This window comes from Brassica napus, chromosome C8 (assembly GCF_020379485.1).
Source record: "Brassica napus cultivar Da-Ae chromosome C8, Da-Ae, whole genome shotgun sequence".
Taxonomy (NCBI): Eukaryota; Viridiplantae; Streptophyta; class Magnoliopsida; order Brassicales; family Brassicaceae; genus Brassica; species Brassica napus.
Window position 1 is genome coordinate 17087325 of NC_063451.1, and position 60948 is coordinate 17148272.

At 42.8% G+C, this 60948-nt stretch overlaps 3 protein-coding genes across 3 annotated transcripts; 1 reads left to right on the top strand and 2 right to left on the bottom strand.

Annotated features, from left to right (window-relative positions):
* Positions 1-34439: 34439 nt before the first annotated feature.
* LOC125591876 lies at positions 34440-35540 on the bottom strand. Its single transcript, XM_048766774.1, has 2 exons — positions 35076-35540; positions 34440-34955 (listed from the first exon to the last, which is right to left on the bottom strand). Exons 1-2 carry the CDS (start codon positions 35538-35540, stop codon positions 34440-34442), a joined length of 981 nt encoding a protein of 326 aa, XP_048622731.1.
* Positions 35541-38635: 3095 nt separating this feature from the next.
* Positions 38636-39288, bottom strand: LOC125591877. The gene is made up of 2 exons (XM_048766775.1): positions 39255-39288; positions 38636-39198 (listed from the first exon to the last, which is right to left on the bottom strand). Exons 1-2 carry the CDS (start codon positions 39286-39288, stop codon positions 38636-38638), a joined length of 597 nt encoding a protein of 198 aa, XP_048622732.1.
* A 15224-nt stretch (positions 39289-54512) lies between these two features.
* LOC125591396 lies at positions 54513-55560 on the top strand. The gene has a single exon (XM_048765570.1). The coding sequence runs from the start codon at positions 54639-54641 to the stop codon at positions 55251-55253; it is 615 nt and encodes a 204-aa protein (XP_048621527.1). The 5' UTR covers positions 54513-54638; the 3' UTR covers positions 55254-55560.
* Positions 55561-60948: the final 5388 nt, after the last annotated feature.

Below are 60948 nucleotides of genomic sequence, written 5' to 3' on the forward strand. Positions count from 1 at the left end.
ATATTTCAAGCACTTCAGAAAACGTTGGACGTTTCTGACTCTGAATCTGGCGAAGTAAACCAACAAGATGAACCTATGCAAGATTCGGAGGATCCATTCGGAGGATCCATTCGGAGGCCCTTGTGCTCAGGATCCCAAAAAAAAAAAGTTAAAAGTATTGTATAAAATTCGTTTTAGCAATTACTCCAAGGCACGAATGCAGATGTGTTCCCGGTTGTAAGTCCTGAACAAAGGCGATAAATCCGCTGGTAAGCTACTGCAGTGCCAAAGAAAAAATTGGTAAAATGAAATGTACATTCTAGTAGACTCTTTATATTATTTTAATACTTTATTATTATATAATATCTTTTATAAAAACTGTACTTATTCGTACCCTAAAATAATAGATAGAGTATATCAAGTTATATAAAATAAAATAAATACGCAAGAAGCTCTAGAAGCAGTGACGTAAGCAATGACGAAAGCAGTGACGTTAGCAATGACGCAAGCAGTGACGTAAGCAATGACGCAATAACGATGTCGGCACCATTAGATGGAAGACATGTGTACTCAACCAATGAATCAACGCCACAACTATCAAGCCTCTTCGCCTATAAATACACAAGCTATCGAAACGAAGGAGGCATCAGAAGTTCTCCGAAGCCCTCTCGCTCTAAAAAAATCTCACTCTAAAAATCTCTGCTCTCACCCCCTTTGTAATACTCTCTAATTATTGTAAGTTTCCGAAAAATTTGTAATCAAAATTTCGATATTAATAAATAAAAATTTTATTCAGTTTACGCTTTCAAAATACAAAGTTCAGCGAATCTAGTCCTTAGATTCTAGCAGCCCGAATCCAAGAAACTTTGACTAACCGTTAATACCCTAAAAAGTTAATACGGTTTGACAGCAGTATCGGGGAAAACTTTGTACTTTTCTGAAAACTTTGCAATATTTATGAGATTTGTTACGTCTATGTTTTTGTCTAGAAGGTGGATTTAGTTTTTCGTAACCATATTGGTTACAGAATTCTCTCATATTTTGCTTAATTTTGAATTTTTCATTTCTTTCTCTTTTTTTATCTTTTTGCTCTTGGCAAATTGTTAATCCTTCTTTTTTGATGAACGCAAATAGTTGACGGTACGTTATAGAATTCCAGTCGAATTGTTTACCGCCTGCGTAATCTTTTAATTTGTTGATTACTCGTTCTGCAAAGAAAGAAGGTAGTCCCATGACGAACCTTTCTTTCCAAAATGGTTCATTACAGTCGTTTCTTAAGAATATATTTGCTAAAAATACGTCTTTATACCATTTGAAGTCTCCTAAAGTTGGACATCTTAAGTTGGTTAATATTAGTTTTTTGCTTTCTAGTTCTTCTGCTGGATTTCCTATAAAATGCATGGTTATAGTATGGATTAATACTTGTACAGCGTTCTCTTTTTCTACTTCTTCATAAAAATCATCCTCTTGTTTTATAATTGTTTCTTTGTGGTTTATTATTGCTTGTCTTTCGTATTCACTTAGTGTATTATCCCACCAGTATCTTAATGCTCCATTAAATCCTGTTATTAATAATCCACAGGCTTGCTTATTTGTGAATTCTCTTCCTTTGTAGGCTGCAGCAGCCATAGTCATTTCTTGTACTAATTTTAAGGTTTCGTATTCTGATAAACCGTCTAAGTCCCAAGTAGTTATACCGTCGCCGGTATAATTACTGGTTTTATATTGATTTTCTTCAAATAATAAATCAGGTGGAGTATGTTTTTTGCAGTAAGGTTTTTTGATCTAAAATTGTTTCTTATTTTATTTATTTCTTGAATATCAGATTCTGAATCTTGATTACTTTCTTCTTCTTCTTCAATGATATTAATTCTTTTTCCTTTGTCTAGGTCCTCTAATCTGTTAGCTATTGATTTTAATACTTCATTATTTTGAAATTTAATATCCGTTTTTGGGATTGTTATGAATGGTTTTGATGTTGAAGAGAAGGGGTTTTGTGGTTCACTAACTTCTATTTTATTATCTATACTGTCTATCTGTTTTGCTATCGTATGTAATATTTGAGAATGATAATTATTTTGTTGATAGATTTCTTTTATTTCTGCTTTGGTTGCTGTCTCATTGTTATTTAGATTAGCTCCTGTATTGAAAAGGGGTTGCTATTATTTTTCTTTGAGAAGTTTCTATTCTTATATCTGTTAACGGTGGATGAACTGATTTTGTTTTACTGCCATCTGTTTTTTCCCATACCTTTAATAGACTAATATTTGTATTGATTTCTTTAAATGGATAATTTATTTTTTTGTTAGTTAAATATAATTCTAGCCATGTAAAGAATGGTACATTAATTTCCTTTTCTTGTATAAATTCGTACTATTTTTCTCTAAATTCTATTGTTTGTTCTATATTATATTCATTGAAATACCAGTTTCGTTTTCTTTATTTGTTATTGAATAAAATTCTTCTTTTAGAAATTTTTTATCTATTTAAAATTCTTTGTTGATGATATTTATTGATTGGAAGTCGGACGGAGTCGGGGAAGTTGGATAAGATTTTCTTTCAGGTTCCGCAATAGGTGTTTCGAATTTTACTAAATTTTCTTGATTGGGTTTTGAACTTTCAGCTTCTGAATCAGCACTAGATTGTCTAGTCTGGAATTCAGAATATGTTGGTCTACATTCAGAAAATGAACTTCTCGAATGGTATGAACTTATCCTGGGTGGAATAGGTTCTTTATATGATCCGAATTGTAATAATATTTTACCATCTCGTTGTTCAATTATTTTTTGAATATTTCTATGTTCAAAATTTCTAAGGGGTCGAGAATCGCTTATTTTCCATTGTTCTGGATTGTAATTTCATTCCAATTTAGTTGCTTAGGTGCATAAGTAGATACGGGTGTATCTTTGCTATGTACAGATAGTATAGTTGTTTCTCCTTTATCATCTTGTAATAAACATCTTGGATTAAATTCAGAGTTTGTTTGCTTGAAATAAATTCGATAGAGTACTAAGTATCCATGTCTTTCATTTTGAAATTTTAATTCTGGTAAATGAATGTTTAATACCAAAGTATTGAGAATTGTTTGATCATGAAGACTTACTTGGAAATTAGGTGCACAATTGAAATATACAGCTCCATTGCATAGATTCGTTTGTACTACTCCGAGAAGTGAATCTTCAAATTTTAGTAACGTTTTATCTCTTAGAAGCATTAATACAGATTGATCTATTCCAGTTCTTGATAAAGGTTTAAGAGCTATTTGGATAAGTCCAAAATGAAGGTAATTAAATCCTTTTTGTTTATATTTATCTAAGGCTAGTGATGATAATAATTTAATTTCCTCAAATTCATGTTGAAGAGATAGAGTTTGTTCAGGTTCTTTTATTGAATAAGCTGATTTAAAATCAAATGTTCCAATTTGATATATTTGTTCAGGGTTAATATGTGGTAAATGATTTTTGGATAATTCATTGTTTAAAGAAGAAATTTTTGTTATAATTTCTCTTGAATTAACTGTTGATTTAGATGTAGATGCTTGTTTAGGTTTAAACAAATTTCTAAAGGATGACGCCATCGAAATTTAATTCATGTACCTACTAAACTTAAAAGACTTACCGGTCTCGGGTTTGACGCAACTAGAACTTACCAACGGTTTCACTGCCTTCTTAGGACTTACTACCGGGAACGTAACTAAACAGCGCCTGACTCGAATAAGGTGAGCTTTAGGTTTAGGGTGTCCAAATACAATTTCGAAAACGGTTTTTAGAAAATCGTATAAAACCTTTTCTTAAAAAAAAATCGATCGTTTTAGCCTGATACCAGAAAAGTACAAAGTTTTCCCCGATACTGCTGTCAAACCGTATTAACTTTTTAGGGTATAAACGGTTAGTCAGAGTTTCTTGGATTCGGGCTGCTAGAATCTAAGGACTAGATTCGCTGAACTTTGTATTTTGAAAGCGAAAACTGAATAAGCTTTTTGTTTATTAATATCGAGATTTTGATTACAAATCTTTTTGAAACTTACAATAAGTAGAGAGTATTACAAAGGGGGTGAGAGCAGAGATTTTTAGAGTGAGAATTTTTTAGAGCGAGAGGGCTTCGGAGAACTTCTGATGCCTCCTTCGTTTCGATAGCTTGTGTATTTATAGGCGAATAGGCTTGATAGTTGTAGCGTTGATTCATTTGTTGAGTACACGTGTCTTCCATCTAATGGTGCCGACATCGTTATTGCGTCATTGCTTACGTCACTGCTTGCGTCATTGCTTATGTCACTGCTTGCATCATTGCTTACGTCACTGCTTTCGTCATTGCTTACGTCACTGCTTCTAGAGCTTCTTGTGTATTTATTTTATTTTATATAACTAGATATACTCTATTTATTATTTTAGGGTACGAATAAGTACACTTTTTATAAAAGATATTATATAATAATAAAGTTTTCCCCGATACTACTGTCAAACCGTATTAACTTTTTAGGGTATTAACGGTTAGTCAGAGTTTCTTGGATTCGGGCTGCTAGAATCTAAGGACTAGATTCGCTGAACTTTGTATTTTGAAAGCGTAAACTGAATAAACTTTTTGTTTATTAATATCGAGATTTTGATTACAAATTTTTTGGAAACTTACAATAAGTAGAGAGTATTACAAAGGGGGTGAGAGCAGAGATTTTTAGAGTGAGAACTTTTTAGAGCGAGAGGGCTTCAGAGAACTTCTGATGCCTCCTTCGTTTCGATAGCTTCTGTATTTATAGGCGAAGAGGCTTGATAGTTGTGGCGTTGATTCATTGGTTGAGTACACGTGTCTTCCATCTAATGGTGCCGACATCGTTAGTACGTCACTGCTTGCGTCATTGCTTGCGTCATTGCTTACGTCACTGCTTGCGTCATTGCTTACGTCACTGCTTGCATCATTGCTTACGTCACTGCTTGCATCATTGCTTACGTCACTGCTTTCGTCATTGCTTACGTCACTGCTTCTAGAGCATCTTGCGTATTTATTTTATTTTATATAACTAGATATACTCTATTTATTATTTTAGGGTACGAATAAGTACAGTTTTTATAAAAGATATTATATAATAATAAAGTATTAAAATAATATAAGGACACGTTTCAAGTAATTCTTTATTCATTTGAATAGGTCTTGCTTTAGTTGGAATATTTTTTTCATTAAAATCTTTTATATAGGGTAGGTCGACTGTATGTTGTTTTCTTTCCCAAAAGGCGTTGGGAAGGTCTGAACACACTTGCTCTGATACCAGAAAAGTACAAAGTTTTCCCCGATACTGCTGTCAAACCGTATTAACTTTTTAGGGTATTAACGGTTAGTCAGAGTTTCTTGGATTCGGGCTGCTAGAATCTAAGGACTAGATTCGCTGAACTTTGTATTTTGAAAGCGTAAACTGAATAAACTTTTTGTTTATTAATATCGAGATTTTGATTACAAATTTTTTGGAAACTTACAATAAGTAGAGAGTATTACAAAGGGGGTGAGAGCAGAGATTTTTAGAGTGAGAATTTTTTAGAGCGAGAGGGCTTCGGAGAACTTCTGATGCCTCCTTCGTTTTGATAGCTTGTGTATTTATAGGCGAAGAGTCTTGATAGTTGTGGCGTTGATTCATTGGTTGAGTACACGTGTCTTCCATCTAATGGTGCCGACATCGTTATTGCGTCATTGCTTACGTCACTGCTTGCGTCATTGCTTACGTCACTGCTTGCGTCATTTCTTACGTCACTGCTTTCGTCATTGCTTACGCCACTGCTTCTAGAGCTTCTTGCGTATTTATTTTATTTTATATAACTAGATATACTCTATTTATTATTTTAGGGTACGAATAAGTACAGTTTTTATAAAAGATATTATATAATAATAAAGTATTAAAATAATATAAAGAGTCTACTAGAATGTACATTTCATTTTACCAATTTTTTCTTTGGCACTGCAGTAGCTTACCAGCGGATTTATCGCCTTTGTTCAGGACTTACAACCGGGAACACATCTGCATTCGCGCCTTGGAGTAATTGCTAAAACGAATTTTATACAATACTTTTAACCTTTTTTTTTTTTGGGATCCTGAGCACAAGGGCCTCCGAATGGATCCTCCGAATCTTGCATAGGTTCATCTTGTTGGTTTACTTCGTCAGATTCAGAGTCAGAAACGTCAAACGTTTTCTGAAGTGCTTGAAATATTTCTTGTAAGACAGCTTTTTTGCCTTTTGATTTGGAAGAAGAGCCTGATCCTGTAGGACTGGCTGGTCGTTGTTGCTGAGGATGTTGGCCGTATTGTCGAATTAATTGTCTCGAATGTTGATGTTGGTCTTCAGTTGGAATTGATCTTGATAGTTGAACGATTGATCTTTCTATATTTATGTTGTCGGTGAAGAATTTTTGCATACTGGTGATTGAGCATATTTCTTGGTCGTATTTGTCCCACCATTTGACGCGGAATTGCTTGACTAAAGACATTGGCATGTCGGGTTGGAGTTGAGTAAGGTGAAAGTGCCAACTGCAAATCCATGGAATTCCCATGTCGATGTGGAAGGCTATTTTGGATAAGATTGGAATGGATGGTTGAGGTGTTTGTTTTTGGTAATATGGTAAGGATGTTTTGAGTATAGGTTCTGGGTAGATTTGGTCAACTGGACCAAAATAATACCACCATTCGTAGAACCAGTTTGGTATGAGTTTGGGACAGTTGAATTGAAATTGGATAAACCATGAATGGGTGAATGGTCTACGGAAGAATGTGTAGAAAAAGGCATTTTGGTAATCTGTGTAGGTGTATCCGGGTATGTAAAAGCCGGGAGTATTGAAGGGTTTTTGAGTATGGAGGTTGGTGAAGCCGAGGTCTCGGTAGGATGCAACACGGATAATTTTGCAGGTTGAGTAGTCTATTTGGTCTGGGTTATTTTGGTTCTCATGATGTACAATTGAAGCAGACATAGAGTCTACTAGAATGTACTCGTAGAAGGTTTGGTTTTTGGTTACATTGTCTGTTGTCCATAGGCTTGTTTCGTAGAAGACGCGGTTGATATAGTTTTGGAGTTCTTTTAGGGTTATTGGTTTTGGAAAATAGGTTGTATGGATGTGTTGGTAATAGGGTTTTGTATAGTAGTCGGATTTTTGAGTAGGAGTTGCTGTCTTCGAAGAGGTTTGCCCGGAATTTGAACTGGCCGCTTTTGCATATGATAAGGGAGGAAACTCCGCAAGGGCTGAGAAGGTGTTGGTAGTTTTGGTAAGGTGTTTGTCCTGAAGGCGTGGTTGATTTTTGATATAGTCGAGGGCTGTCATTGGTCTTTTCTTTCTATCCATCATGTTGAATATTTTGTTGATTACGTTTTCCCTGTAAATATTCACGAGTTAAGAAGTCAGGTAAAGAATTATTTTCTCCTTTGATATACTGAATATCGAAATCAAATACTGATAAAATCGCTTGCCATCTTGCAAAAATTTGTTTTGAAACTAGATTTTTAACATCTTTTTGTAAAATCTCTTTCGCTGATTTACAATCTACGCGAAGTAAAAACCTTTTATTTATTAAATCGTCCTGGAATTTTGAAATACAATTTACAATTGATAAAACTTCATTCTTAACAGTAGAGTAGTTAGTTTGGAGTCCTTTCCATACTCCGGAATGAAACCTAACTATCACTTCTTTGGACTGATTGGGTAGTTTTTGCTTAAGGATACCGCCATAACCTACTTCTGAAGCGTCTGTTTCTACTATCATATCGGCTTCAGGGTGAGGGATAGATAGACAGGGTAAAGTCTTGATATTTAGCTTTACTTGTTTGACTAAATTAGTATGTTTATTTGTTCAAGGTTTAGGATTTTTTTGTAATCTTTGGTATAATGGTTGAATAGTTTTTCTAAGATTTGGAAGGAAGTCTGATACATAATTAAGACATCCTAAGAATCTTTGAAGTTGAGTTTTTTCTCTTAATTCGTCGGGAAATTTATCGGCGAATTCTATTGCTCTTGCAATAGGGACTATAGTTCCTTGATATATATTATGTCCTAGAAATCTTATTCTAGTTTGGAATAAGGATATTTTCTTTGCTGATATTACTAAACCGTGTTTTTTGACTGTATGTAAAAATGTTTCTAAATGTTTAATATGTTGTTCGATTGTGTTTGAATAAACTAGTACATCGTCTATATAGACTATTGTGAATTTAGTATAATTATTGAATATGTCATTCATAATATGTTGGAATTCACTTGGTGCGTTTTTTAATCCAAATGGCATTACGTTCCATTCGTAATGTCCAAATGGTACTGTAAATGCAGTTTTGTATTTATCATTTTTGGATATTTGTATTTGCCAAAATCCGATTTTCATGTCAAATTTTGAGAATATTTTTGCATCATATAATCGATTTAATATATCTCTTTTATTTGGTATTGGGTATCTAATCAATTGTAAAACATCATTTAATGGTTTATAATTGATTACCAATCGTGGTACTCCTCGTTCTTTTTCAGCTTGGTTTTTTACGTAGAATGCTGCACAACTCCAAGGTGATTTTGATTGTCTTATTAATTTCTTTTTGAGTAAGTCATTTATTTCTTGTTTACACGTTTCAAGTAATTCTTTATTCATTTGAATAGGTCTTGTTTTAGTTGGAATATTTTTTTCATTAAAATCTTTTATATAGGGTAGGTCGACTGTATGTTGTTTTCTTTCCCAAAAGACGTTGGGAAGGTCTGAACACACTTGCTCTAATAGTTTGTTCTCGATTTCTTTAATTTTATTTTGAACATAAGGTGTTTGGAGTTGTTCTTCTATTTTCTTGTAAGAAATTTCTTCTTGTAAATATTGAATGTGACTTTTTTTACTTTTTATTAAGTTTATCGTTTTTTGAATAGTATTTTCTTGGAGTTCAAGGACTTCTTTTCATTTTATAGGATTTAAGAATTCAAATGTTAACTTGGTTCCCATTACTTTAGTGGTTACTCCTATTTCGCTTGCTTTAAATTGGTTAATTTGAGTAACAAATGGGGTTCCTAAAATTACTTCTTGTGACAATTTTTTTACTAATATAAATTGATTTTTAAAACAATATCCATTATTGCATACTTTTGCACACGATAGTTTATATTTTATTATGAGACTGTTTCCTCCGGCTCCGCTTAATCTTTCGGAGGTTTTTTCATAATACTTAGAGGGTATAATTCCTTCTCTTATACAATTTTGGTCTGCACCAGTGTCTAGGAGTGCAATTATATTTGTTTTAAAATCTTTTCCTACATGTAGAGTTATCTTTATATACCATTTTTGGTAGTTGATTTTTTCAATGTTTTGGATATAATCTTCTTGAGATACGTTTAATGGTTCTTTGAATGGGGTTTCGTTTGATGTACTGGATGAGGGTTTATCGCTTTGGATGAGTGCTAATTTAGCATAGAATTCTAATTGTTTTAAAGCTTGTTTATTAACAATTGTTTGTAATTCTTTAATTTGAGTTTTTATTTGTTTAATTTATGTTTGTAATTCTCCAGTAGTAATTTGTTTAAATAGACTTTGCGTTGGATATTTTTCAAGTATTCTGTTGGGGTCAAAAACGGTTACGACGGAATTACCACCCGAAAATCCTCGGAGATCGTATTTCCGAAAGAGATAGTAAAAAGGAAGATGTAACTTTCGTAAAATATAACCAAACACGAAGTTTGGTTACGAAGAAGTATCCTTGAAGATTCAAACCAAACTAACCAAGCTCGACCGTTGCGTAATCACCACGCATACACGCTGTCCGGTCGCTGCGTAGCAACCAAGTCCGAGCCAAAGCTCGGTCGCTACGAAGCGACCGAGCTCGAGCCAAAGCTCGGTCGTTACATAGCGACCGAGCACTCGCCCCGCTCGGTCGCTACGTAGCGACCGAGAGCTCGTCCCGCTCGGTCGCTACGTAGCGACCGAGCGATCGTCCCCCTCGGTCGCTACGTAGCAACCGAGCCCGGCCAAGCTCGGTCGCTACATAGCGACCGAGCGGGACGATCGCTCGGTCGCTACGTAGCAACCGAGCTCGAGCCAAAGCTCAGTCGATACGTAGCGACCGAGCGCTCATCCCGCTCGGTCGCTACGTAGCGACCGAGCTAAGCCAAGCTCGGTCGCTACGTAGCAACCGAGCGATCGTCCCGCTCGGTCGCTACGTAGAGACCGAGCTCAAATCAAAGCTCGTAGCGACCGAGATCGAGCCAAAGCTCGGTCACTACGTAGCGACCGAGCTCGAGCCAAAGCTCGGTCGCTACGTAGCGACCGAGCGATCGTCCCGCTCGGTCGCTACGTAGCGACCGAGCTCAAGCCAAAGCTCGGTCGCTACGTAGCGACCGAGCTCGAGCCAAAGCTCGGTCGCTACGTAGCGACCGAGCGCTCGTCCCGCTCGGTCCCTACGTAGCGACCGAGCTCAGCCAAGATCGGTCGCTACGTAGCGACCGAGCGATCGTCCCGCTCGGTCGCTACGTAGCGACCGAGCGATCGCCCCGCTCGGTCGCTACGTAGTGACCGAGCTCAAGCCAAAGCTCGGTCGCTACGTAGCGACCGAGCGATCGTCCTGCTCGGTCGCTACGTAGCGACCGAGCTCAAGCCAAAGCTCGGTCGCTGTGTAGCGATTGAACCATTCCGAACATCGATACGACATCAATCCATGCATTCTCGTCAAACCTTCGAATGCTATCTCCCGAAGACCGTAGTAAGCTCAATCCATGTTTTCCGCTATTCAAATTCATCGATCAAACTTCGCGGATTAGAAACCGCGGAAAGTTTGTTCTTTATCAAAAAGAATTCGTAGTAAACGTGTCGAGTCGGAAGACGGCCCAAAGGGATCTAAAACACGACTCGAGGCCCATCCTACGATTTCTTAACCAAAAGCCCGTAAACCGCAGCACGGTTTACGCTTGGTCCACATGGAAGGATAAATGTCAAGTTTCCGCGGATAAATACAGAAGTTTTGAAGATAATTGGAAGATCGGGAAAAATGGAATATCTCCATTTTTATGCTATGACGGCTTAAGGGCAGAAGAGTAAAAGCGTAAACCAACCTTGGAGCTAGTATATAAGGATTCCTAGGCGAGGAGCATGGGGGGAGAGAACTTTTCAGAGCAAACTTAGCACTTAGAGCAATTTAGGCAATCTTCAGATTTTGTTATTTCGAGCTGCGACTCAATTAGGTTTAGCCGTCTCAGGGTTGCTAGAACTAGGAATCTCACCGACAGCTCTCGAGCCCAGGCTTATACCTTGTTGTAAACGCTCATACGCAGATTCGGAATAAGATCTACTTTGCTCTCTTTTTCGATTTCTTATTCTTATCGTTGTTATTCTCGTGTTCTGATTGCTTGACGTGTGGTAATTAGCAGATATCCGGGTCCTCTGGGAAATTACGGTTTTCCTAGTTTCCTTATTTAAACGGAAATCGACAGTGCGAATTTCGGTTCCCACAGTTTGGCGCTAGAAGGAGGGGGATACGGATCAATCTAACCCGCAAAAGCCACATCAGTCTCGATCAGAGTTGTCAACTAACGACGCGGATAACGTGCAAACTCCTCTTAACGGAGGCAGCGGCACCGATCTCCACACTCCAGTAGCGGACGTATCCGCGGCCAACGCACAAGCCAACGCCGCGACGCTCGAGCAGTTTAAAAAGATTTTTGCCACCTATGAGAAAAGGTCGGAAGAACAAGATAAGCTCGTGAATACCTTGACCCAACAGGTTGAAACCTTAACGGCAAGAACCCAAGCAATCCGCCCCCGCGGAACCACCAAAATCCGCGGGAAGAGGCTCGACTTTGCTACCCCACTCGACAGATCAGGAGTCGCGCGGGAACGACCTTCCGGTCAAAACCCTAGCAAGAAATCTCCCATCGAAAAGGGGAACCCTGAAAGTCTTCCGCCCCCTGCAAAAGACTCGGAGGATAACGAAGCCGAACACATTGACCTGGATCCTAGCGATGTTTCCAACGACACCGACGAGGACGTCGACAGACATCCGAGAAGGACCAAAAGCCGATCTGCTCAGGAAGGCTCCCCGTTCGAAAAACCAATGACGGAAGAGGAAGAAATCACCTATTGGAACGAACAGGAGAAGCTGGCTGAAAGACAAACCGAGCTCACTCGCAGTAAACGCCGACAGGCTCGGAAATCTACTGACGAGACATCGGATATCCGCGACCTTCGCGACTACATCACCAAGACTGCGGCAGAAGTGAGGGCCGTAAAGTCTCAAATCCATCATGCTACTAGTGCTGCCCCCGAAATCGATCGACTGTTGGAAGGAGCTCGGAAGACCCCTTTTACCAATCGCATTTCGGACATGAGGGTGTCCGATCCGGGAAAAACCAATGTACCGAAGTACGATGGTACGGCCGATCCAAAAGCGCACCTTCAGGCTTTCCACATCGCGATGGGAAGAGCTAGACTGAAGGACAGCGAAAAGGATGCCGGCTACTGCCGCATGTTCGTTGAAAACCTGGAAGGAGCAGCGCTTGAATGGTTCGCACGCCTTCGTCGTAACTCCATCGGTAGTTTTCGACAGCTCGCATCGGAATTTCTCAAGCAATATTCAGTATTCATAGACAGAAAAACTTCCGATGTAGACCTCTGGAGTCTCTCCCAGAGGGAAGACGAACCCCTCCGCGAGTTTATCAGTCGGTTCAAGCTGATAATGTCAAGGGTCACTGGGATAAGCGACAAAGTGGCCATCGACGCGCTGAGAAAGACGCTCTGGTACAAGTCAAAATTCAGAAAGTGGATAACTCTCGACAAACCACGAACGATCCAGGACGCCCTCCACAAAGCAGCGGACTACATCATAGTAGAGGAGGAAACTAAAGTCTTATCGCAAAAACATAAGGCGGTAAGACCATCCTCGAAAGACGTGGACCCGAAAGGGAAAAAGAAGAACTCTCGTAACGGCAAGTACGTCCATCACGAGGGGGAAGATCTCCAGGGGGCGCATAACTATGAGATCAACTCGGATCAGGTTCGGACCACGGGCAACACATGGACTCGCAATCAAGGGTATGACGAAAACACCTTCTGCGAGTTCCACCAATCCCGAGGACATTCCACAACCAACTGCAAAGTCTTGGGAGCAAGACTGGCCGCGAAGCTACTCGCTGGAGAGCTCTCGGAAGTAACTAGCGTCAAGGATCTGATCCTCGATTCTGATCGCCCTCCAAAGACGGACAAAAATCCGTCCGCTGAAAAATCCCCTCAACAAAACCAGCCTGGGGATAAACGCGGCAGGAGGCCAGACGACAAAGGGAACGATAACAATCGCCGCAGAGTCAATATGATCATCGGAGGATCACAATACTGCGGCGACACTGTGTCGGCCATCAAGGCTTACCAACGGAAGGCGGAGTCGAGCGCAAATTGGTCTACATGGTCTCCTCCCCGAGATGGCCAAAATTGCTCGATCACCTTCACAAAGGAAGAGGCCGGCGGCATCGATCAACCTCACTGCGACCCGCTCGTCATAGATCTCGTTATACGAGACTTAGAAGTCGGAAGGGTACTCGTCGACACGGGAAGCACGGTCAACGTAATCTTCCGCGACACTCTCAAACGGATGAGCATCGAACTCGGAGAAGTAATTCCGACGCCAAAACCACTCACGGGTTTTTCAGGCGAAGTATCGATGACTCTTGGATCGATCCAATTGCCAGTCATGGCCAAGGAGATCACGAAAATCGTCGAGTTCGCGGTGGTCGATCATCCCGCTATCTACAACGTGATCATGGGAACCCCATGGCTCAACGCCATGCAGGCAGTTCCGTCAACCTTCCACCTGGGTCTCAAATTCCCAACCCCAAGCGGAGTCGCGGCCATCTGGGGGTGCCAAAAACAGTCGCGGCTATGCTTCCTCGCAGAGCACAAGTTAAGGCAAATCACGACTTCTGCAGCTGTAAACGGCAAGCGCACGAAGATAGACCAATCTTCGGCCAAAAGCACCCCAGGAAAAAACGAATTAAAAACGTCTACCAACGCAAACGCATCGGACGTCGAAGCTCGACACAAGTCTGAAGCCCACGCTACAACTCAACCGGAACATCCGGAAAATAGCGTTGACCCAGCCACGATCGACAAGGTCAAGGCGGACATCGCGACATCTACCGCCGAGTAAGAACACTCGCGGCATGAAACAGAACTACGAGATGGCTTGATCCTCGGAAGGGGTACGTAGGCAGCTCGTCAAAAGACGAGTTCAGCTATCCCCCTCTCTAAAAGGGGGGGGGGAGTGGGTGCGTATACTCGTATACTCCCACTTAAAAAATCGCCATTATTGTAATCGAGTTTTTAAGAAACTTCAAAAACTTTTACTACAATATACGTTGTCCTTTTTATCGGAAAACGTTTACGCTTCAGTTAAACACAAAAAATTTTCAGGACACGCCTGGAAACATTAAGACTCTTGTCTGCAGCCTCATCCGGCCCAAAAATCGTAAAAAAAATCATCATCCTTCAAACGCACAAAGATACACGTATAATCCTCGAAACAACTGCGAGACGTCGCAAAGTTAAAATTCGAAGATAATACGAACAAATTGTCCGAACGCGACCACCAAAACCTTACACCCCGTTCGTCGATTGGCCCCGACGAACACGCCAGCCGTCTTAAACAAACGCAATTTGATCACTTTTTGATCTTTAAAACGTCCAGCACAAGGACAAAAGCGCGCTACAACAAAAATCCGAAATTTTGGTTTAGCACTTCCAGTTAATTCTGAGAAGATGCTCGATTCGTACCATACAAGTCGTATAAGCCGAGAACATATCGCGGACTTTAAATCGGTGCGAATCAGGAAGAAATCGCAACAGGAAAAACGATAGCCGGCTAGTCACCGCATAAACCTTAACCGAAAGTAAACCTAGGTCTTGCCCTAAACCCAACGCTCTGGTCTCAAACATCTCAAGGCATGATATCTAAAAGATACGAGATCCTAAACCATGTCTCTCCGTTCGTATCTCAATGTTCTCGAAAATCGTAAAGATAAATAATTTTTACGAAAATCACGAACGAACCAACAGATTGAACGTCTCATCGGAATTAAATATGAGACGACAACTCATATTTACTTCAAACCTACTCAGGAAAACTCGAAAACAAAAACATTCATCATATAAATAACCGCGTAAAGCGGTAAGGGGATTCAAAGCCACCAACGGCCAATCCCGATAAACGATAAAAACGGCCAAAACAGGCCCGTACAAATCTCTCGGCCACAATCGGCCATAAACATGAATCAGAAAGACGAGCATCTCTCTTTCGATAACTATTCCACCTCTCATAATCCAAAGTCAAAATCCCCGGACAACGAAGCACCGAACGCATCCGCGGGACGATCCACTTCCTCGCCATCATCGGGAAACCCAGTCGAAACCTCCTCGGTATCAGGGGAAACCGGGATGGAATCCCAGAACCCTTGAATCCGCTCGTCGATCGGAGGGATAAGCGCCTCAGCGTGGGCACGTTCATTCATCCCACTCTTCATCAAGCTCATTTCCTCCTCGAACGCATAGTCATCGGCTCGCGTCCTCCAAAGACTTCCGACCGAACCGCGGCACTCACGAAAGTCACCCACCAAGGTAAAGGCATTCTTGAGGTTCCCATACTCAACCTGGAATTGAGAGGCACGAGTCTTCATCACCTCGACGATTTCCCTCTTGCCTTTCCTTTCCGCTTTGCGGATGGCCCGCGCATGATCACGAGTAAGTTGCGCCTCTCGCTCCAACATCTCGCCTTGCACGCGAGCGAGATCCCGCTCCGCTTTCTCCGCTTTGAAGCGGTAGACCATGGCTTCTCTATGTCCCGCCTCAATGGCCGAGCCCAGCAAGCTCAGGCCCTGCAAAATCGATTGACATGTTATAAATATATATATATACATAGGACAATCACCAAAAAATTCTCAAAGAACTAACCCCATTAATGATGCGAGATCCTTCCGCAACGACTCTCGGCCTCGCCGATTCTTTCGTAGGAGGAGGAGCATCGAAACCCGGTGGCAGATCAGCAAAGAAATCATCGAAGTCCGGAATAGGAACCTCGCTCGAACCACTCCCATCGCCGTAAACAAGGTTCGGATCCCATCCTGGAAGCATAGAGTCATCCATCGAAAATTCTATGTCGCCAAGATCGACATCTTTTCCCTTCCGAGAGCTCGACTCCGGCACAGCTGTTGGAGCTTCGACAGGATTCTGGTCGTCAGATTCGGAGTCGCTTCCCGTGTCCGCAGCCAAAGCAGGACCGGGTTGCACGAATCTCAGTGCCTTCCGAACCCTCTTCGGCGTAAAAGAAGTCCAGAAGAAGGGACCGTTCCTGAGAAGATCCCTCACTGCAATGATGTCCTCAGGGAACGGAGCAAGAGGGTTGATGAAGGGACGATCATTCGGCAACCTCCGGAACAGTGGAATGCAACTCTCTTCAACGGACGCAGCGTCTATACGAACGAAGAAAAAGAACTTCTTCCACGAGTTGAAGTTCGAAATGAACTTCTTAACCACTGACATAAATTTCCGAGGGACCAACCTATGCTTATCCGTATCTGTGACAAGTTGAAGCCTCAAAAGCGCTTCATAATGATCGACGGAAAGGGAAAGGCCATGCTCGTGGCTTAGGATCAGGATCCCAATAAGATGCTGAATGGCAAGGGGAGTCAGCTGGCTTATCGCAACTTCGAAATGGTCCAACACTCGGACGAGAATTTCGGGTATTGGGAACCATAGGCGACAACTCACTACGAACGCCTCGTAGCAAGTGAAGTAACCCTCTGGGGGGCTGTTAGCACATTCCCCACGGTGAGGAACCCGGAACTCCACAGCATCCGGGATATGATAGAACGATCGCATGATCGCAAGAAACTCGTCGTTACTCATGCTTGCGTCCCCTTTCTCGACTCCACGATGGGTCAGGACCGGGAACGACTTCTCCTTGGGAGGGGTCAACGAGCCATAATGAGCAACCCACCATGCCTCGTTCTCGGCGGGATGTACCGAGTGAGGCACGAACTCCATCTTCGGAACAATGAGCTCTTCGTAAGCACTCGCAGATGAAGACCCTTTTTTCGCAATCTTTTTCTTGCTCGGCATCTTTAAACTTCTTCTAAGAAAATAGAGGAAAAGGGTGGAGAGAAAGAAAGGAAATTTTTTCTTAAGAAAGATCTTAGAGAAAGACAAGAAAGTGAAAAAATTATGAAACAAGTTACCTCCCTTCTTATAAGCATGAGGATTTACTATTCAAGCTCGGACTTTCGGATATTAATTCCATCCATCACGCCTAACTTGCCAAACATGCCTAACCGCACGCTAGGATCCTACGATGCATGATCCTAGCGGGCTGGGGGGCTAACTGTTGGGGTCAAAAACGGTTACGACGGAATTACCACCCGAAAATCCTCGGAGATCGTATTTCCGAAAGAGATAGTAAAAAGGAAGATGTAACTTTCGTAAAATATAACCAAACACGAAGTTTGGTTACGAAGAAGTATCCTTGAAGATTTTATCCAAACTAACCAAGCTCGACCGTTGCGTAATCACCACGCATACACGCTGTCCGGTCGCTGCGTAGCAACCAAGTCCGAGCCAAAGCTCGGTCGCTGTGTAGCGATTGAACCTTTCCGAACATCGATACGACATCAATCTATGCATTCTCGTCAAACCTTCGAATGCTATCTCCCGAAGACTGTAGTAAGCTCAATCCATGTTTTCCGCTATTCAAATTCATCGATCAAACTTCGCGGATTAGAAACCGCGGAAAGTTCGTTCTTTATCAAAAAGAATTCGTAGTAAACGTGTCGAGTCGGAAGACGGCCCAAAGGGATCTAAAACACGACTCGAGGCCCATCCTACGATTTCTTAACCAAAAGCCCGTAAACCGCAGCACGGTTTACGCTTGGTCCACAAGGAAGGATAAATGTCAAGTTTCCGCGGATAAATACGGAAGTTTTGAAGATAATTGGAAGATCGGGAAAAATGGAATATCTCCATTTTTATGCTATGACGGCTTAAGGGCAGTAGAGTAAAAGCGTAAACCGACCTTGGAGCTAGTATATAAGGAGTCCTAGGCGAGGAGCATGGGGGGAGAGAACTTTTCAGAGCAAACTTAGCACTTAGAGCAATTTAGGCGATCTTCCGTTTTTGTTATTTCGAGCTGCGACTCAATTAGGTTTAGCCGTCTCAGGGTTGCTAGAACTAGGAATCCCGCCGACAGCTCTCGAGCCCAGGCTTATACCTTGTTGTAAACGCTCATACGCAGATTCGGAATAAGATCTACTTTGCTCTCTTTTTCGATTTCTTATTCTTATCGTTGTTATTCTCGTGTTCTGATTGCTTGATGTGTGGTAATTAGCAGATATCCAGGTCCTCTGGGAAATTAGGGTTTTCCTAGTTTCCTTATTTAAACGGAAATCGACAGTGCGAATTTCGGTTCCCACAGTTTGGCGCTAGATTATAAGTTTCTGGTTAGTGAATTTTTCTTCTTTTGTAACAATTTCTTTTAATTTTAATAGATATTCCTTTTTGATTTCTGGGTCTTCTATTTTGTCTATGATTTTTAGTAAAATTTTTTTATCATTTTTAGTTATAACATTTATTTGTTTACACGCACATAGATCATCGGAGAATTTTTGAGATTCTGAGGATGAATCACTAGAGTTTTCGATCTCGTTTATTGAACTAATGTTTTCTTGCGTATTTATTTTATTTTATATAACTAGATATACTCTATTTATTATTTTAGGGTACAAATAAGTAAAATTTTTATAAAAGATATTATATAATAATAAAGTATTAAAATAATATAAAAACATGTCTTGAAAAGTTCTTATGCTAGTATGAATACATGACTTCTCCGAGAGGAGTAGAGATATGAATACATGACTTCTCCGAGAGGAGTAGAGATATGCTAACTAGACAAAAGTAGAACAGGAAGGCAGCAAAACGTTCTAAGCCTTGCCTTGCTAGTCTAACCACCTAAGTTCTAAGTTCCCTAAGCTAGCAGGAATTCTCTAAGTCTAAATTTTCGGATCCCTTTTCTTCTGCTCCAGCACTCCATATATAGTTGTTTTAGGTCGGTGGCCCATTTACTCATTTGCCTTAGGGCCCAAGTTTATGTCTTTAGGGAATATACCATTTTTCGTCGATCTTTGTAGTTCTCCTCGAATCTTGATATTTATCTTTGGAACTTAACGTTTATCCTACTTCTGCGAGTTAGGATAAACCGTCATAACTCCCATTGGGCTCGGGTCCCTTCTAAATCGTAGATCGGCCTCTAGACACGTTTAGATCCTCTCGGGCCGTTTTTAGGCCTTCGGGTTTTTCTACGATTTTAGTCGTAAAACTTCGAGAGTAACTCCGATCGAGACGAAACGAGAGGTATATGATCCAAAAGTCGGATATCCAACTATACGGAGGACACGAGAGTCGAAACGAGTCTGACTGGCCAGGATTGGATTTTCCTCGCCCTAGGGCGAGGTGAACCGGGCGCAGATCGTCCTCGCTCATGGGCGAGGTGACCGTGGTGCTGGTCGTCCTCGCCCATGGGCGAGGTGACCTTGGTGATGGTCGTACTCGCCCATGGGCGAGGTGACCGTGGTGTTGGTCGTCCTCGCCCATAGGCGAGGTGACCTTGGTGATGGTCGTCCTCGCCCATGGGCGAGGTGACCGTGGTGCTGGTCGTCCTCGCCCATGGGCGAGGTGACCGTGGTGCTGGTCGTCCTCGCCCATGGGTGAGGTGACCTTGTGAGAACGGTCCGGCTCTCGGGTCTTGACCTGTTTCTTTTCGTACTGATCTTTCCAGAGACACTCGTCCATAAGTATTTGTATTCTTCCGATCTTTCTTTCGAGAAGTCTTTCTTGAAGAATTTGCTAAAATGATAATCTTAGCCGTTGATTTCGAGATAACCGTTTTCGACCCCAACAGTTAGCCATCCAGCCTGCTGTTGGCGTCGAAAACGGTTACGACGAAGTTAAAGTACAAATCCCTGAAGAAGAAAAATTCTTCGACAAATACTTTCTCGAAATAGATTCTTTTTTACGAAAAGCTTTGCGGAAGAAACGCGAATCATCGGACAAGATCTCGAGAAGGATCGTTACGCAGCGACCAAACACGTACTCCGTTCGGTCGCTACGTAGCGACCGAGTTCGAGCCAAAGCTCAGTCGCTACGTAGCGACCAAAAGTCAATTCCGCTCGGTCGCTACTCGAACCAAAGTTCGGTCACTACGTAGCGATCGAGCTCTTCCGAAACGTCGATACGACATCAGTCCATGCATTCTCGTCTACCCTTCGATGCTATCTCCTGAATACCATAGTGAACTCATCTCACGTTCCCCGCCATTTCTAAGATTATCAATCAAACTTTACCGTAAAAACCGCGGAAAGTTCATTCTTTATCGAAAGAAGCCGTAATAAACGCTTCGAGTCGAAAGACGGCCCAAAGGGACCTAAGACATGACTCGAGGCCCAACTTACGATTTCTTAACCAACAGCCCGTAAACCGCATGTCGGTTTACGCTTGGTTCGCAAGGGAAGATAAATGTCAAGTTTCCGCGGATAAATACGAAATTTTGAAGATAATTACGAAGATCGGAAAAAATGGAATATCTCCATTTTTATGCTATGGCGGCTTAAGGGCAGAAGAGGAAAAGCGTAAACCGACCTTGGAGCTAGTATATAAGGGGTCCTAGGCGAGAGGCATAATGAGGACTTTTTCAGAGAAAACTTAGCACTTAGAGCAATTAGGCAACTTTCCGTTTTTGTTATTTCGAGCTGCGACTCAATTAGGTTTAGCCGTCTTAGGGTTGCTAGAACTAGGAATCTCGCCGACAGCTCTCGAGCCCAGGCTTATACCTTGTTGTAAACGCTCATACGCAAATTCGGAATAAGACTTCTCTTTGCTCTCTTCTTACGATTTTTATACTTCTTCGTTGTCATTATTGTGTTCTGATTTGCTTGGCGTGTGGTATTAGCAGATATTCGGGACCTCTGGAAAATTAGGGTTTTCCTAGTTTCCTTATTTAAACGGAAATCTACAGTGCGAATTTCGGTTCCCACAGTTTGGTGCTAGAAGGAGGCGGGGTACGGATCAATCTAACTCTCAACCACATCACGCTCAACCAGACATTTCAACTGATGAAACGGATAACGTGCAGACTCCTCTTAACGGAGGCAGCAGCACTGATCTCCACACTCCCGCAGCGGACATATCCGCGGCCAACGCACCAGCCAACGCCGCGGCGCTCGAGGAGTTTAAAAACATGTTCGCCACCTACGAAAAAAGGTCGGAAGAACAGGATAAGCTCGTGAGCACCTTGACCAAACAAGTTAAAACTTTAACGGCAAGGACTCGAGCAATCAGCCCCCGTGGAACCACTAAAGTCCGCGGGAAAAGACTCGACTTTGCAACCCCACTCAACAGGCCTGGAGCCGCCCAGGAACGACCTTCGGGTCAAAACCCTAGCGAGAAGTCTCCCGTCGAAAAGGGAAACTCCGAAAGCCCTCCGCCTCCCGCGAAGGTTTCGGAGGACAACGGAGTCGAGCAAGTCGACCTGGATCCTAGCGATGTCTCCAACAATACTGATGAGGACGACGACAGACATCCAAGAAGGACCAGAAGCCGATTCACTCGGGAAAGCTCTCCGTTCGACAAACCAATGACAGAAGAGGAGGAAATCCTCTATTGGAACGATTTGGAAGAGCTGGCTGAAAAACAAACCGAGCTCACTCGCAGTAAATGCCGACAAGCGCGGAAATCTGCTGACGAGACGTCGGATATACGCGTTCTTTGCGACTATATCACCAAGACTGCGGCAGAAGTAAGAGCCGTAAAATCCCAAATCCATCACGCTACGAGCGCGGCCCCCGAGATCGACAGACTGCTGGAAGGGGCTCAGAAGACCCCCTTCACTGCTCGCATCTCAGATACAAGGGTATCCGATCCAGGAAAAATCAAAGTACCGAAGTATGATGGTACGGCCGATCCGAGAGCGCACCTTCAGGCTCTCCACATCACGATGGGAAGAGGGAGGCTGAAGGACGGCGAGAGAGACGCCGGCTACTGCCGCCTGTTCTTCGAGAATCTAGAAGGAGCAGCCCTCAAATGGTTCGCGCGCCTTAAGCGAAACTCTATCGGGAGATTCCGACAGCTCGCATCGGAATTTCTCAAGCAATACTCCATGTTCATAGATTGAGAAACTTCCGGTGTCGATCTCAGGAGTCTGTCCCAGAGGGAAGAGGAACCCCTCCGGAGTTCATCAGCCGGTTCAAGTTGGTAATGTCCAGGGTCAGCGGGATAACCGACAAGGTGTCCATCGATGCGCTCAGAAAGGCGCTCTGGTACAAGTCGAAATTCAGAAAATGGATATCCCTCGAAAAACCGCGGACGATCCAAGACGCCCTCCACAAGGCGACGGACTACATCATGATCGAGGAAGAAACGAAAATCTTATCGCAGAAGCATAAGTCGGCGAGATTGTCCTCCAAAGATGTAGACCCAAAAACGAGGAAGAAGAACCCTCGTAACGACAAGTATGTCCATCACGAGGGGGAGAACTCCAAGGAGCGCATAATTACGCGATCGACTCAGACAAGGGCCTAACCACGGGTAATACGTGGACTCGCAACCAAGGATATGATGAAACCACCTTCTGAGAGTTCCACCAATCCCGAGGACACTCCATGACTAACTGCAAAGTCTTGGGAGCAAGGCTGGCCGCGAAGCTACTAGCCGGAGAACTATCGGAAGTGACCAGCGTGAAAGATCTCATCCTCGAGACCGATCGCCCCCCAAAGCCAGACAGAAATCTTCCCGCAGAGAGATCTCCCCAAAGAAACCAATCTGGGGATAAACGCGGCAGGAGGCCAGACGACAAAGGGAACGATAACAATCGTCGTGGAGTCAACATGATCATCGGAGGATCGCAATTCTACAACAGGAAAACCGATAGCCGGTTAGTCATCGGACAAACCTTAAAACCGAGAGTAAACCTAGGTCTTTCCCTAAACCCATCGCATTGGTCTCAAACATCTCAAAGACATGATATCTAAACGATACGAGATTCCTAAAACATGTCTCTTCGTTCATATATCAACGTTCCCGAAAAATCGTAAATAATTTTTACGAAAACTCACGTCTCGAACGAACTAACAGATTGAACGCCTCAACGAAGATAAATATGAGACGACAACTCATGTTCACTTCAAACCCACTCTAAACAAAGTAACCCAAATAGACATCCATTATATAAACCGCATAGCGGTAGGGGTTCAAAGCCACCAGCAGCCAATCCCGACAAAAACGGCCAAAATTGGCCCGTACAAAGTTTGAAAGCCATACTCGGCCAGAAATACATGGACAAAGGCCACACTCGACCGCTAGATACTAGATAAAGGGAAAAACTCGTTAAAACCCTCACAGATCAAAGTTAAAACTCCCGGACAAGGAGGCTCCGAATGCATCCGCAGAAAAGTTCACTTCCTCATCGTCACCGGCAAAATCAGTTGTAGTTTCTACGGTATCAGGGGAAACCAGAATGGGATCCCAGAATCTCTGAATCTTCCCATCGATCGGAGGAATGGTCGCCTCAGCGTGTGCATGATCCTTCATGCCACCCTTCATTAACTCCATCTCCCTTTCGAAAACGTAGTCATCTTCCTGCGTCTTCCAAAGACTCCCGACGGAGCCGCGACACTCACGGAAGTCGCCCAGCGAGTTGAAAGCGCCCTTGAGATTCCCGTACTCAACCTGGAATTGAGAAGCGCGAGTCTTCATCACCTCGACGATTTCCCTCTTGCCCTTCCGTTCCGCCCTACGAACAGCCCTGGCATGATCACGAGCAAGTTGAGCGTCTCGCGCCAGCATCTCATCTCGCATGCGAGCAAGGTCCTTTTCCGCCTTCTCCGCCTTAAAGCGATAGATCATGGCCTCTCTATGGCTCGCCTCGATGGCCGATCCAAGCAAGTTCAAACCCTATAAAACCGATTGACACGTTATAAGCAAAAAAATAAAATAATAATAATAACGATCATCAGAATTCTTAAAGTTTATACCCCGTTAATGATACGAGATCCTTCCGCAACAACTTTCGGCCTCCCTGACTCACTAGTGGCCTGACACTACAAAAAAAGTCTACATTGATAGCATATTATTATAGCACGTTTTACCGAACTGCTATCGTTAATGATTTAAAATTTTCCGTATTATATAATAGCGCTAGATAAACGCTATGATAGAGTGAAACCTAAAATAACACTTAATTAATGTTATTTTGAAAATTAAGTGAGCGGAAAAATAAAAGCACTGATTCCGCCAATATATATCAGGAAGAGCGACAAAGACATTATTTAATCGGCTTCAAAAATGTTATCAAAGACATATAATAGCATTTTTCTAACGCTAAGAAAAACTAATTAAACCCCTAAATCCTAAACATTGTTTCAAACCCTAAACTCTAAAGATAACCCTTAAAACTCTAATCTTTTCATACTATAACTTTAAATCTTAAAATTAAACTAAAAATTAAATCTTTTTAATCTTAAACTATATTTCCTAAACACAAATCTTTAATCTTTAATCAAACTCTTTATCATAAATCTTAACTTCAAACATAAACTATACATTCAATACTCTACAAATATTTATAACTAAGTCTCACCACTAAAATAATAATTAATAATTAATATATTTAATAATTCATTATAACATTTATAACCACTAGATTAAAATTTAAATTCCAAACCCTATATCTAAACCCCAAACCCTATTCCTCAAACCCCAATATATTTTGAACCCTATGTACTAGACCATAAATTATAAATTTACCCTGTAAAACTAATATTTTCTAACTTAAACACCAAATCTTAACACATAAATTACAAATCTAATTTTTTGAATTTTATTCTAAAATTCCACTCTAAACTAAACATAAACAGTAAATATTTTTTTAAACTGATATAATCAAAATATACTTATTAAATATAACTCTCATATATGCTATACACCTTATATAATAAACACTAAAATTTAAACTAAACTCTGAATACTATAAATTAATCTTAAACTTTCAAATTAAATTTCAATACTATACCCAAATATCAATCACAAAGTTTAAAATTTTAAATTTAAATCTAAACAATTTAATTTGTGAATTCTAAATCTTAGATTTTTTTTTCAAAATAATTTATATTAACGAAATTTATCATAAATATTTTATATATAAAAAACAAAATAGAATAAGAAATCAATGGTGTTAAAAGAGAATAGAAAAACAAATACATAACATCTCGTTGGTCAACAGAAAGTAGCCTATCACATAGAAGGGTGAGGATCATGCTTTGTGTAACCACATCCATTGATAAAAATGAATCCAACGGACCAAAATGCACTAAGATAAAAAATACACTTTTTCTTCATATCTCTTTCTTTCTTTCTCTCCTCTGATCTCTTCGTATCCTCTAATCTATCTCTCAATATGTCTCCTTCGTGAATCTAAACTTTCTCAACAACCACCACCATCACCTCCGACAGAATTATCTCAATTTCCACCCCGTCGTTCTCCACTACTCTACCTGATTACTCTTTTTATTTCTTATATCCTCAAAGTTTTTCCTTTCTTCAGATGCAGATTTAAAACATGAAGAAGATAGGAAACAGATCGGGAGGGAAGAGTCAGAAGAAGCTTGACAGCAGAGGAGGTAGAAGAATCGTGATGGTGGAGGCATAAGAAGCCTCACGGCGGAGAAGGCGTGGCAAGCATATGAGTTTGTCGCTCAGCCGTAACACCGGTGGCTCTACCACCAGACTGAGTCTTCGCTTCAGCCATGGCAATCGGAGCTGGTGGAGGTGGAGGTGTCGGTGTAAAAAGCTGATGGAGTTGACGAAGTCTCATGGAGGAGAGGAAACGGCTGGATTCTTCTTTTCTTTTTTTAGGTTTAGCTTTTTTTTATTTGGTTTAGTTTAAACCAAGTTGGAATTGTGGTAGTTTGACTTTGGCTTTTAATTTCTGGTTTAATTTTGTAAACCAGAATTTATTTGTAAACCAATCTTAATTTATAAATAAAATTTATTTTATTTTTAATTATAAAACAACTTTCCGTTTAATTGTCAATTATTTTATTTTAATTATAATTATTTTTAGTTTATTATAAAAAGATATATCATAGCACGAATGTATAAATCATAATCAATTTGTAACGAAAAAATAGTGCTATATTTAAATTAATAGCAACATTCAAGTATCTATCGTATCTGGTTATTTCATAGCGTTTAAAAAATGCAATCGTAGAAGGGGTACCTATGATGGCTGCCGATGACATAGCATATGAGAAAACGCTATGAAAGCCCTATTATAGCGTTTTTCGTGAGCTAAGAATGTACATAATTCTTGTAGTGTGAGGAGCGTCAAAGCCCGATGGAATACCAGCGAAGAAATCATCGAAGTCCAGAATAGGGACCTCGCTCGTACCGCTTCCATCGCCGAAAGCAAGGTTCGGATCCCATCCTGGAAGCATGCAGTCGTCCACCGAAAACTCCAGGTCGCTGAGATCAATATCTTTCCCCTTCGAAGGGTTTGGCTCCGTCACAATCGTGGGAGCAGCGTTGGGACCTTGGTCTTCAGGTTCGGAATCACTCCTTGTTTCTCCGCCCAAAGCAGGACCAGGATGCGCAAATCTCAGCGCCTTTCGAACTCTCTTCGGCGTAAAGGAAGTCCAGAAAAAAGGACCATTCCTGAGCAGATCCCTCATCGCAATAATGTCCTCAGGAAACGGAGCAAGAGGGTTGATAAAGGGACGATCGTTCGGCAACCTCCAAAACAGTGAGATACAATTCTCCTCAACGGACGCCGCGTCTACACGGACAAAGAAGAAAAAATTCCTCCACGAGTTGAAGTTAGAAGCGAACCCCTTTACCACTGACATGAAGTTCCGAGGAACTAGCCTGTACGTATCCGTGTCCCGGATGATCTGTAATCGAAGAAGCGCTTCGAAATGATCAACGGTGAGAGAGAGACCATGCTCGTAGCTCAGGACTAGGATCCCTATGAGGTGCTGGATGCCGAGAGGGTTCAGTTGGCTTATCGCCACCCCGAAACGACCCAACACGCGGACGATGATCTCGGGGATCGGGAACCACAAACGGCAACGCACTACGAATGCCTCGTAACAAGTAAAGAAGCCCTCCGGTGGACTACTAGCGCACTCTCCTTGACGAGGAACCCTGAATTCCACCGCGTCCGAAATATGGTAGAAAGGCCGCATGACCTAGAGGAATTCACTAGTACTCCTACTCGGCGCACCTGCCTCCACCGGGCGATGGTTCATGACCGGGAATAATTTTTATTTGGGAGGCGTGATCGAACCGTAACACGCCACCCACCATGCCTCGTTCTCGGCTGGGTCTACCAAATGAGGAACGAATTCCATCTTCGGCACTCGAAGCTCTTCAGAAATGTTTGCGGGCAAGGATCCTTTCTTCGAACTCCTCTTCTTACTCGACATCTCGTGTTTTTCTTTTAAAATCAGGAAGGAAATGATAAAGAAATAAGAGAAAGAACTTTTCAAGAAAAACCTCTCTATGAGAATAAGTAAGTGTGAAGATTGTGAAGAAATTATTCTCCTTCTTATAGGCATGAGAAATTACTATTTTCTTGCAGACTTTTGGACACGAACTTCGCCCAAATACACCAATCTCGTCCAAACTCGCCATACCGCGCATTGGGACCTCGCTAGAAATCCACGCTCCCAATGAGCTGGGGGGCTAACTGTTGGGGTCGAAAACGGTTACGACGAAGTTAACGTCCAAATCCCCGAAGAAGAAAAATTCTTCGACAAATACTTTTTCGAAATAGATTCTTCTTTACGAAAAGCATTGCGGAAGAAACGCGAATCATCGGACAAGAGCTCGAGAAGGATCGTTACGCAGTGACCAAACACGTGCTCCGTTTGGTCGCTACGTAGCGACCGAGTTCGAGCCAAAACTCAGTCGCTATGTAGTGACCAAACGTCCATTCCGCTCGGTCGCTACATAGCGACCGAGCTCGAGCAGAAGCTCGCTCGAACCAAAGTTCGGTCTCTACGTAGCGACCGAGCTCTTCCAAAACGTCGATACGACATCAGTCCATGCACTCTCGTCTACCCTTCGATGCTATCTCCCGAATATCGTAGCGAACCCATCTCACGTTCCCCGCCATTTCTAAGATTATCAATCAAACTTTACCGTAAAAACCGCGGAAAGCTCACTCTTTATCGAAAGAAGCCGTAATAAACGCTTCGAGTCGAAAGACGGCCCAAAGGGACCTAAGACATGACTCGAGGCCCAACTTATGATTTCTTAACCAACAGCCCATAAACCGCATGTCGGTTTACGCTTGGTTCGCAAGGAAAGATAAATGTCAAGTTTCGGCGGATAAATACGAAATTTTGAAGATAATTACGAAGATCGGAAAAAATAGAATATCTCTATTTTTATGCTATGTCGGCTTAAGGGCAGAAGAGGAAAATCGTAAACCGAACTTGGAGCCAGTATATAAGGGGTCCTAGGCGAGAGGCATAATGAGGACTTTTTCAGAGAAAACTTAGCACTTAGAGCAATTAGGTAACTTTCCGTTTTTGTTATTTCGAGCTGTGACTCAATTAGGTTTAGCCGTCTTAGGGTTGCTAGAACTAGGAATCTCGCCGACAGCTCTCGAGCCCAGGCTTATACCTTGTTGTAAACGCTCATACGCAAATTCGGAATAAGACTTCTCTTTGCTCTCTTCTTACGATTTTTATACTTCTTCGTTGTCATTATTGTGTTCTGATTTGCTTGGCGTGTGGTATTAGCAGATATCCGGGACCTCTGGGAAATTAGGGTTTTCCTAGTTTCCTTATTTAAACGGAAATCGACAGTGTGAATTTTGGTTCCCACACTTGCAAGACTCGGAGACGATTTTGCGGGCAAGTGAAATGTTTTTAATCGGAATTTTCGGTTAAGAGTCATTTTTCTCGTAGAATGTCTTTTGAGATTATTTTATCGCGGAAATCCTCGTTACCCTCATATCCTTATAAGTAGCAACTCATCAATTACCATTCTTCAGACATCTTATTCCTTCAAACTTTTCTCTCTTCATTCTCTCAAGCAAGAATGTCTTCCTCCCAAAACGAAAAGAAGAACTCCGACGTCGAGATGGGTGAGGCCAGCCCGGTTCTACCGATTCCGGCCATTCATGAAGCCACTCCGATTTTCGTTGCTGGATTCCTTTCTTTCAAAGAGAGGCTATCCAGGCGTAATGCCGAAAAAGAAACAAATTGGACCTCTGCTGAAATGTCGGTTATCCCTTCCTCGTCTGCGTTGTCGATCTCAACCGAAGGAAACAAGTCTCTGAGCGATGCTGCACCCCTCATAGGTTCGGATACGGTACCTGTGCAAGTGCCAGAGGTCTTGGCCCAACCTTCGGGCTCTTCCACTACCCCGGTCCCGATTCCTGAGAAAGGACAAGTAATGGAGTCGATGCCTCCGCCTTTGGACAGGAAATATATCTTCTTAGGGCTTCCTGCACCTAGTGCCGCTCCGCTGCCCAAAGGTCGCAAAAGGATTGGCGCCGCAACCGAGACCGCCAAAAAGAAGAGATGTTCCAAAGGTGCGGAAGGAGAGCCTTCGGGGCCTTTACCGAAATATTGTGCCAAGGTTCATTTTCGAAAAACAAATTTTCTTGTAGGATACTTTGTTCTTCAATTATTCTGACTCTTATTTCGTTCGCAGTTCATATCGTTGATCGACGGGATGATCAGCGACTGTGGTTCGGAGGTGGAGCGTTTGACAGAGGGACTAGCAGAGTCGCGGGAGGCGTTGAAACGAATTGAGGCCACACTGAAATCTACTGAGGATGCTCACGCTGCTGAGAATTTACAGCTGGAGTTTCAGTTCAGCGGTCTCGAGCGGGATCTCGGAAAGTCGGCGAGTGCACTGTTTAGGATGAAGAAAGAGAAAAAAGCCAAGGCTTCCGAGGTCCGTTGTCTTCAGCGCCAAATCCAGAGTCAAGAGGAACCGAGGACTCGTGAGCCAGCGGGGACCGTTGTCCCGCGGGACGAGTTTCATGCTTGCCTAACGAGGATGGTTGTTATCTTTGATTCCATCATGGCAGTCCGTAAGAAGGATCTGGCCCTGGCGGGCATCGAGGGAGGTCTAGGTGAGATCCAGCTACTCAAAGGCGAAGCGGTTCTGACTCTGGACTCTGAAGAGGCCTGGCTACTGTCTCATAAGGAGGAACTGATGGCCTCCGAAGGTGACTTCGATTCGATCCTCTCTCTCCTGAAATTTGAATGCACCCTCGCGCCGTGTTTGGAAGAGACCGAAGGGCAAGGCCGTGCAGTCGAAGAAGGCGAGGGCAATGCACTCGTGAGAGGTGACAGTGAAGTGGCTAAGGGAGGTGATGTCGATGCAGTCCCAAGCTCCGATGAGGATGAGGATGAAGGCGGTGCTCCGAGGAGTGCCTAGGGTAACGATCCTTTCGGGGATTTTCTTTGTTTTGTTTTGGCCTGGTCATGAGACCGTAATTTGTATGTTCTGGGACTGGCCGTTGGTGGCTTCGAATCCCTGCCCTTGTTAGGGCTTTTTGTAAGATGCTTGGCTCAATCTATAAAACTTTTCGGTTGTTATAAATCGAGAGAACTTCTGTTTTTCGAAGTTAGAGGGCAGGGTGTGAGTTGTCGTCTCATTCCCCCCCCCCCGAATGATCACCGTATCCATTGTTTGTTGAGTACGCGAGTTTACGTGGTTTTCTGCTTTATGCGAAGGCTCATGAAAACGTACAGATTTAAGTGAAGAGACAAGTTTTGGGATCTCATAGCAGGGTGTTGATATTATGCCTTTGAGATGTCAAGATCCAGCAAGGCTGAGTTTAGGGCAAGACCTAGGTTTACTTTCGGACTGAGGCTATTCGATGACAAGTCAGCTTTCGTTTTGCCTGTTTGCGATTTTAACATGATTCGTACCGATATAAAGTCCGCGAATTGTTATCGGCTTATATGACTTGTCTTGATACGAATCGAGCTACCTCCAACGGCTGTTTGGACATGCTGACCAAAATTTTGGATTTCTTGTATAGCGCGCTATGGTATCCTTGTCGGATGTAAGAGAGCCTATCCTTTCGAGGGCGGCTGATGTCTGCTTAAGACGTTAGGGTTCGTTTGTTGTGATCAGCAACAAAGAAATGATGCCAGTTTAAAGGCATTTTACAGTTAGAGGTGTACTAAGTTTGTTTTGGAAACGAGAATGTCGTTTTTGTAGATGTCAAAAAAATTGTAACTTTAAGCGTGTAGCGACGTCTCGCATAGCCGAAAGTTGACCTTTTCTTTTGTGCCGCATTTGTTCGCGGGCTTTTTCCGAAGGATTCCTCTTTTACGAACGTTCGGGGGTTTTGTCGGACTAAGTGTGATAACTAATCGATTTTGCTTAGGCGCTTTGAGCGAGTCTTAGATTGCCACTTTAGCCGTTTGGCGAATAGCGGGATTGGTGACCGTAAGGTCGCGTTTTTTCGCAAAAAAAATCGAAAAAGGTCGAGTTTTTTTTTTTGAAAGTCGTGGGAGTATACGAGTATACGTACCCACTCCCCCCCCCCCTTTTTTAAGATGGGGGGATAGCTGAACTCGCTTGGCGAGCTGCCTACGTACCCTTTTTCGGGGATCAAGCCATCTCGTAGTTCTTAGTTCCCACATTGCGATTAGTGGTAGTATTTTTTTAAGATGCATCGCGTTCCAGGTTCTTTGGATCTTGACGTCTTGCATGTTCGCGATTTGGTACGATCCTGGTCGGACCACCTTTATGACCTTGTATGGTCCTTCCCAGTTTGCTTCCAGTTTTCCTGCGTTACGTTCGGCAGTGTTTTGGAAGACTTTGCACAGAACCAGATCACCTTCCTTGAACCTGCGGTGGCGAACGTTTGAATTGTAGTATTTCGCGGCAGCGTGCTGGTAGTTATGGATTCTTATGAGGGCTTGGTCTCGTCGCTCGTTAATGAGATCGAGTTCGTCCAGTAGAATCGCGTTGTTGAGATCTTCTCGTTCGGGGAGGAATCTTCTCCGCACTCCGGGAAATTCTACTTCCGTTGGGATCATGCATTCCGTCCCGTAAACGAGGGCGAAGGGGGTTTCTCCTGTAGCCCGTCTTGGGGTTGTACGATGTGACCAAAGAACTCCTTCGAGCTCATCTGCCCATCGTCCCTTTTTGGCTTCTAAGCGTTTTTTTAACCCGTCAAGGACAGTTTTGTTAATGGTCTCTGCCTGGCCATTACATTGTGGATGTCTAGGAGTTGTCTTGTTCAGCCGTATCTTCCACTTCTCGCAGAATGCTTCAAATCGGGTAGAGATGAACTGAGATCTGTATTCTCTTACGATTTCGTAAGGGACCCCGTGCCAGGTGATAATGTTCTTCCATACGAAGCTCTCGACTTGTACGTCTTTGATACTTGCGTAGGATTCTGCTTCTACCCACTTCGAAAAGAAATCCGTAAGGACCAAAAGGAAGCGTTTCAGTTTTGAATTGTGTAAAGGTCCGACGATATCCATGGACCATCGCATAAAGGGATACGGAGATGAAATGGACGAGAGGACCTCCGCAGGTTGATGGATGGTGGGCGCGTGCCATTGGCATTTTTCGCATTTTCGTGCGAATTTCTCGCAGTCTTTGATCATAGTTGGCCAGTAATAACCGTGGCATTTTATTTTGACTGCGAGACACCTTCCATCACTTTTCTCACTTTCTCTCCCTCAGCGCAGGTCATGAGTGGGCCGGAGAATCTCCATTTTTAGATTTCTCCCTCTACGGTTACATATCGTGCGGCTTGGGTTTTAATTTTGCGTGCCGCCCATTTCTCGGCGGGCAGCGTTCCGTCGGCTATGTAGGCTCGGATTGGCTCTAGCCATGGGCTGTCGCAACCGTATTCCGGCTGATCCATCTTTCCTTCTGGTGGATCTTTGATTTCCTCCGCATCTTCGATTTGTCCCTAAATCAGATTGGTGATCACCGGCGGTCCGATGCTCGGATGTTCAATGAATTCCACTAGGATTACCCGTTTTAGTCTTGGATCCGAGCTTGACGCGAGCGCGGCCAAGGCATCTGCCTGGGTGTTTTCCGTGCGAGGAATTCTAGTGAGGGCGAAGTGGATGAAGTCTTGGGCCAGGTCCTGGACGAGTTTTAGATATGCATCCATTCTTTCGTCCCTTGCCTCATATTCTCTGCTGTATTGATTTGTGACTAACTGAGAATCGCAGTAAGCGTGGATGTTGCAAATCTTCAGCCCATGGGCTAGTTGTAATCCTGCAATGAGTGCTTCATATTCAGCCTCGTAGTTTGATGCATGGAATTCTAACCGAAACGACTGCTGCAAGATTTCCCCGGTGGGCGACGTGAGCTGAATCCTAATTCCGGATCCTTGTTTGGACGATGATCCATCGACATGAAGAACCCAAGTTGAATCTGGTTCCGTGTTTGCCATATCCCCCGTGGGAAATTCTACTAAGAAATCCGCCAGCAACTGAGATTTTGCGCAGGTTCTTGGGCGGTACTCGACATCGTACTCGCTCAATTCGATTGCCCATTTCGCGAGCCGTCCTGACTTATTCGGACTGTGCAGAACCGTGCGCAGGGGAAAGGTGGTGAGAATCACTATGGTATGAGATTGGAAATATGGCATGAGCTTTCTCGCCGATGTTAGAACAGCGAATGCTAGTTTTTCCATCAAGGGGTACCGCGTCTCAGCGTCCAACAAGGTTTTACTTATGTAAAAGATTGGTTTTTGTTCACCGCGTTCTTCTCTGATCAAAACGCCACTTACTGCTGTTGCGGAGACCGCGATGTATAAGAATAGAGGTTCTCCCTCTACTGGTTTTGCAAGAACGGGAGGAGTGGCCAGGTAACGCTTCAGCTGTTGGAAAGCCTTTTCGCACTCTTCCGACCATTCAAACTTTTTCTTCCCTTTCAACGTGTCGTAGAAAGGCAGGCACTTGTCCGTCGAACGTGAGATGGAACGGTTCAAAGCTGCGACCCTTCCGGTTAGCCTTTGGACTTCTCGTTTTGTCTTTGGTGAGACCATTTCTATCAGTGCGTTTATCTGTTTGGGGTTGGCCTCGATCCCGCGACACGTGACCAGATAATCGAGAAACTCTCCTGATGCGACTGCGAACCTACATTTTTTCGGGTTTAGTTTCATGTTACGTAGGTTCAGCCTTGCGAAGCACTCTTCCAAGTGGGATACGTGGTCGTGATTGTCAAGGGATTTTACGAGCATGTCATCGATGTACACTTCCATAGTATTTCTAAGCTGTTCGGAGAACTTTCGATTGACAAGTCGCTGGTAAGTAGCACCCGCATTCTTGAGACCGAAAGGCACTACCTTGTAGCAATACGTTCCGCGGTCGGTGATGAATTCGGTCTTCTCGCGATCGTCGGGATTCATCATGATTTGATTGTACCCGGAGAAGACGTCCATGAATTATAAAAGTTCGTTCCCTGCTATTGCTTCGACCAGTCGGTCAATGTGCGGAAGTGGGATGCAATCTTTTGGACAGGCCTTGTTGAGATCAGTGAAGTCGACGCATACTCGCCATTTGCCGTTTTTCTTTTTGACCACGACGGGATTGGCGAGCCAATCCGGGTATCTGACTTCTGTTATTGACCCTACTTTGAGGAGTTTCTCAACTTCCTCGTTTACCGCGGTAGCACGCTCTGGTCCTAGCTTCCGTCTTTTTTGTTTTACGGGTTTGTAGGTTGGGTCAATGTTGAGTTCGTGACATGATATGCCGATGTCGATTCCTGGCATATCTTCCGTGGCCCAAGCGAACGTATTGAGGTTCTTTTTAAGACAAGCCATGAGCTCTGTTCTCAGTGGTTCGCAGAGGTTGGCTCCGATCTCGATGCATCGTTCTGGGTGGGATTCGTCGACACAGACTGAGATTACCGGTTCACAAGTTGGTTCGCGCTTCCCTTCTAGAGCTTCGACCCTCTGTGACTGCCAGAAGTCTTCCGAGTCTTATTCTGGGGCACCCTCGTCGAGAGTCAGCTTTCTTTTCTTCTTGTGGGAAGCTTCGATCGCAAAGTTCTTTCTTTTTAACTCAGCGGCGAAACATACTTGTGACATCCTGTGGTCTCCTTGAATTGTTTCGACTCCATGAGGGGTCGGAAATTTAAGGCATAGGTGGAATGTCGATGGGATCGCTCTCATGGAATTCAGCCATGGAGTTCCAATGATTACATTGTACGATGTTGGGCGATCGACGACCAAGAATTCCGTGATTTTTACGACGCTCCCAGCTTTAACCAATAGGTTGATTGAGCCGAGGGTCATAGTAGCGTCTCCTGAGAGTCCAAAAATTGGACTGGGACCTTCCGTGATGGCGCACATGTCGATTTCCATTCTCTCGAGGGTGCTTTTATAGATAATGTTGGCCGAGCATCCGGTGTCGACCAACACTCTTGCTAAGTCGATGTCCTGGATGGTCAGTTCGATGACAAGGAGATGGTTGTGAGGTTTGACCTGGTCGGTCGTTGCTCTGTCCTTGAAAGAGACGACATCGTGAGCTACTGGAGCAGACATCTTGTATCTTTAATCGTTTTTGATTTTTGAGTTAGAGAATTCGACCCCCCCCCCCTCCTTCTAACGCCAAACTGTGGGAACCAGAATTCACACCGTCGATTTTAATGAATAAGTATGGAGGAAAACCAAGAAAACCCGATTTTCCCTGAAGGTCCGGATTCTCTGCGTAATCACTTTCAGAGCGTAAAAAGATAGATAGCAAGATAAAGATCAATAGTCGCTCGGAGGCGTTTTATTAATGAAATAGTATGAATACAGAACTTCTCCGAGAGGAGTAGAGATATGCTAACTAGACAAAAGCAGAACAGAAAGGCGGCAAAACGTTCTAAGCCTTGTCTTTTTAGTCTAACCACCTAAGTTCTAAGTTCCCTAAGCTAGCAGGAGTTCTCTAAGTCTAAATTCTCGGATCCCTTTTCTTCTGCTCCAGCTCTCCTTATATAGTTGTTTTAGGTCGGTGGCCCATTTACTCCTTTGCCTTTGGGCCCAAGTTTATCTCTTTTGGGAATATTCCTTTTTTCGTCGATCTTTGTAGTTATTCTCGAATCTTGATATTTATCTTCGGAAACTTACCGTTTATCTTACTTCCGCGAGTTAGGATAAACCGTCATAACTCCCATTGGGCTCGGGTCCCTTCTAAATCGTAGATCGGACTCTAGACACGTTTAGATCCTCTCGGGCCGGTTTTAGGCCTTCGGGCTTTTCTACAATTTTAGTCGTAAAACTTTGAGAGTAACTCCGATCAAGACGAAACGAGAGGTATATAATCCAAAAGTCGGATATCACAACTATACGGAGGACACGAGAGTCGAAACGAGTCGGACTGGCCGGGATTGAATTGTCCTCACCCTAGGGCGAGGTGAACCGGGCGCGGATCATCCTCGCCCATGGGCGAGGTGACTGTGGTGCTGGTCGTCCTCGCCCATGGGCGAGGAGACCTTGGTGATGGTCGTCCTCGCCCATGACCGTGGTGCTGGTCGTCCTCGCCCATGGGCGAAGTGACCTTGGTGATGTTCATCCTCGCCCATGGGCGAGGTGACCGTTGTGCTGGTCGTCCTCGCCCATGGGCGAGGTGACCTTGTGAGAACGGTCCGGCTCTCGGGTCTTGACCTGTCTCTTTTCTTACTGATCTTTCCGGAGACCCTCGTCCATAATTATTTGTATTCTTCCGATCTTTCTTTCGAGAAGTCTTTCGTGAAGAATTTGCTAAAATGATAATATTAGCCGTTGATTTCGAGATAACCGTTTTCGACCCCAACATAGATTATTTGGATATATTTATGATCTATACATCAGAATCGAACCTACTTAGATTCAGAAGGATCCAGTTCGAAACCTACACAAAAATTTATAGTACCCGAATGGAGTCTAATCTCGAAACCCAAAAACTAATATCCGAAAAAACAACTTGTATTCGAACGGATACCCCAATACACATTCCTAACTGATTATATAAACAAAAAAAAAGTTGTTAATTGTTTTGAATTCTTGTCACAAATTGAGTAATTTTATTTAAACATTTCAAATTTTTATGGTTAACTTTCAAAAGAAATGTTGTCCAATTATCATGTCAAAGACAATTAATGAAATAGAAAAAAAGAGTAAAAAAATAATATAAAAATGTAATAGATACTTAAAATAAAAATAAGTAAGTTTTGTTTTGTACTTTGTAATAAATGTTGTCGAATTATTTAGAAATTACAATAAATGAAATGGTTAAAATTAATTAAAAATAATGAAAATCTGTAGAAAATTCGTTAAAATAGACAAATATTATTTTGTATAGAGTATATATTTCATTGAAACTATTTTCGAATTGATAAAATTAAGAAATGTGATACGTGAGTTGGCTTTAGAACCCAAGTGGCCCTTGAAGAACACTAAAAAAATGGCTGAAAGTTTCTCTTGGAGCGAATTGGAGGATTGGAACACAGTCGCTTGGAGGTCTTTTTACACGCTGCTTATAGATCATTTTAGTAAAAACTCTTATTTTTCTTTCAAAACATATATTTAGGGTTCGACCTTGGGGGTCAATTGTCAGGTTCACGGATTCGACGCCAGGCGGTGGCGAACTGCCCATCCTGTCACCCACACGGATATGGACCTATGCTTTAGGGTCCACTTGAATACCCGGAGAGAGAGTCTATCCGTGGGCTGCACCTCCCCTTGGGGATTAGTCTGGGCCTCTCCGAGGTCTGGGATACCCCCAGGTTAAACAAAAAAAAAAAAAACATATATTTAGGGTAAATAAAATCTGATGAGAATGTATTTTTGATTTCTATTTTTCACACTTTTAAATTTGAAACAAAATCTTCTTGATAAATAAATATATATTTATTTATTTTTTGTCAACTATCTATGTAGATAATGTTATATAAAGTTAGCTTGAGAGGATATTAATAATAATCAAACAATAACCACGAAAATATGTGTGAGCCGTACATACAATTAGGAAGGGACCCAAAGATCATTGTTGATATATGAATCGACATCTTTCTCACTTTATTTTGCTGTCACTATATGATTTTCTTTCAAACTTTTGTAAAATCTCCTTTATATTTAATAGAAATAACTCACGATTTTCCACCTGAATCACGTAATTTCGAATAATTTAATTCTGCAGTGATTTGATTTGATCCAACTCTGTCATGCCATTTCCTTTTTGTCTCCCACTAGCTATTTCACCCTCCAAGTTCTAAAGCATTTATAGAATAACTCAAATTTTTTTTGACTAAAAGCTTTTATATATTAAATGCAAAAAGAAAAAGAAAAATGTTACAAGCCTAATGGCTATAGTCATTCCGAGCTCAATTATTTTCTTACCGGTTAGAATAAAACCCAATAAGAAACCCATAAGAGAGAACAAAGAGAACCAATGTCAAGCCCACCAAGCGAGGCCCAGTAAGTGGAGAGACTGAAGATTCCGATTGAGACGTCGGAGGTTAGAGCCACATTTGCATGAGCCGGGAGGAGTTGATCGGAGTAGATTGGCGCATGGATAGTATCTTGTCTCTAATCTGTCGATCGAGTACGCGAAACAGAGAGTCTACCGTTCTAAATTGCTTGCAATGAAGTCGATTGTTTCTCTCATTCCAAGACTAATATATTGCAGCTTGCCAGCCGATGTAAGTGAGTCTCTTCCTTAACCTATTGCCCTGTAGTTGTTGCAGTTGCAGGATTGAGTCGTTCCAGTCCCTTTCTGATATCAGCCCACACTTTTCTGCGATGATTTGCCATAGGTCCCAAGTGTAAGGACATCGGAAGAAAAGGTGATCCCTTGATTCAGCCGCTGCATTGCAGGGAAGGCAAACCGAATCCGTCTGAAGCCCCCAGCTTAGTAAGCGATCTCTAGTCGGACAGCGGTTTAGGACAAACAACCAAGTTAGGAAACCGTGCTTCGGTATCCCAGCACTGATCCAGACAATTTTGGCCCAAGGTACCTCTTCCTCTTCCTCATTTCTCAGTTTCCTATACACATCTCCTATTGAGTATCGTTTTGTGGTGGTGTCATTCAATACCCATTCATAGTGATCATCTTCATCCACTAGCACTATCGTTGTGAGGTGTATCTGCACTTGAAGTAACTGCTCAGACCTTGCTGGTGGGAGGAGCCAATGTCCGTCGACAAAGAGTTCAGAGAGCGTTGCAGTTGCTGAGATTCCTAACCGAGAATGATGCGGGCGTGAAAGGTACTTCTCCAAAGAGCCGAATGGAGACCAATTGCCAGTCCAGAATCAGCATATTCTCCCATTGCCTATGCACATTTTGATCCACGTATACACCTCTTCTCTCATCTTGATCAGTTTGTTAGCTAGCCATGAGAACTTAGGGCCTGTCTTTACTGTCCAATAGTTGCGTAATCACCATCTAGAACTTCAGTCTTAAACCACGCTACCAAAACTGAACCCGATTGGAAGAATAATAGCCAAACTAGCTTTAGACACGAAGCTTTATTCCAAGTAGAGAGGTCCTTGATTCCTAAGCCACCATTGCTCTTGGGTTTAGTTACTGTCTCCCACGCTACTCTTGCGGCACTTGGTCCTTCTGCTTTCCCCTTCCATAGAAACAATCCGCAGAGGCTGTTGATCCTGTTGATGCATGCCTTCGGTAGGATGAACGACGAACACCAAAAGTTGTTGATTTCAGCTATTACTGTCTTGATTAGTAGTAGTCGCCCTGCAAAGCTTAAGGATTTTGCACTCCAAGAATTATGGCGGCCTTTTACCTGTTGGATCAGCACCTCACAGTTTTGTATTGAAAGCTTCTTAGAGGTTAAGGGAACTCTGAGATATCTCACTGGCAGCGAGCCATGAGGCATGCTCGTAGAGGCTTTTATCACATCAAGCTCTTGCTGAGTCAGACCAGACGCGAAGAACGAAGACTTTTGAACACTCACGGCCAAACCCGAGCGTAGCTCAAACTCACGAAGGATCTGAAGCACATTCTGAACTGATGCAAGGCTCCCATCAATGAAAATGAGTAGATCGTCAGCGAAGCAAAGATGGGTGAGCTTTGAGGATGAGCATTTGGAGTGGTAGTTGATCTTCAAGTCCTGAGCCGCTTTATTCAGCATAATAGAGAGCACATTCATGGCTATCACAAACAGATAAAGGGATAAGGAGTCTCCCTGCCTCAGACCCCTTCTTCCTTTAAAGTACCCCTGAACACTTCCATTATATCCAATCATGAAGCTAGGTGAGCAAATACACGCTTTAAGCCTTTTCAGCAACACCTCAGGAAGTTGTAGCCCCTCTAGGCAGTTGAACAGAAACTCCCATGAGAGTGTGTCGAAAACCTTTGCAATGTCGACCTTGATGGTGATGTGCTTCGGTCCTTGTCTTTTATGGTATCCATGCACTAATTCTGCCGCAAGGACCGTGTTCTCCACCAATAACCTGTCTTTCACAAACGCAGTCTGGTTAGGCACAATTAGAGAAGGCAGTATAGGTTTTAACCGTTTCACTAGAAGCCTTGAGATCATTTTATAGACTGTATTGAGGCAAGAAATGGGGCGAAAGTCAGAGATAGCTGAAGCTCCCGGTCTCTTGGGGATCAGAGCAAGGATGGTTGAGTTAATAGAAGTCGGGAGGAACGAGGTATAAAAGAAGTGAATGATAGACTGAGCCACCTCATCCCCTAGAAGCGACCATGATGCTTTGAAAAACCCTGAAGTTAGCCCATCAGGCCCTGGCGCTTTGTTAGATTCAGCCGAAACATCATCTTTGAGATTTCCTCAGCAGTTGGTATCGATACCAAAGAAGGTAGAAGATTGCTTGGGCATCGGTAGCCTATAGTTGCGTGGAACCAGTCTGGCGTAGATTGTACGGGAGGAGGCGTCAGTGCAGTAGGCCCTAGAATGGCTTTGAAGTGATTAACAACAATGTAGCCTGTTGCAGGCTGGGATTCAGACTACACGGATGGCTTGACTGAGGTTCAAGAGCTCAGACTGGACAGGATGAACGAATGGCCTCGGGAGCGGCTAGACGGACTCGATGGAGAGGGAGATGGCCGATCTGGTTCCTGAAACGAAAGAGAGTTATTTCTATGAGTTTTTATGAATCAAAATGATAACAGAAGAAAACTAAATGATGAATGAAGAACAGAAGCAAATATGTCTTTTTATGGGTTTTTATATTAAATGGAAAATCTAGAACTATATGATGCAACTGAAACAAAACTAGAGAAGGATAGAAATATGGAGGATGAATCCTTGTTGCTGGATGTGTATCTCTCTCAACAAGAACAGTGGATGGCGGTGGATAGCTATGGGATTTGGCTTGCTGGATGTATATCTCTCTCAAGGCAAATCGATGGATGGAATGGAGGTGAGAATCGCCACAAGCTTGGTGGTTGAAGCTTGATAAGACTCGGCTGCTCTCTCTTTTTTCTCACAGAAAAAGACTTAGGGTTTTCGGTTTGCAAAGGCAAAATTATTCATAAAAGACTTGAGGCCAAAAATCGCCAACTACAAGGAGTTATATAGGGTTTATCCCTTATGAGACTCAAAGATAAAAAAAAGGCCTTAAACAAGATGGCCGAAAATTAAGGCTGAAACAATAGCCCAAAGTCTTAACCAAATAAATTAAAATAAATTAAAATAAACCAGACATCTGGTTGTCGGTTTGAGAAGTCCGGATTAGAATTCATAGTATGCTTGCATGTTGCCTCGTTAAAACCTTTCGGGAAAACCCAGTGGGACAAAACCCGATAAGGAAAAAGAGTACAACAGCATACTACTCCTTCTGAAGGCGGCTATATCTCTGAACCGGAAGCAAGTTGGTTGGATGGATTGAGGATGAAGGTGGAAATGGTCAAGCCGGCTTCATTCTGGTCAATGAAAAGAGAACTGACTTGAATGAATGGAGTCTGGAACTTCCAATGGTTCGCTGGTGTCTTCAAGCTTTAAGTCGGCCAACTCCTGGATCAATAGTTGCTTGAATCCGGTTTATTCCTGTGCAAGCAACTCCTGGACAGCTTTGGCAAATCCAGCTCTTATAACCCTTGAACCGGACCTTGTGGTAGGACCTTTGCGAATGATGGGAACCTCGGTTATGGGGACTGCAACATCCCCTCCCTCTTGAACAGGTTCTGTCCTCAGAACATCTCCGTCATCTGCAATATAAGGAGACAGATCAGACACATTGAACGTTCGGGAAACCTGGAACTTACCTGGCAGCTCTAGTCGGTAGGCATTGTCATTGATTCGGTCGAGCACTCGGAATGGTCCGTCCCCCCGTGGGGATAGTTTGCTCTTCCTCTCTTCCGGGAACCTCTCTGGCCTCATATGGAGCCACACCCAGTCGCCTGGTTGGAAGATAACTTTGGTGCGCCCCTTGTTGAGCTTGATCCGGTTCCGTTCAGCCTTCTTCTCCAAAGTCTCCTTGACTTTCCGGTGCAAGTTCTTCACAAACTCAGCCTTTTTGTCACCACTCTAGCTAACTTGCATGGCTGGGGGCAGTGCGGATAGGTCCATCGGAGTCTCTGGTCTAAAGCCATACACGATCTCAAAAGGGGAGAGGTTAGTAATAGAGTGCCTTGCATGGTTATAAGCAAACTCAATGAAAGGCAAACAACTCAACCAATTTCTAAGATTCTTACCCACCGTAGCCCTCAACAACTGAGAGAGTGTACGGTTTACTACCTCGGTCTGACCATCAGTCTGTGGGTGGCAAGTGGTAGAGAAAAGGAGCTTGGTTCCAAGCTTTTTCCACAAGGTCCTCCAGAAGTGGCTGAGGAATTTTGTGTCTCGGTCGGACACAATGGTACGAGGCACTCCATGTAAGCGCACCACTTCTTTGAAGAAGAGATCGGCGGTTTGGCTTGCATCATTGGTCTTGGAACACGGAATGAAATGTTCCATCTTGGAGAACCTGTCCACTACAACAAAAATAGAATCCTTGTGTTCTATCTTGGGCAAGCCCAGCACAAAGTCCGTAGACAGATCGACCCATGGTGTAATAGGAATAGGTAAAGGCATGTGTAAACCATAAGGATGCGACCTGGATTTGGTTTTGAGACAGACAATGTACTTGGCGCAAAGGCTCTCGACGTAGCGCCTCATCCGGGGCCAATAGAAGTGGTCGGACAGGACGCTCAGGGTTTTGTCTCGACCAAAATGCCCCATCAACCCGCCCCCATGAGCTTCTCGGGTCAGTAAGTCTCGCATGGAACCATGAGGAATGCACAGGCGTTTTTCCTTGAAAAGAAACCCGTCCTGCTGATAGAATGGACCCATTGCTCCCTTAGCCGTGTTACTGTAAAGCTCAGAAAAATCAGGGTCAGTTTCATAAGACATTTTAAGTTGTTCAAAACCCAAGATCTTAGCCTCCATGGTGGTAATGAGGGTGTGGCGCCGGGATAGAGCATCTGCCACTACGTTGTCCTTTCCTTTCTTGTACTTGATCACATAGGGAAAAGTCTCCACGAATTCCAACCACCTAGCATGCCTCTTCTTGAGTGTGGTCTGGCCCCTCAAATGCTTAAGAGTCTCATGATCTGTATGAATAATAAACTCTTTAGACAGAAGATAATGTTGCCAAGTTTCAAGTGACCTTACTAGAGCATATAGCTCTTTATCATAGGTGGGATAATTGAGGGTGGCTCCACTCAATTTCTCACTGAAGAAAGCCACTGGCCGGCCTCCTTGGGTCAGTACGGCTCCTATCCCTGTCCCTGAAGCATCACACTCAATCTCAAAAGGTTTATCAAAGTTAGGAAGAGTTAGAACCGGTGCATGTGTCAAACTATATTTAAGCCTGTTGAAAGACTCCTCTTGGGCAGGGCCCCAAGCAAAGGTTACATTCTTCTTGATCACGGAGGTCATTGGGGCGGCAATGGTACTGAAATCCTTCACAAATCGTCGATAAAAACTGGCCAGTCCATGGAAGCTGCGGATATGTCCGATCGTGGTCGGGGTCGGCCAGTCTTGTATTGCCTTGATCTTCTCCTCATCAACCTTCAGTCCCTGTGAACTCACAACAAAGCCTAAAAATACTAACTGATCAGTGCAGAATACACATTTCTTAAGGTTAGCATAAAGGCCTTCTTGCGTTAAGGCTTTCAAAACCTGTTCAAGGTGTCCCATGTGCTCAGTTAAAGACCTGCTGTAAATCAAGATATCATCAAAGTATACAACCACGAATTTACCAATGTAAGGTCGGAGGACCTCATTCATGAGTCTCATGAAGGTGCTAGGGGCGTTGGTAAGGCCAAACGGCATCACCAGCCACTCGTATAGACCTTGCTTGGTCTTGAAGGCGGTTTTCCACTCATCTCCTTCCTTTATGCGGACTTGATGGTATCCACTCCTGAGATCAATCTTAGAAAACACAACAGACCCACTCAGTTCATCCAACATATCATCTAATCTAGGTATAGGGTACCGATATTTGATGGTTATGTTGTTGATGGCTCGGCAGTCCACACACATGCGCCACGTCCCATCCTTCTTAGGCACTAGTAGGACCGGGACCGCACAGGGACTAAGGCTCTCGCGGATGTAGCCTTTGTCCATGAGATCTTGGACCTGCCGTTCCAGCTCCTTAGCTTCCTCAGGGTTGACACGGTAAGCGGCTCGGTTTGGTAGTGGCGCGCCGGGTACAAGATCGATCTGATGTTATATGCCACGGACAGGGGGTAAACCGGCCAGAATCTCATCAGGGAAGACATCCTTGTAACGTCCCACGAGGTCTTGTAATACGTCTGGTACTTCAGGAGCTTCTAAACCTGCAAAACAACCTTCCTTAAAGATCATTAGTAGCACCTGTGTCTCATGTTGTAATGATTTAAGCACTTGTTCGGAAGTCATGTAAAGGTTAGTGTTACTTACCTGGCCTGACTGCGTCATTGCCTTCTGCATATCATGAACTTCTCGAGGGCTGAGAGGTGCTAGGCTGTGCTTCTTGTTGTTGTGGACGAAACTGTAGATGTTGGTGCAGCCATGATGAAGCGTCTCCTTGTCAAACTGCCACGGCCTTCCTAGAAGTATATGGCCGGCTTGCATGGGCACAACATCACACTTGACCTGGTCTTGGTACTTGCCAATACTGAAGGACACAACAACTTTTTCGGCAATCTTGAGCTCAGTCTCATCATTGAGCCATTTGAGACGGTATGGTCGAGGATGGGCAGTTTTGACCAACCTTAGCTTATCAACAAGTTACTTGCTAGCCACGTTAGTACAAGATCCGCCATCTATGATCAAACTACATACCTTGTGATCAACACTACATCTGGTGTGGAAGATGTTCTCCCGCTGGATGGTCTCTGGGTCAAAGAGGGTGCTAAGAGCCCTCCGGATCACTAGCAGCTCGCCTGTCTCTGGGTAATCGGTTACTTCCTCATCAGAGATCACTGCTGCGGCCTCTGCCTCATCTTAGGATTCATACTCGCCATCCGCCTTTAGGACCATCACTCGTTTGTTTGGACAATCCCGAGCGTAGTGGCCCTTGCCCTGACACTTATAACAAATGATGTCACGAGTACGCAAAGTTTGGGCTTGAGTCTTACCCTGCTCCGGCTTAGATGCATTAGACGATTCAGCCTGGTTTGTCTTGAATCGGCTCTCAATCTCAATCGTCTTGCCCTTGTCGCCTTGCTTTGAACTCGGTTGAGTCCAAGCAGGTTTGCTGCGGCTGGTACTGGCCGTCTTGCGCTTGATGTGCTGCTCGGCTTGCGTAGCAAAGTGCAATAGATCGTTGAAGTCTTCATATTGTTGTCTCTCCACCTTGCGGGCAATGCGGTCTTGCAGCCCTTCCAGGAATTGAGACATCATTGTCTCCTCGGGCTCGTCGGTCTCAAGCTTATTCCTGAGTGCCTCGAACTCCTCAAAGTACTCCTCCACAGTCTTAGTTCCCTGCGTAAGTTTACGAAAACGTTTTAGCACATCACGCTGGTAGTAAGATGGAATGTACCTCGCGCGAAGCTTGGTTCGCATCTCGGTCCAATTACGCGCTCTCCACACTGGCCCGGACTTAGCAACGTCTCGATCCCACCACGAAAGAGCATTGTCCGTCAGCTGGGCTGCTGCTAGGGCAACCTTCTTGGCCTCACTATATTGGTAATAGTCGAAGATGTACTCCATGCGCTTCTCCCACACGATGTAGGCATCCGGATCAACCTTGCCGGCAAACGTCGGGGGGTGAAGCTTAAGCGCCTTGCCTCACCAGGGCTCTTCCTCCTCTCGGTCTCGACCTCCTCTATGGTCGCGGCCTCCTCCTACTTGGGCCTGGGGTCCTCGCGCGTTCCTCCTACCTCCCCGGTTCGGCCTTTCCTCGTCCTAACTGCGCGTATCATCGGTACTGTCCGCGTCCGAGTCAGTGTCATGCGGGTCCGGCTGATGCCTTCCTGGTGGTCGAGGTCCGTTGGGCCTGCCTCCCTGCCGTAGCTGAGCAAGCTCGGCGGTGATAGCCTTAAGGCTCGCCCTCAGCTCTTCATTGTCAGCTAGGAGCTGAGCGTTTATGGCCGCTTGGTCTTGACCTACATATCCCATAGTTCTCTGAAAAGATACTCAAAGAAAGATTAGAAGGCAGAGGGGGGGGGGGGGGGGGGGGGGGGGGGGGTTAAGTAGTTGCTTGGGTCGGATACTTTGAGTATTGACCAAGACTAAGAGTGAATGCAAAAAGTTAAGACAAAATCGAATCAAGTTTAAAAAAGGAAAGAGGGAATATATTTTTTTTATTTTCGAAAACTTGGAAAGAAAGTAAAACTTCTTTAATTAAATTTTTTTTTTTAAATGCAAGAATTGAAAACTTGGAGAACAATCCGAAAACTTGAAGAATAAGGAAAGTAAATATATTTTTGTTTTTAATGCAAAATCGAAAACTTGGAGAACAATCCGAAAATTCAAAAAAAATAAGAAAAGTAAATTGTGACGGCTAGGGTTCAGAAGAACTGAGTTTCGCAGGAAACTTCAGCTCTGATACCAAATGTTGCAGGCTGGGATTCAGACTACACGGATGGCTTGACTGAGGTTCAAGAGCTCGGACTGGACAGGACGAACGAATGGCCTCGGGAGCGGCTAGACGGACGCGATGGAGAGGGAGATGGCCGATCTGGTTCCTGAAACGAAAGAGAGTTATTTCTATGAGTTTTTATGAATCAAAATGATAACAGAAGAAAACTAAATGATGAATGAAGAACAGAAGCAAATATGTCTTTTTATGGGTTTTTATATTAAATGGAAAATCTAGAACTATATGATGCAACTGAAACAAAACTAGAGAAGGATAGAAATATGGAGGATGAATCCTTGTTGTTGGATGTGTATCTCTCTCAACAAGAACAGTGGATGGCGGTGGATAGCTATGGGATTTGGCTTGCTGGATGTATATCTCTCTCAAGGCAAATCGATGGATGGAATGGAGGTGAAGAATCGCCACAAGCTTGGTGGTTGAAGCTTGATAAGACTCGGCTGCTCTCTCTTGTTTCTCACAGAAAAAAACTTAGGGTTTTCGGTTTGCAAAGGCAAAATTATTCATAAAAGACTTGAGGCCAAAAATCGCCAACTACAAGGAGTTATATAGGGTTTATCCCTTATGAGACTCAAAGATTAAAAAAAGGCCTTAAACAAGCTGGCCGAAAATTAAGGCTGAAACAATAGCCCAAAGTCTTAACCAAATAAATTAAAATAAATTAAAATAAACCAGACATCTGGTTGTCGGTTTGAGAAGTCCGGATCAGAATTCATAGTATGCTTGCATGTTGCCTCGTTAAAACCTTTCGGGAAAACCCTGTGGGACAAAACCCGATAAGGAAAAAGAGTACAACAGCATACTACTCCTTCTGAAGGCGGCTATATCTCTGAACCGGAAGCAAGTTGGTTGGATGGATTGAGGATGAAGGTGGAAATGGTCAAGCCGGCTTCATTCTGGTCAATGGAAGAGAACTGACTTGAATGAATGGAGTCTGGAACCTCCAATGGTTCGCTGGTGTCTTCAAGCTTTAAGTCGGCCAACTCCTGGATCAATAGTTGCTTGAATCCGGTTTGTTCCTGTGCAAGCAACTCCTGGACAGCTTTGGCAAATCCAGCTCTTATAACCCTTGAACCGGACCTTGTGGTAGGACCTTTGCGGATGATGGGAACCTCAGTTGTGTGGACTGCAACATAGCCCATAGCTATGGGGTCAGAGATGAACTCCCCCGAAGATAGCTGGAAGGATCTTATGGAGTTGTAGCTCATTCTGGTTTAGAAAATCCTGAAAAAAATAGGTTGTGTTTTGATCTCCTTCATGAAGCCAGTTCACTCGTGATTTTTGCCTGAAATAGCTCTCCTCTATAGTTTGAATGAACAACCATCGCTGCAAAAGATCTCGTTCCTCGTGGAATAAGTCTTCTGTTGGCGTTTCCAATGCAGGTACCTGCACAGCTTGTAGCAAACTATTAGCCTCACAAACCCTCATTTGGATGTTTGAGAAGTTTTCTCTGTTTAAGTTCTTTAGTACTCTCTTTAGACTTTTTAGTTTTCAACACAGGTTTATCAATTTAACCGCCATGCTTCCGGCCTCATTCCACGCTTCAGTAACCAGCTGGTAGAATTGCGGATGTTTAGTGAGGTAGTTGTAGAAACGGAAAGGCTTGGTTCCAGAAACAGGGAGCTGGTGGTATAGGTCAGTAAGACAGGGCGTGTGGTCAGAGGTTAGGGAGGGGAGGAAATAGCTAGTGCTGTTGGGGTAGTAGGCTATGAACTGAGAGTTAACAAGTTGCCTATCAAGCTTCTTTGCAATTGGCATCTCAGGCTGGTGATTTGACCATGTATACTGAGGTCCTTGAAAACGAAGGTCGTGCACACCAATTTGACGTATGCAATCAATGAACTCAGTCATCTGCGGAGTGACAGTGTTTACCTCACGAAGAGAGTGTTCAGAGTGATGAGTTATTTCATTAAAATCTCCTCCTAGCATCCAAGGGGAGAGATGGAGAGATAAAGCTTGATAGACATTCAGGAGCTCCACCCACATATCACATCTCTCAGTTCTAGTGTTGCCTGCATACACTGCAATATAGATGAATGGTCTGTTTCCAGGGATAGCTACTTCACAGGTAAGGGTTTGTCTAGTCTGATGCAGCAGGTTAACAGTAGATGGGTGCTGCCATATGATGATGAGTCTCCCATCAGGATCAGAGGTGTGATTTGAAGCAAAACTCCAGCTGCAACATAGTTTAGACATCAAAAGGTTCAGGTTTTGTTCTTTGATATGGGTTTCAATAAGGGCACCAAAAATGGGCTTTTGAAAATTAAGCCATTAACAAAAAGGGGTATGCTTATCCGGGTCATTTAGGCCTCGGACATTCCAAAAAAAAAGAGTTTTGCACTCATAGTGACAAAAGAGGCTCTCCCGAAGGTGGGACAGCATACTCATCCGACAAGGTAGAAAAGGAGTTTGAGGTTAAAATAGATTCTAAGGTCACAGGAGAGGGGGTAACAAAAGAGGAGGAAGGATCAGTGAGAGTGAGATTTATGGAGGGGTAAGAAAGGATGAGGGGGTTTGAACGGGATCTCTTTAGGGTAGGCTGTTTGAGTGGTTCATGGGGGTAGTCAAAGGAAGGGTTTTTGTGTGATGCTAGGGTGGGCAGAGCTAGAGAAAAAGGGAAGGGTGGTGGGAGATTGATAGGGGGCAGTGATTGGGCAATGGGAGGAACTAGAAGGGTGAGAGAGGGCAATTGTGTGTTGATGATGGTAGCTGGAAGAGAGGGTAGTGTTTTATGTGGAGCGTTAGAGACTTGTGTTTCAGCAGTACCAGATGTCTCACCAACAGCTTTAGAACCATCGGCAGACGAAGCTCGCTTAGCTCTGTAGAACGATGCTTGCTTCGTGGGAGTTCTAGACTGCCTTACTTCTTTTGGTTTGTCTGTCTTTGTAGGAGTACCACTTTTTGTTCACTTCTTTTGTCTGATTATTAGTTTTTTCTTTGCTTGCAGGAGGAGGAGGCTTTGTCAAAGGGATGTGCAAGCAATTTTTGACGATGTGGCCCAGTTCCTTGCAGTGGCTACAAGTAGGAGGAAGCCATGGGTATGTGACCAGTACTTCAACCACTTCACCAGACTGCCTAGTAAACTCCACAATGCTAGGAAGAGGCTTCGTCAAATCTACCTCTACTTTCACGTGAGATAAGGTGAGGCTCACTAGATTCTTAGTGAAATCATTGGTCTCCTTAGGCTCTCCTACAAGACCAGCAACTAAGCTTAGTCCATATGTGTGTCTCAGGTCTAAAGGAACTCCGTGGAGATGGGCCCATATCTGGATGGACTGGAGCGAAGGCGACTGATCAGAATGGGCAGATGTCCACTGAGCCGTGTGAAACATGGAGTCTCCAACGTACCAGATCCCTTTTCGAGGATCTTTTGCTTCAGGTAGTCACTTGTGATCCTTACAAGAACTGACCTTGTGATGGGGTTATTATGGATTTCTAGGCGCTTTCCCTTACCCCACATATGATTGAGCACACTTTTGATGTGGCTATAGGGAGGAGGCCTTCCTTTGAAGTAGCACACAATGAAGTCTTTGTGAAGATCAGCCCCTTTTTGGAAAACCTCATCAGGGATAAGAACTCGAAGCCTTCTTGTTTCAGAGAATTGGAGGGGAGCTAGCCTTTTCAGCGTCTTATCCTCTGATATTCGAATCTTCTCAACGAAAGTTGGGTTAGACGTAGTGAAAGGGTTAGGGATTTGGTTAGGATTAGGGTTAGGGTTTTGGTAGCTTGGTTGAAAAGGGGTTGGGGCTTGTTCAGAGATTGGATGAGGTGATTGTTGAAGCTTGTTAGTTGCTGGAGGTGGAAGAATAGGAGCAGAGTTAGCAAATAGGTTTTCAGTTGATTTTTGTAGTGAGGTGGAGGAGGTTGGCTTTAAGGGAGCAAGAGGAGAAGAGGAGGCACGGTTTGTGTGAAGAGCAGAAGAGAATTTAGGCTTGAGAATGGTGTAGTTTTCAGTTGAGACTTTATCAGCAACAGTACTTTCAGATCCAGCTACATTTGACATAGTAGAAATTTCAGTGGGATCAAGCACCACTGCAGTTTTGTCTACCATAACCATTTCAGTATCTGGAGGAGACGAAACTGTTACCCGAGGAACAATAGCAGCAGTTGGAAGAGGAGAATAGCGAGAGGATTGGGGAGTGACAGAGATAGAAGGAGAATGGCGAGAGGATTGGGGAGTGATAGAGATAGAAGGAGACAGAGGAAGGTATTGGGCAAGGTCTGGGGGATCTGCAGGGAGAGGGGGGACGGAATTCCGATCATCACCAGTGGTGAGAGGCGGTGGAAAGAGGGCGGAAGCACGGTGGTTACGAGACCAAGGGTTTGACATTGGAATCTGTGTCAGAGAAAGTTTGACTTTTTTTTTAGAATAACTCAAATTGAATTTGTATATCGAGAAAATAAGCAAATAAGATTGTCTAATTTCTCTTGGTTCCAACACCACCTACTAGGTTGAAAGTTTCATTTTTAATGGTAAATCAGTTTGTCAACTCGAAGACAAAAGAATGGAATGTTGAATATCACTTTTTATAAGAGGATTTGTTATCTGGTAAACGTCACAAAAGGATGGGTTACATTAGCCTTATATGAACTATGGACAATATAGTTATTAACACTTAAAGAAATTAGTGAATAACACGTAATTTATTTTAGGGACTAAAGAACATGTCACTACTACTATTTAAATGCATTTCTCAACAAATAAAAAATTTGAGAAACTTCGCAAATAAAAATTATAAGAAGGAAAAAAGTAATAAAAAGGGAAATAAATCATTTTTCGGATGAGAAAAACTTTACCAAATTTCGGGAAACTCATTAATAATTATCAGTTTTCATGGTCAATATTCTAAAATTATTTTAAAATTGCTTAGAAATTAACTTCTAAACTATGCTTAATTCCCTCAAATTTGATATATCCAGTTAATTTTAAATTTCTTTTATAATACTATCGGTTGAGAAATTTATTTCAATTGAGCAATAAATGTCTAATTATAAAAAGCTTTCTCTTTCTTTTAAAGAATAATAAAAGCCTTTCCTTTCTTTTAAAGAATAATAAAAGCTTCTAGACCAAATACACAGATGTTGCAAGCCTAATCCCAATATAAAAGTTTGACGAATCTCTAACATATCATAAGGCAAGTCCCGTACCGTATATTTTCTTAGCTGTGAATCACCATCACCACCACCACCACCACCCACCACCACAATAGAGATGTTTTGTGATACTTTTTTCTAATGAGATGTCGAGAGGAGGATAAAGCAATCAATATTGAATGTTTGTATGTATTTAGACTATCTAAACATGGGTTATATTTAATATTAACTAGAATTTTGATATGTGCATCCGGCCGGACAGTTTTTCATTTTATATGCATTTAACATAGGTTTTATAATGAACATTTTAAATATATTATTTATATTATATTACTATATATATATATATTGTGTAATGTTATACTATTATTGTTCATGTGTATTTACTTGACATTATTAATACATAATAATTTATAATTTTAGACATAGTTTACTTTGTTTCATAACACAAATTGTGAATTTAGTGTACAAAAGTGTTTCACAAACATGAGTCTGAAGCTCTTTGATGATCAACATATGTAATATTTGACCCCTGTTAACTTTTTTCTTTGGGTTCGCCAGTGCCCATGATTGAACATGAACCAAAATCCAAAAATTTTGGTTCAGTTCAAAACCGCTAGTCATGCTTCTGTTTTTGACATTTTGTGAATCACGAGGATATCAATGAGGATTGTTCGAGTCAGTCTTTGTTAAGGACACCTGTGTGCGTTGATACATATCTTTTATTTGTGTTTTTGCTTCAACTTCTTGTTCTTGTTGTTTGGTATTCTATATTAAAAATTGTAAAGCTCATTCATGTTTGACTTTATGCAAAAGAGAGTTATTTTCCTGAATTGAACCCTGAACTAACTAAATTATACAAAGGGTAATGTTCATTTCTCTCCATTCCATCTACTTACACAGTAAAATCTGTAGTGTCACAATGTGTAGAAGAGTTATTTTCACGCTTCTGAGACAATATGACGCAGAGTTGCCAAGATCATGAGTGAATATACAACTGGGAAAATGCTGAAAGCTTTGTGCAGATTACTAAAAGGAAATGATGGAGAAATTGCTTCAAAAAAAACAAAAAATGATGGAGAAATTGTCTCCTAACGCAATGTATCAAGCCGAGTACGTTCAATAAAAAAATATTATTCCCGCTTTGTTACCCTAACATTGTTAGGTATATATCCTCCTCTAGAATTTTTATGCAAACTATCATCAGAATATGCCGGTTTTGGTATTCTCTTCTTTGGATTTTATTTATTCAGTTGGGGACATGCAATTTCAGAGAAGGTGTGAGTTTAGGGAGTATTCTCGAAAAGTGTTCTATCCCTATGCTCCACTCATGTTATGCTTTACAGAGATTTGCATAAATATACCATTTTTATCATTTTCAGATTATTACCGATTTTTTTTTTTTGACAGCAAACATTCACAGACTCATGTTGACTCTGTAAACCAAGATGGTAACTCTGCATCCATATGTACGACGAAAGACGGTTGTTTCCGAGCGCTGCGTGCTAAGCTATCCGTCTTAAGGTTCGCCGTCCTAGGAACATGAATGATTTCTGAGTTAAGGAAACTTCTTCTGAGAAGCTTAATGTCTTCCAGGTAGCTTTTAAATGCTGGTCATTCTTCTGGTTCCGAAACCATCTTCACCAATTGAGAACAATCTGTTGCAAACGTAACCTGAAACTGTCTTAAATTCTTCATACATTCCATTTGCCCATATTAATTCCTCCATCTCCGAATTATTACTGATTTATCTACTTAAAGTGTAGTTTATATGGCTGATATTTAATTAAACAGTACTTCATAAAACATTTTGAAGAAGTATTGTATGCCGTATTCACTATTCAGTGCTTGATGCATTGGTTGCTCACTTCATAAGATTTGTGGATGACATAAGGGTTACACATGTGATTCATTTGGCACCAGTCTCTTCTTACTTTTGTGCCACGTAACTTCCTTTTTACGAAGATTTTTGACAAATAAAAAAAAAGGTTATCTTTCTAAGCTTGTCTAAGCAGATTAGAGGTACAAGTACGAACTAATAAGGAATACAAAGAGCATTTCCAAACTCTCCTAAAGAAACAGAGCACCATCTTGTAAGGCTTTCTTATTGGGCGATATGTGTAAATATCGACAACTGATGTATGTTTATGTTATTTACATATTGTACTTAGGTCTAGCTGTTGTATATAAGGCAAAAGATCTTAACGTTGATCAATAAGAAAACATTTTAACCTAATCTAGGTTTCTTGATATGGTATCAGAGCGCTAACCAAATAACTTGGTTCATACGATCCTCTGCCGCCTCTCTTCATTTCTCCTTTTTTCATTGGCTCTAGTGTTTTCGTTCATACTATCAAAACATTCCTTGGTCAGAAACGATGTCTGGAGAACAAGATACAAATGTAACAAGAGACGGCGCAGCTAGGGTTCACTTGGAAACAACTCGAAGAAGAATTGACCCATATAATCTCTCATCTGGTGACAATCCAGGATCGATCATATCTCCACCTCAATTGCGTGGAGCCAACTATGATGAATGGGCTCTAAACCTTTGTCTGGCTCTCGTGCAAGAAAGAAGTTTGGTTTCGCTGATGGGAGCATTCCAAAACCCGCTTACGATTCTAAAGATCTCGAAGACTGGTGGGCGAATAATGCTATGGTGGTATCCTGGATAAAGAAAACAGTTGCTCCGGATCTTAGCGGCTCATTGTGTCACCATGAGATTGCTCATGACCTCTGGACGCATATTCAAAAGCGTTTCTCGGTTAAAAATGGTCAGCGGGTTCAGCATCTGAAAACAGGGTTGGCTAACTGTCAACAACGAGGAACAGCCGTTGAGGCATATTATGGTAAATTGACGAAGATCTGGACGAGCTTGGCGGATTACCAGTGTGCTAAGACTGCTGCTGAGATTGAGAAAGAACGAGAAGAAGATAAACTCCACCAATTTTTGATGGGTCTTGACGAATCTTTGTTTGGTGCCGTGAAGTCGTCTTTGCTATCTCGTGATCCACTTCCTTCGCTAGATGAAGCGTATCAAGTGGTCACACATGATGAAGAATCAAAGCGTGCTAGTCGTATGATGGAAGAACGACATGATGGTGTGAGTTTTGCGGTGCATGCATCTCATCGAGGACGTTCACAGCCATAACTCAGAGATCCCTCTCCTCAGTGTACTCTTTGTGGATGCACATGCCATCTTGCTGAAAACTGCTTCAGGAAGATTGGCTATCCCACTTGGTGGGGAAGTCGACCACGATCCACCGATCAAACTGCTTCACCAAATACATGAGTATCATCTTCAGAGAATCGGGTTGTGATGTCTCAGCCACCAGCGTCGAAACGAGTTGAACCTTCTGCTTGGGTGCATCAAGTCTCGACTTCAGTGACTCCTTTCGTCGGAAATACGACTATCACAGATGCTGATCGTGTTGGGTTCGGTGGGTTGAATGATCATCAGTGGAAGACTCTAGTGCGCGTGTTGAATGAACGCAATACGGGTGATCATGATCGCTTTTCTGGTAAATTTTTTCTTGAATCTTGGATAATAGATTCTGGTTCTTCTCACCATATGACATGCAATATTGAATCTATTATGGATGTGTGTGACATGCCACCGGTTTTCATTAAACTTCCAGATGGTCGATTTACCACAGCTCATATGAAAGGAACCGTCTATCTTGGTTCTCAACTCCAGTTGCTCAATGTGTTTTTTGTCGATGGTCTACAATGTCATCTTATATATGTGTTACAACTTACTCAGGATCGACGTTGTCTCTTTCAGATATCTGATTTACTTTGCATTATTCAGGACTGCATCACAGTGGCGGTGATTGGAGCGGGTAGACAGCAACATGGACTCTATTTATTTTGTGGGTGTGAGGCCGTGGCGTCAGTTCAGCAGTTCGATAAGCTACCGCGGGAGCTGTGGCATTGTCTCCTTGGGCATCCGGCCATGAAGGAAATGGAGATGTTGAAGATTTCTGATTTTAGTAGTACTGGCTTTGATAATAAATCATCCGACATTTGTATTCGTTCTAAGCAAACCCGCAACTCTTTTCCATTGAGTAATAATAAGACAAGTTCAGCTTTTGATCTCATTCATTGTGATTTATGGGGTCCGTATCGCACTACCTCCATTTGTGGATCGCGATATTTTCTAACTATTATTGATGATTACTCAAGAACTTTGTAGATATTTTGACTACCGAACAAAACCCAGACCGAGGTTACTGATACGCCCTAAATTGAAGGATCACTCTAAGGTTGGTGGATTGGATAAGCCTTGCACCGAATGAGCTAGAAAGCAAAAACAATCAAGGGATGTGGATCGAAAGGTGACATAAGAGGTGCGGAAAGTTTCTTGATACTACCAACTTCTAAGCCTGAAAATATGACAGATTCCGACGACTCAGAAGATAAGATGTTCGATGAAGAACAAATGATTCAACAAGTTATAAGGAAATGTTATTATTAAGAAGTTGAATGATTAAAACAATACAATAGCAAGCCTTTATATAATAATAGGCTGTGGAAAAAAAAAAATATTCTAATCAATCCTAGAAACTATAAAGCTCTTAAAACCATAAAGACTTGACTAGGAATATTGACTTGACCAAAGACCAAGACTGTTGACCGAATATTGAAAGTTTTGGTCGCAGAAATCTTCGGCTAGTTGCATCCTTTTGCATGGTTGAAGATCTCGGAATTGCCGTCAGATTGATATATTATACGACCATGGCTAGTATTTTTTTGGTGGGCCTTTCTTGGACAAATCCAAACACTGATTTCTTATAGAGAATAAGGCCTCCATGTTCTGCATCAAGCCCATTAGCTTCTCTCGCTCTAGAACTTCGTGGATCAAACCGATAAGGCCCATAAAATGCCCATTAAGCCAAGCTATGATCAGTTGCTTAGTTGTTCGTACCTTAAGCTCCTTGTTGAGACATAGCTGTTGATTTAGGTTGCATCATCTCCTCCTCCTTTAAAAGGATTTGTCCTCAAATCCGGACCTTCTATGATGAATGAACCGACATTCTTCTGCTCCACTTTTGCTATCTTTTTCGCCAAGGACTGGTTATTGTTGCTTTGATCACATGTCTCTTCTCCTGGCTCAAATATGAAGTGTTGCAGACCCTCTTCATGCCTTAGTAGCTTCACTGGGTCGTACTCCTTGCAAACGAATGTCTGAACCAATTTATCACATCAAAAAGAACCGAGAATATCACCTGAAACATAAGCGGTTGTGAGATCTTTTTTTATGATCAGCTTCTGGTCCACTATCAACCACGTCTTCAGACACTTTTTGGACAGCCAGGAGAACACTTACAGCCTATGGTTCTTCCTCCTCATCAAAGATTGGACCAGAATCATCGTCCAAGTGATCGTCTTCCTCATCAAAGATGGGACCAAGATCATCATCGAAGGGATCGTCTTCCTCATCAAATATGGGACCAAGATCATCGTCCAAGTGTCTCTTAGTGACAAGAAGTGGTCCTTGATGTGGGTAAACGAATGGCTCTTCCTCTTCATCAAAGATTGGACCGAGATCATCCTTAGATTCTGCTCGGACATAAACAGTCGATAGCTCCAGTTCGATATCTTTGGCCTCCTGATCTTCTTCAAAAATTGTAGATGGACGTGGGTTTGTGATACTTTGATGGATCCTAGCCTTGAAACTCTCCAGCCATTTCTCAAAACCCTTATTCCTCTTCTTTTCAGTTCTGGTCAATGGAGTCTCTACAACTTGTTTTGATTGTGGCTTTTGGACTGCCTTCTTTGTACTGCTCGGTTTAACTCCATTTGATAAGATCGTGTGGCCTCTTTGTTGACAGGTTTCTTCCATTTGTCTCTCTCAGGTCGTCACTTCTTGGCTTCCTTCTCTTGGTCACGCTCATATTCTGCTATCATCTCGGCTGTGCGTTTGTTGTACCTCCATTATCACAACTTTTCTTCTTGTGTTTTTCCCGCTGCCTCCTCTTCATGGTTGATCAGTAGCCCAAACAAAGGTGATCTCTTAGAAGATGAAGAATTAAGAATGGTTGGCTTTTCTTCATGGTTTCTCTATAGTAGTCCAAAAGACACAGATGATCTCTTAGAAGATGAAGAGTTACGAATGGATGGCTGTGAAGAACTCCAAACCTCAGAGTGGCTCTGATACCACATGATACGCCCTAAATTGAAGGATCACTCTAAGGTTGGTGGATTGGATAAGCCTTGCACCGAATGAGCTAGAAAGCACAAACGATCAAGGGATGTGGATCGAAAGGTGACACAAGAGGTGCGGAAAGTCTCTTGATACTACCAACTTCTAAGCCCGAAGATATGACAGACTCCGACGACTCAAAAGATAAGATGTTCGATGAAGAACAAATGATTCAACAAGTTATAAGGAAATGTTATTATTAAAAAGTTGAATGATTAAAACAATACAATAGCAAGCCTTTATATAATAATAGGCTGTGCAAAAAAATAAATATTCTAATCAATCCTAGAAACTACAAAGCTCTTAAAACCACGAAGACTTGACTAGGAATATTGACTTGACCAAAGACCAAGACTGTTGACCGAATATTGAAAGTTTTGGTCGCAGAACTCTTCGGCTAGTTGCATCCTTTTGCATGGTTGAAGATCTCGGAATTGCCGTCAGATTGATATATTATACGACCATGACTTGTATTTTCTTGGTGGGCCTTTCTTGGACAAATCCAAAAACTGGTTTCTTATTGAGCATAAGGCCTCCACGTTCTGCATCAAGCCCATTAGCTTCTCTCGGTCTAGAACTTCATGGATCAAACCGATAAGGCCCATAAAATGCCCATTAAGCCAAGCTATGATCAGTTGCTTAGCTGGTTCGTACATTAAGCTCCTCATTGAGACATAGTTGCTGATTTGGGTCGCATCAGTTACTCTACGTAATTTTATCGCCTTGGTAGAACGTCAGTTTACTCGAAAAGTTAAGACAATAAAGAGTGACAATGGGTCTGAGTTCCTCTGTCTTACAGATTATTTCCGCACCAGTGGCATCATACATGAGACCTCATGTGTAGGGACACCGCAGCAAAACGGCAGAGTCGAAAGGAAACATCGACATATCCTTAACGTCACAAGAGCGCTCCGTTTTCATTCTCATCTTCCTGTGGAATTCTGGAGCTTGTGTGTTCTAACAGCAGGGTATTTAATAAACCGTACACCAACAGAGGTTCTTGATGGCAAATCTCCCTTCGAGGCCTTGTATAACCGAGAATCATTTGAGGGCTTTTGGCTGTTTGTGTTATGTACACAATCAACGTCACAGTGGAGACACGTTCGAGACACAGAGCAATCATTCTATTTTTATTGGATATCCTTTTGGTAAAAAGGGCTGGAAGGTTTATAATCTCGACACTGGAGTCATATCTCTCTCAGGACGTTTTTTTTTAAACGAAATTTTCATATGCTGACACACCACCAGTTTCTACTCCGGTTCCTGCTGCTTCTAGTTCTCCTCCAGTTGATCTGTTTGAAGAATTATTCGACCATCAGCCTGTATCACCATATGTTTCGTTAGAAAGTCTACCTCCACCGTCAACTACTCCTGAACCATCTTCTCCAACGCCACATACATCTACTGTTGATGCTATCCCAGTGCCCACCTCTGAGCAGGAAACAACACATCCTGAGGTAGAGTCACCTCAAATTTCTGCTCAGCCTTCGGGTTCTGGTGAGGATGAAGATACGGTCTCTGAGAGTGATGACACTGCAGTTTCTGATCATGTTGTTGCGGAACCAGAACCAGCAGACGAGGTTATAGAAGAGGTTTCTATGGGCAGAGGTTGCAGACAAAAAATAGCTTCGTCAAAGTTACAAGGTTATGTTCTCAACACTACTCATCTTGGATCAGATAGTGAGTTTGTCGATTCATCTTGGTGTCCCATATATGATTTCCTGAGTTGCTCACAATTTTCAGAACATCAACGTGCTTTCCTCACAGCGATAACAGAAGCGGTTATACCAAAAACATTTGAAGAAGCGATGTTGGATGAGCATTGGAGAGATGTGGTACGATGTGAGATTGATGCACTTGATGACAGAGAAACCTAGACGGTTGAAACACTATCACCGGGAAAGAAAGCTCTAGGATGTAAGTGGGTTTTCACTTTGAAATTTCGACCAGAGGGCACTCTCGAATGCTGTAAGGCCAGATTAGTTGTTCTTGGAAATAACTAAACCGAGGGTCTTGACTATGAAGAAAATTTTGCTCCAGTTTGTAAGATGGTCAGTGTTCGTTCTTTTTTGAAAGTGGATGTGGCGAGCGATTGGGAAGTCCATCAAATGGATGTCCATAATGCCTTCTTACATGGAGATTTAGAGGAAGAACTCTTTATTCGATTCCCTCCTGGTTTTCGCTCTGGCGATCATCGTACACAAGTCTGTCGCCTTCACAAGTCCTTATATGGCTTGAAACAAGCCCCACGATGCTGGTTTGCCAAGTTAGACAAAGGCATTAAAGGAGTATGAGTTCAAACAAGATGAATCTGATTATTCTTTATTCACATTTGTCGAGGGTCAGGTCCGTCTTCATGTACTCGTTTATGTAGACAATCTCATTATCTCAGGAAGCAAACCGGAGTTGATTCAACTATTCAAGGAATATCTCGTCTCATGTTTTCATATGAAAGATCTAGGACCTCTGAAATATTTTGTTGGTATTGAGGTTGCGCGGAACTCGTCTGGGATGTATCTTTCTCAGCGGAAATATGTCATCGACATCATCACTGAGACTGGGTTACTCGAAGCTAAACCAGTAACTCGCCCTATAGAGCAAAATCACACTTTGAGTAAACCATTGGGAGCGTCTCTATCTG

Coding starts and splice junctions, on each gene's coding strand:
- LOC125591876 (XM_048766774.1), bottom strand. CDS start 35,540: ATGTCTGCTCCAGTAGCTCACGATGTCGTCTCTTTCAAGGACAGAGCA. Junction 34,956..35,075: donor GAGACCACAGGATGTCACAA/GTATGTTTCGCC, acceptor GACTTCTGGCAG/TCACAGAGGGTCGAAGCTCT.
- LOC125591396 (XM_048765570.1), top strand. CDS start 54,639: ATGGGCTCTAAACCTTTGTCTGGCTCTCGTGCAAGAAAGAAGTTTGGT.
- LOC125591877 (XM_048766775.1), bottom strand. CDS start 39,288: ATGGGAGAATATGCTGATTCTGGACTGGCAATTG. Junction 39,199..39,254: donor TGATTCTGGACTGGCAATTG/GTCTCCATTCGG, acceptor ATTCTCGGTTAG/GAATCTCAGCAACTGCAACG.